Raw genomic sequence first — 72,089 nt, 5'->3', positions numbered from 1 at the left:
GGTATTCAACTTCAATACAAACACACAACCAAAAATAATTGTATACTGTTCCAACTGAGTATGAATCCTGGAGAAAAGAACAAGTTTTCCAACTCTCTTCACCAAGGTGACACACCACACCATCTACGGCCCCTTGGCACAGAGATCTTCCAGAACCAAACCCATATTTTCCAAATAGGATACCCATTATTTTTCCTTTACCTGGATTCCAGGACAAGAAAAGAATTTCAGAAACAGAAAGAGCGAGGAGGAAGATGGGATAATTTTGCCTCCTCTTTGTCATTGATACTCAGCAGGGGGAAGAGATCATGTGATGGTTTTATCTCTACAAGGGATTTAATTCTCAGTGCAATTACTTACCTCCACGGGGCAGAAGGGGGCCACTGGGAGTACTGCCTGTATAAGGACAAAAGACCCAACGAGCAGAGTGGAGGTTTGTCAAACAACCTCTTCAGCAAAGTGAGACAACAGTGAAAGACCCCTTCCAGTTTAGACCCTCTCTCTCTCTTATCACAGCTCGTTTTTCTCCAAGGTACCCTGGGACACATTTTTGTCCCTCTGCTTCAGCAGCATCATGAAGATCAGCCTTGTTTCATGCCAACACAGAGGAATGCTCTCATGGGCTGCATCTTACCTCAAAGAGAAGAAAAAAATTGTGCACATGTCGAACATTTAATAAGTTACCAGGATGATGATGACAATAGCTACTATTTCCAAAAGCCCCTTATGTGCCACATGATTTACAGACTATATCTTCAAACCTCAAACTATCTTTAAAAGGAGCCAAACTTTTTCCCACTGCCAGGCAAGGGGTTAAATAAGACCTTGTAAGGCCAGGACCACGGTCTAAACTGACTCTATCACCCCTGCCACTGCACAGACAATACAAACTCAAGAGGCATGGCCACAAAATTTTATTTGGCTGCGGCACCCACATAATTTTGAACAATTTTCACTCCGAACAGTGGTGATTATGAGTCAACTTCATTATTCCAGATACAAAACACACAAGAATTCCCTTAGCTATGATGGGGCAAAATTGGAGTTTGAAAGTTCCACACTTGCTGTTATCTGGTTTATAACAAAAGCAAAATGCAAAGGTCCTAAAGGTCAACTTTCTCCTTGTGAGGAGTCAATGAGCAATCATTCAAAGCTACAGATTCTCAGGATAATGCTCCCAAATCAGCACAGCACTCGGTCCCTCAGCCCTGGCATGCACCGAGGAGCTGGCAGCACAGTGGAAGATGCGAGAGGCAGAGTTAAGCTGGAGACCCCGCCCCTGCCACCACCTCGCTGCTCACTGGCCGTGTGAAATCAGGCAGGTGTCTTCCTGTTTCTGCCTCCATTTCCCTATGTGTAAAATTGAGGAGTCAGTAAGGGCACACTCCCTCCTCAGCAAGCGAGATGAGAACAGAGGATAATCTGACTAGAAAAATAGGTTTCTGGTTCCTGAACAAGAGAGGCCACAGCCCTGACTGAGATGTGGGGAATGACTCTTTGTGGTGCCGAAAGGCATCCACGTGCTCATCTACTCTGGCGCCACACCTGAGACAGCATCAAAAATTAAGCCTCAGAAGCGATGAAACTATATTCGATTTCCTTTCTCTTCAGACCATTTTCCTCCAACGGAAGGCACCAGAGTGAAGTAAAAGCAAAGGGGAGAAGGAAATGAATGTCCTTCCCCAAAACTAGACCCCCTGCCCATTAACGTTTTAAGTAATTGCATTTGGTGGGGAACCGCTCAGGATCCAAGGGGGCATCACATGGAAGCCACGAGTCGAACATTTACTTAAGTGAGCCAAGAGTCTGAGCGTCTGAATGACTTCCCACAGGCATACAGGTAAAATAAATACTGGCACCTTCTCCAAGTCCTGACTCAAATAGCACCTTCTGGTGCAGCTCCCCTGACCACACTATCTGTAGCCCACTGCCTCACTGTGAGGCCTATCTCCTTTCCCTCTTTTTGTTTTTATAACATTTATCACTTTCTATCATTCTATTTATTTTACTTATGTTGGCCCTGTGTTATGTCTCCCACACTGGAGCATAAGCTACATAAGGGTAGGGCTCCTTGCTCTGTTAATGGATATACTACAAGCACCAGCCCAGCACAGGCACAAAGCAGGTATTCCAAAAATATTTTTGAAGGTGTAAAAGTCAGAAAGATATCTCACATGAATATTCAAACAATAAATTATTCATGACAGGTAAGTAAATGGCCTTAATTTTATTGTGAGATTTTATAACTTGGTGGTGGTTTTCGATCAAAGCGTATTAATTATTAATTCAGAGGGTCCATTCACCACTGACATTCAACAGCTTCTCAATCCTCTGGCCTATCCCAAAAAACTCACCGTGAGTTTCTACCCACTTATAGTGACCATATAAATCACCCCAGTACAACTGCCTCAAATCAGAAGATTTAAGCCATGGCAAAGTTTCATCGTGATTAGTGAAAGTCAAATGCCAAGTGGCATCTAATTTTTTCTCCGTAACAAATTCAAGAATTCATTTTGAATACAGTTTTCTTCCTTTTCAGACCATGTGAAAGGTAATACAAATAACAAAAAAGGTCACTTATCACATGTAGATGCTTATTTAGCAAATTATGGCAGTGGGGCCCCTGGCACAGCCATGACAGCTGGTCACTCGGCTATCTCAACCCAGGGGCTGACCGCGTCTTCTGTGCCTCCTTTCCTTGAATATAATCTAAAGTCTTAAAATGAAGAGCAAATCCAACAGCTTCAACAATTAAAGGTTTTGCTATAAAGCTTCTATATCTGTGGGTATGAGTGAGCAAGTGTTATCCATTCTCACTGGGTTCTCTGAACTCACTGGTCTATCTCGGGAAGGTCTTCTGTTCCCTTGGGCAGATTCCTCTCAGCTACACACTAACTACCTTGGAGATCCTTTCTTGATAGCAAAATTTGCTTTTTTCTTAATCTTCTGCATACTCGTGTTTAATCAAAGGAGCAACCCATATTGAATTAGGAGGTCAAATTCCCCCTTCCACCCCTAACCTCTTAATAACCAAACACAAGTGTCATACACTTTCTATGCCTCAGGTTTCTCCTAAAAAGTGAGAATAGCATTATATTTCTTACTTTCTTTCTCATACAGGCTACAGAGATGAACACAACATGTGGAAAATTTTGTGAAATAAAATGCAATATAAATGTCAACACACTTTCATTGTGTTTACAATCATTTTAAGTCATATTTCAGTTGAACAACATGCATTATTACTGCCTGAATCTTATCATTAATTTCAACCAGTCTTTGCTTTCCTTTTTTTTTTTTTTTTATTGGCCATATCTCAGCATGTGGGATCTTAGTTCCCTGACCAGGGATTGAGCCAGCGTCCCCTGCAGTGGGAGCACAGAGTCTTAACCACTGGACCAGTAAGTCCCTGGACCAGTCATTTCTTACTTCTTTAGTTAAAAAGAATACTCATTCTAGTGTTTCACAGGGTATGAAACAGGACCAACCGAAGAATCTAGAGGCTAACCTGAGATCAGACAGCAATCAGTTCTCCGTTCAGCCACCCCTGCACTTAATGCCTGTGAAAAAAATTACAGACAATAGACTTACTTGAAAAATTGTATTAACCATGGGTTTTAGTTTTTTTCCCAAGAGAGTGTGATGACCCATGGCTTGAACTGTAGTTTTATAGTCATTAATGACTGTTGGTAGCACCCTAACTACTGTGGTCAAAATCATTTCCTACTTTAAGAAAGTAGTTACCATGAAACCAAAGGATATGAAAGCCTCTCAGATGAAAGACACCATCTTACTAGAGCAAAAGAAAGCACAGACAGTTACCCACATAAGCTTAAAATGCCAAAGGTATTTCAGTGGTACCTTGGGATGTGTAAATCACCCAAATCACTACCAGAAAGAATAAGATTGAAAACATGGCTGTTGTGGAATCTGGACCCGGCACAAGCTCACACCCAGGCGGTGTTTCATCTGTGCTTCCAGCACATGTGGAAGCCCCTGTTACACCTCCAACCACACTCCACGCTCAGCCCCACCGCCCCCTTGTCTGTGAGAGCTGCTGCTCCTTCTTGGGCTGCCTGAATTTTTGCTCACTGCCAATGGGATTCTGATTTTATCTATAAGAAAATGCAGAAGTTATTTCTTTTCCCCCAGAAGCTCACTTGAGTGGTGTCCTTGGCTCTGTGGGAACTTGCCCAGCTACTAAGGCAGAGATCAATACAGCCAGATGCCACTGGGAACCCCACTGCTCACACCCAGTTCTTTCTGATAGCCTGGATCAGTGGCTTGTAATCGAGTTCATTTCAACAAAGGAAAAAAAATAGCATTTCTCCAGGACAGCCTGTAACTCTCCAGTGTAACTTTTTTGCTTCTCTGTTTTGATTTCTCACCTCAATCATATCTACCCATTCTTGTACATTAAGAGAGATTTTCTCACACATAACATCATACAGCAGCAAAACACCATCTGTACTTCTGAAGTAAGACTTGGCAATACTTATGAATCTGGAAAACAGAAAAGCTCATTATGTAACAGTTCTAATCAATCCGTTTGGTGCTGCCTCATTCCTCATCTCTTTTATGCTCACTTTTTTCTCATCTTCTAAAATAAGCCCTGATTGAGAAGAATCTAATGGCAGCCTATTACTGTGAAACAGCCATCCCCAAGGCCTAGAGTGACCTGGTGAAAGGGAACAGGATAAGAATCTGGGATACTGGTTTAGAAGAGCCATCATTCTCCCCACCAAATAATTCCAACAATATCTACAAACCCCAAAGCATAACTAGAACAAGGCGGAAAGGCACAATTTTTTAAAAAGTTTCAGCCTCAGCAACAAGCGACCAAATCCCATATGTGGGACACAGAGAAAGATGGGATGAGATGCACATCGGACACAAATTATTTAGGGGGTGGTGGGTAAGGAGCATTGTGGGTGGGTGGGAGAACTAACTACGTGGAAAATCACAGGGCACATGCACAGAGTATGGGCGGGGGGCCTCACCAGAGGAAGGGCATGCCTCCGCCCACATTTCCTCACCCTAAACCCGGCGCAGCGCTTCACCAGGGCCATGTCAACCACATGTATCTCTTTTTTAATTGGAGGATAATTGCTTTACAATGTTCTGCTGGTTTCTGCCATACAACAACGTGAACCAGCCACAAGTGTGTGTGTGTGTGAGCGTGTGTGTGTGTGTGTGTGTGCATATGTCCCCTCCCTTTTGAACCTCCCTCCCACCCCACCATCCCACCCTTCTAGGCTGTTACAGAGCACGACATTAAGCTCCCTGCATCATATAGCAAATTTCCACTGGCTATCTGTTTTACATACGGTAATGTTTATATTTCAATGCCACTTTCTCGATTCGTCCTACCCTCTCCTTCCCCCACTGTGTCCACAAGTCTGTTCCCTATGTCTGCATCTCTATTACTGCCCTGCAAATTGATTCATCAGTGCCAATTTTCTAGATCCCATTATATATGTGTTCATACACAATATTTGTTTTTCTCTGACTTACTTTACTCTGCATAACAGGCACTAGGTTCATCCACCTCACTAAAACTGACTCCAATTCGTTTCTTTCTATGGCTGAGTAATAGTCCATTGTGTATACATGTACCATGATTTCTTTATCCATTCATCTGTTGATGAACATCTAGGTGGCTTCCATGTCCTAGCTATTACAAATAGTGCTACAATGAACATTGGGGTACCTGTATCTTTTAGGATTGAGGTTTTCTCAGGGTATATGCCCAGTAGTGGGACTGCTGGGTCACATGGTGGTTTTATTCCTAGCATTTTTTAAGGAATCTCCATATTGTTCTCCATCATGGCTGCATCAATTACCTATGCCCACCAATAGTACAAGAGGTCCTTTTTTTCCACACCGTCTCCAGCATCCACTCCAGCATTTATTGTTTGTAGATTTTTTGATGATATCCATTCTGACCAGTGGTGAGGTGATACCTCAAAACAATTCTGATTTGCATTTCTCTAATAATGAGCAATGTTGAGCATCTTTTCATGTGTTTATTGGCCATCTGTATTTTTTCTTTAAAGAATTGCCTGTTTAGGTCTTCTGCCCATTTTTTAATTGGGTTGTTAGTTTTTCTGATATTGAGCTGCATGAACTGCTTGTATATTTTGGAGATTAATCCTTTACCATTTGCTTCATTTGCAATTCTTTTCTTCCATTCTGAGAGTTCTTTTTTATCTTGTTTAGTTTCCTTTGCTGTGCAAAAGTTTTTAAGTTTAATTAGGTCCCATTTCTTTATTTTTATTTTCATTATTCTAGGAGGTAGGTCAAAAAGGATCTTGCTGAAATTCATGTCAGAGAGTGTTCTGCCTATGCTTTCCTCTAAGAGTTTTATAGTTTCTGGCCTTACATTGGGTCTTTAATCCATTTTGAGTTTTTTGTGTGTATGGTGTTGGGAAGTATCCTAATTTCAGTCTTTTACACACAGCTGTCCAGTTTTCCCAGCACCACTTATTGAAGAGACTGTTTTTTCTCCCTTGTATATTCTTGCCTCCTTTGTCAAAGATAAGGTGCCCATAGGCTCATGGTCAACCACATACGTTTTTTAAATGGTTTGTCTGTCTCAACAGAAATCAAAGTATCTTGCCTTTTCTGCCCAGTGGTATCCCAGAATAGCAATATGGTTCACTCTTCCTCTATAATGAGAGTTTTCATTTGAAAATCAGTTGCTAAAAAAGTATTCCATTGGTTTTTACTTTCAAGCTATCTTTGGATGAGACAAGGGCCAACAAGTTAAAGTTCAGCGAAGTAGAGAGGAATGGACCTGGCTTTCAAGAAGAGTGACCTTCACAAACTATATGTCAAATCACACAGGTGCACACAGACACACATCTGCAGGCTGGCTGACTTAGGGAAGGAGTTAATCTACAGATAAAAGGAAAATCCATGTTCTATTTGCCCATGGAATTAGATGGACTCGGTTATATCTGTGTGTGTACATGCACACAAACATGTCTATGTGTACACATATCAATGTATATATGCAAGAATATTCTATGTATATATGTATATGTATATGATACATATATATGCCATGCTCTCTAGCAACCGAACCAATATCTTTTCATGAATTAAATTGAAATGAACTTTCAACTTTGGTATCTTGAAGGATATAACAGGGAACCACAAATTTACAAAAATACCCATGGTGAAGAGGGTAACCAATCTGTTCTAACATTTCTGGTTATCAAAATAAGAACTCTTTAGATGAGAAAAAATAAATGATAATTTGCATATTTTCAACTCCTTTTTCAGGTTATGCAAATTTGGCAAGTCAGGACAGGACTTTTTCCTTGTTCTAAGAGGTATTACTCATATATCCCATTGTGAAGAAGGGGAAGGAACATACACGCAGCTACAGTTTTGACCATAATGGCAAACTAGGCATTAGTAAGATCATGTTACCAACAAAAATTGACACCTGATCACAAAGTCTTTCCTTAGGCACCCTGTGTAAAACTGTACTTCTCCCAAACTTAATTTTTTAAATTTGCTTTTCATCCAATTCCCTCCTTTGGGATGTAAGTTCCTCTCAGACTAGGATTTAGTCAGCTGTGTTTATTGCGCACCCACAGCCCTACAACAGCACATGACTCACAGGAAGACTCGGGAAGCGCTGCTGCATAAATGATCTGTCGTCTCTGGCTCTACATTTGGTTTGGTTGATCTCACTGGGTAAATATATATCTAAGTTCTTTGTCAGTCTTCCTTTCCCAAACTTAGGCCTTAGCCAGAACAGAGGAGGACCATTCTATACACAAGGACACACACGCCCCTACATATATACACATGTATCATACAAAGGGAGAAGGCAATAGCACCCCACTCCAGTACTCTTGCCTGGAAAATCCCACGGACGGAGAAGCCTGGTAGGCTGCAGTCCATGGGGTCGCTAAGAGTCAGACACGACTGAGCGACTTCACTTTCACTTTTCACTTTCATGCATTGGAGAAGGAAATGGCAACCCACTCCAGTGTTCTTGCCTGGAGAATCCCAGGGACGGGGGAGGCTGGTGGGCTGCTGTCTATGGGGTCGCACAGAGTTGGACACAACTGAAGTGACTTAGCAGCAGCAAAGAAAAAGCGAGACCTGTGTATGGCCCCAAAAGGAAACTTGTGAGTTTTCCCTAACTTGGTAGAGAAAAACACTCTCCTGTGCTTCATATGCATAACCTTTAAAACAATGGCCATGACAGATAAAGGTCAAACAGGATGATACATGTTTTTCTACTGAAGATGGAACCCAGGTGAGCAGTGATTTAAGGACTTATGTCTGTGTCTGAAAATCACCTTCAAAACTCTCCTGCAAACCCTGTGATCTCTGGAATCCCCTCTGGTGCTGGTACCCCACCTCTGAGTCTTACTCACAGTAGTCTCTCAGGGTAGACAGGCCGCTGTCAAAGCAGTTTTTGGGCAGGGTGTCAACATCACAATTCATCCTCTGCATGGGATCCCAAAGGGCCAGAGAGGCACAATCCTCACCCATGCAGGGAGACAGGATCACCTGGTGACAAAGGAGAGGACCGCAGTACCTGAAGGCTGGCCATGTTCAAGACAATACAGCAGTGAAATCAGACAGCAAGGGAATCAAGAAGACTGACATTCTCATTCTTGCCAAGAGCCACAACGTATTCCATGATTAAGCATCAGGGGAAATAAAATGCTCAGAGCAAAATCAGTTCATTCTATGCAAAAATCAATTGAGATAAAGACATTTAAGTCAAACAATTAATAAATGAATCTATTTTTTTTAATTACCTTCTTTATTTCCTGATACAAAAAGAATTAGAATGCCCAGGACATAAATGCAATCTCAAATTGTGTTAAGAAAAAGGCACACAGAACATATGAACCTTTCTACTCTAATGTGATCAGACCATATCTGAACAGCTATCCATTTCTGGATATTATTTCTACCAAAAAAGGATGCTGAGAACCTGGATAAGAAACTCAACTGATGACATGACACTTAAAACCCTCAAGTCAGTGCATTGAGTTTAAATTGTAACGGTTTCTCTCTCCAAATACCTGAAGAGCTGACACAGAAAGAATGTACTGCCTCAGGTTGCACAAGACAAAATAAGGGTCAACTGAACTTTTCTGGGAGTCACATCTCTAATCAACATGGTAAGAATAGCAGGCAATTAGAAATGTGGCTCTGGAATGGTTTGACATCTGAAATAGTTTTCTGCCATTGAGTGGTGACTTGTGTGGAAGACTCCCAAGTGAGAGACTTAACAGGGAGGTGCCTCACACAAAGGCTGAACTCCTAACTTCTAGAGTTGGGAAATCCCAACATTTTGTAAGTGAGAGAGAAATTAACATCAAACAGGAGAATAAAAGGATCAAAAAAACTGCATCTTTTTTTATTTACTTTTGCTTTTCTATTTGATTCCCCATAATTAAGTTTATATTGAAATAAAAACAATGCCTACAACGTAGTTAGTCCCCACCATACGCTGGGCACCATCCTAATCACCTGTCATACATGACGTCATTGAGGCAGGGTACACAGGTCTCCAGATACAATAGTAAGACATGGGTGTTCTCAGAAAAGAGAGGGGTAAATTAGTTCGTTGGTAATCCACACATAAGCGGTATCAAATGATATTTGTCTTTCTCTGTGTGACTTCCTTCACTTGACACAATTATCTCCAGACTCATTGACTTAGGGAATGAATTCATGGCTACCAGGCAGGGGTAAGGATGGAGCGGAGAGATAGACTGGGAGTTTTGGATTAACATGTACATCCTGCTGCATTTAAAACAGATATACAAAAAGGACCGACTGTACAGCACAGAGAACTCTGCTTAATATTCTGTAACAACCTAAGCGGGAAAAGAATTTGAAAAAGAACAGATACACATAGAAGTATAACTGAATCACTTTGCTGTACACCTAAAACTAACACAACATTGTCAATCAACTATACTCCAACATAAAATAATTTTTGTACAAAATAATAAAGTAAAAACAAGCCAAAAAATAAAAGACAGTAATCTTAAATATAAGTATAAGCCATATAAATCTAAGTCAAAAGTATTTTGGTGCCATTAGCTATTGTTTAAAATTAACTAAAAGGGTAATTTAACCACCAAACTCTCTCTAAATATACTGCTCAATTTTAAAGTCTTCACCCTGGAACAGGAATTTCATATCATATCTCAATCTACCTAGCTAGCTCCATGTGTGTAAGTTTCTGTACATTTTTTTCTGTTAGTCTCATCATTTATGAAACTCTCCTTCTGAAACTGATATTAGATCCATCTGTAAGAAACCTAAGGAAGCCATTCTACTACAATATAGTACAAATTCAGCTCCATGTCACTATTAGTCAGAATTTTATCTTATTTTTTAATTTATTCATATTTTTGATAGGGAATGAAGGAGAAAAAATCCCGAATTGAAAAATCAACTCTATTAATATACAGAGTCTAAATTAATAATATAGCTATAGATCAGATTTTCTCAAATTCAAATTATATAAATACCCTTTTAAAAGTAAACTATTCTTATCTGACCAAAGAGTACTTTCATTACAATTAAATACATAAAAACATAAAATAAGTTATATTTTTGTTAGTGTTCTTAGAAAAAACACAAAACTAAAACAAACATACAAGTTAAAACCCAGTAAGTCCACAAAAGAAATAAAATTAAATTTACAAGATGCTTTTAAGTTGTTTAAAAATTTATTGAAGTATAGCTGATATATATATTATATAAATGACAGGTATACAATATAATGACTTACAACTTTTAAAGGTTATACTTCATTCATAGTGGCTTCCTTCATAGCTCAGTTGGTAAAGAATCTGCCTGCAATGCAGGAAACCCCGGTTCGATTCCTGGGTCGGGAAGATCCACTGGAGAAGGGACAGGCTACCCACTCCAATATTCTTGGACTTCCCCTGTGGCTCAGCTGGTGAAGAATCCGCCTGCAATGCGGGAGACCTAGGTTCAATCCCTCGGTTGGGAAGATCCCCTGGAGAAGGGAAAGGCTACTCACTCCAGTATTCTGGCCTGGAGAATTCCATGGACTATATAGCTGCAAAGAGTTGGATATGATGGAGTGACTTTCACTTTCACTTTCCACTTACAGTTATTGTAAATATTGGCTATGTGCTCCATGTTGTAAAATATATCCTTGTAGCTTATTTTATATCCGCAGTTTGCACCTTTTAATCCTGCCCCTATATTGCCCCTCCTCCCTCCCCTCTCCCCACTAGTTTGTTCTCTATGTCAGTTAGTCTGCTGCTTTTTTGTTACATCCACTAGTTTGTTGTATTTTTTGGATTTCACATATAAGTGATATCATATAGCATTTGTCTTTCTCTGTCTGACTTATTTCACTTAGCATAATGTCCTCCAAGTCCATCCATGTTACAGCAAATGGCAAAATTTCATTCTTTTTATGGCTGAGTAATTTTCCGTTCTATATATATTTACATTCCCACCAACAGTATACCAGGGTTCCCTTTTCTCTAGATCCTAACACTTGCTATTTGTGGTATTTTGATGACAGCCATTCTGACAGGTGTGAGGAGACATCTCATTGTGGTTTTGACTTGCATTTCTCTAATGATTAGTAATGCTGAGTATCTTTTCATGTGCCTAATGGCCATCTACATTTCTTCTTTGTAAAAATGTCTATTCAGTTCTTTACCCATTTTTTACCAGGTTGTTTGTTTTTTTGATGTTGAGTTAAATGAGCTGTTTATACACATTGAATATCAACCCCTTACTCATGCTAAGTCACTCCAGTGGTGCCTAATTCTCTGCGACCCTATGGACTGTAGCCTACCAGGCTCCTCTGTCCATGGGATTCTCCAGGCAAGAATACTGGAGTGGGCTGCCATGCCCTTCTCCAGGGAATCTTTTCAACCCAGGGACTGAACTCGCATCTCCTACATCTCCTGAATTGGCAGGTGGGTTCTTTACCACTAGACCCACCCCTTATAAGTTATACCATTTCCAAATACTTTCTCTCATTCAGTAGGTCATCTTTTTGTTTTGCTTGTGGTTTCCTTTGCTATTCAAAAGCTTTTACGTTTGTTTCTTTAAAAAAAGAAAAAGAAGAAATCACTGGAGGCTTCCAGTTCAGCATGGTGGATAGAGCACATGAATTTGTCTTCTTTCCCTTTTGAGATCATTAATATGGAATTCCAAAGGAAATAAACCAATAAAAGTTAAAAGAAGGGAAGAGGAGTCCATCAGCAGCCAAGTGACTTGAACACATTGCTAGAAAAAGGAAACTGGATGGCAATGTGCTAACAAAGGGAGGAGGGTTGGGGGAAAGGAGACCCAGAAGATGTGTGTGGAAGGTTCTGCTGTAGGGCAAAGAAGAACAAATGGTCGTGTAGAACCCCAGAAAGTGAGAAGGAGGGTCGAAAATAAAGACTCAAACTGTACAGTAAGGCACCCTGCCTCTCCAGCCCGTACCTGCTCTTACTCTATAGAAGAGCAAATAAACCAGAGCTGATTCCAAAAGAATTGATGCTTTTAAAATGTGGTGTTGGGAGAAGATTCTTGAGAGCCCCTTGAACTGCAAGGAGATCAAGCCAGTCAATCCTAAAGGAAATCAGTCCTGAATATTCATTGGAAGGACTGAAGCTGAAGCTCCAATCCTTTGGCCACCTGATGTGGAGAACTGACTCATTGGAAAAGACCCGGATGCTGGTAAAGATTGAAGGCAGGAGAAGAAGGGGACGACAGAGGATGAGATGGTTGGATGGCATCACTGACTGAATGGACATGAGTTTGAGCAAGCTCTGGGGGTTGGTGACGGACAGGCGTGCTGCAGTCCATGAGGTCACAAAGAGTCGGACATGACTGAGCGACCAAACTGACTGATTTCAAAAGAAGCAAAACATTGTCTGTTTTTTAAAAAAAATAACTGAATGATTCCCCAAAGGAAAGCTAAGGCTTCTCTTTGAACATCTATGCCCCATGCACCTAGTAATCAAGGTCACAGCTTCATGCACAGAGCTCTGAGGAAGACGATCTTTCAAGGAGGCACCTTGAGCTAAACGGATCTATTTGCCTAGTCACACAGGAATCTGTATAGCACTTTTCAGACAATAAGAGGCTCTCACACAAAATATCTCTGACTCTCGCGCAACCTATCAGGCAGGCAGGAAGTCTGGAACAAGCAAGAAATCACTAATTGTGTAAAGAGAAAGACAACCCATTGCTCATTAGCTGAGGGACTTTGAACAAGTTATTAAACCTGTAACTCAGTGTCCTCAGCTATGAAAGTGGAAAATTTGTACCTTCCTCAGGAAAAGTTTGAGAATTTTATTTTTTTAACTATGAAAAACAGCATAATTAACTACAGAATCGAGTAGAGAGGGAGGTGGGAGGGGGGATCGGGATTGGGAATACATGTAAATCCATGGCTGATTCATATCAATGTATGACAAAACCCACTGGAAAAAAAAATAAATAAAATAAAAAAAAAATGTCAATTATGGTAAGATAGGACAGTTTTTTATTAATCTCTTTTTACAGATGAGACGGTAACAAACAGAATGATGAAACCAACTGTCTCACATGTTACAGGCAAAAATTAGCATAGTCTTTTTTTTTTCATTTATTTTTATTAGTTGGAGGCTAATTACTTTACAATATTGTAGTGGTTTTTGTCATACATTGACATGAATCAGCCATGGATTTACATGTATTCCCCATCCCGATCCCCCCTCCCACCTCCCTCTCTACTCGATCCCTCTGGGTCTTCCCAGTGCACCAGGCCCGAGCACTTGTCTCATGCATCCAACCTGGGCTGGTGATCTGTTTCACCCTGGATAGTATACATGTTTCGATGCTGTTCTCTCGAAACATCCCACCCTCTCCTTCTCCCACAGAGTCCAAAAGTCTGTTCTGTACATCTGTGTCTCTTTTTCTGTTTTGCATATAGGGTTATCATTACCATCTTTCTAAATTCCATATATATGTGTTAGTATAATGTAATGGTCTTTATCTTTCTGGCTTACTTCACTCTAGATCTGAAAGAGACACATGCCCCAGTGTTCATCACAGCACTGTTTAATAGCCAGGACATGGAAGCAACCTAGATGCCCATCAGCAGACGAATGGATAAGGAAGCTGTGGTACATATACACCATGGAATATTACTCAGCCATTAAAAAGAATTCATTTGAATCAGTTCTAATGAGATGGATGAAACTGGAGCCCATTAGCATAGTCTTAATACGGACTCTGGTCTTATCACCCCGACTCTTACTGTTCAGTGCCTATATGGTCTTCATCATATGCTGTATCAAGGCAAGAAATTCTGTGTTCTCTTGCAAATATTCTCTTAGTCTAAAGATTTGGGATGATGTGGAAATAAGCAAAAACAGTGTCTAGGAGCATCAGTGACTCTCAGTTCAGTTCAGTTCAGTCGCTCAGTTGTGTCCGACTCTTGCAACCCCATGAATCACAGCATGCCAGGCCTCCCTGTCCATCACCAACTCCCGGAGTCTACCCAAACTCATGTCCATTGAGTCAGTGATGCCATCCAGCAATCTCATCCTGTGTCATCCCCTTCTCCTCCTGCCCCCAATCCCTCCCAGCATCAGGGTCTTTTCCAATGAGTCAACTCTTCACATGAGGTGGTCAAAGTATTGGAGTTTCAGCTTCAGCATAAGTCCTTCCAATGAACACTCAGGACTGATCTCCTTTAGGATGGACTGGTTGGATCTCCTTGCAGTCCAAGGGACTCTCAAGAGTCTTCTCCAACACCACAGTTCAAAAGCATCAATTTTTCGGCGCTCAGCTTTCTTCACAGTCCAACGCTCACATCCACACATGACCACTGGAAAAACCATAGCCTTGACTAGACGGACCTTTGTTGGCAAAGTAATATCTCTGCTTTTTATTATGCTATCTAGTCATACGCTATCTGGTCATAACTTTCCTTCCAAGGAGTAAGCATCTTTTAATTTCATTACTGCAATCACCATCTGCAGTGATTTTGGAGCCCAAAAAAAATAAAGTCTGACACTGTTTCCACTGTTTCCCCATCTATTTCCCATGAAGTGATGGGAACAGATGCCATGACCTTGGTTAAGAATTGGTTCAAATTCTGCAATAAAAGCATAGTATGTATAGTCTAATGACCTCTGGAAATCAGATATAAGGTTGACGTTGATAATTTTCCAAGGAGGATACTGGGGAGAATTCTTAAAAATTTCAGAGGTTTAAATGGCAATAGCCCACAAAATGTACTTAATTGTCAAAACTCATTCAGTATGAGCACTGGAAAGAGCACTAAAGATTATCTTATAAACAACTGGAAAAGCAAAGTGAGGTACCCAAATTTTACAATGCCACTTTCAGGGATGATTATTTTTTAAGCACCCATTTTCATTTTAGCTGAGATATTTCCATTAGTTATAGAGAAAATCCACATGCAGGAAGTGAATCCAGTTCTGTGCCAGAGCCAATGTGCACCAGCAAGTGACAGCCTATTTATTTTAAGCATCTCTTCCCCAACTCTGCATTCAGTGATGTCAACTTGGTAGCTTGAAATCAGAAATGGTGGAGTAATCATTCCACAGAAATTGTCAAACACTACAAATTCCTCCTTCCCTTCTCCCTCTCTCCAGAGTCTGTTGTTAAACATCTACCAGCACAGCAGAGCGAAACCGACCTACTCATCAGAAACCAAACAGAGCAAAGGCCAAAACCAATCACACTTCTGCTTTCACTTCAACAAGTTCTCTCCCGCTTCTTGCTGATCAGGGATCCTCCAGATCTGGAACTCTCACAGGGAAAAGAAATATTCTTTTCATTTAATAAATATTCACTGAATACATGTACCTTGCAGTAAGCTGGGTGTAGGGCTACATGACTAGGAAAGACCGTGTCCCTGCTGTCATGAGCAGGGCCTCTGGACATCTAGGGCTTGAGGGTAGTTGGTTGGTAAAGACCAACAAAAGAAAACAGGTCTGATGGACAACTGTTCAAGGGATCAGAAATATCTATTACACCTATGCAAAAGGTGGGCTGCTACCCCAATGTTCATTGCAGCACTATTTACAATAGCTAGGACAAGGAAGCAACCTAGATGTCCATCGACAGATGCATTTATAAGCCATGGCATATGTGTGTGTGTGTTTGTGTGTGTGTGTGAATATATGTGTATATATATATATATATATATATATATATATATATATAATGGATTATTACTCAGCCATAAAAAGGAAGGCATTTGAGTCAGTGCTAATGAGGTGGATGAATCTAGAACCTATTATACAGAGAGAAGTAAGTCAGAAAGTGAAAAACACAAATATTGTATATTAACGCATATACATGAAATCTAGAAAGATGATACCAATGATCCTATTTGCAGGGCGGCAGTGGAGATGCAGGCGTGGAGGACAGACTTGTGGACAAGGTGCAGAAGGAGGGGCTGGGACAAGTGGAAGTATCATGGAAATATTTAATTACCATATATAAAATACATAGCCATTGGGAACTTGCTCTATGAGTCGGGGAACTCAAACTGGGGCTCTGTGACAACCTAGAAGGGTGGGATAGGGTGGGCGGTGGGAGGGAGGTTCAAGAGGGAGGGGACATATGTTTACTTATGGCTGATTCATGTTGATGTATGACAGAAACCTACACAATATTTTAAAGCAATCATCCTTCAATTAAAAATAAATAATTTTTTAAAACGGTAGGCTTCCCTTAGAAACAGAAAAAGAAATTAGAGGCCTTTAAAATTTTTTTCTTGCCAGGGAGTCCAATTTGATTCTGAAATCTGATCCATCCACTGCTTCAATATGATTACATATGTTTTAGGTTGCTAATAATTCATACACACTGAAATACCCTCGGAGTCCAGCTGTCCTATACCTACCTTTTTTAGTTTCTTTATCATCACTGTAGATCTGTCAATTCTGTTTTATACAGGTCACTGAGGGCTTCCTCAGCTTTGCATTTTTCCTGAAAGAAAAAGATTTTTTTGATTTAAATAAATACTTCAAAACCATGTAGGTGAGAAACATATTGTGTCAAACTAAGGCTGATGCCAAGTCTCCTACAGAGATGGTTTTCCAGTCTTTCTGTTTAATGCAAAGAGAAACCAAAAAAATATCAAACTAAAATTAAAAAAAAGAAATTTTCTTACAAATTTTCTTGAACACATTTCCCCTTTAAAACAAAATGCTGTTGATATCTTCAATTTTGACCCTTCAAGAGTGTCTTGGTCTCATTCAATGATGCCTGGGGTGTATTAATATTTTCCACAAGGTAGAAGTTTCCTGAGTTACACTTCACTGCTCATCAACTTTGCACTTCACTGCTTCCCCAGAAACCTGCAGGAAAGTTTAATTACTTTTTCATTTGATTTTCTGAAGAACCGAAGGGTGATTTTCTGAAATGTTATTTTAAAAAGAAGGTAGCCAAAAATCCTATTAAGACCTGACTTTTTCACATTATACCAGGATCAGTTGCCCTGAAAACTAGTCCACTTTTAAGCTCCCAGAGCTACAGCTCACTAAAAGAGCATACAATCTTCAGATTTGCAAACACTATGTCCTGAAGTAATCTGACCTCAAACCTCAGGAAAGCTAAGAAAAGAAAAGTCAGTCTTGGGCTTCCCAGGTGGCTCAGTGGTAAAAAGAAAAATCCGCCTGCCAATGCAGGAGACGTTGGTTTGATGGCTGGTCCAGGAAGATCCCACATGCTGCAGAGCAACGAAGGCCGTGCCCGCAGCTATGGAGCTTGTGCTCTACAGCCTGGGAGCCATAACCACCGAACCCACGCGCCACACGCTAGAGCCCAAGCTCCTCAACAGAAGAAGTCACCAAATGAGAAGCCTGTGCGTTGCAACAAAGAGTAGCCCACACTCTCCGCAACTAGAGAAGAGCCTGCACAGCAATGAAGACCCAGCCTATTGATTAATTAAATTATTTTTTTAAAAGTCAGTCTTAATTGATTCATCACTTAACTCACTGGTTCATCAGATAAAGAAAAGGCAATTTCAATCAACTGTGTATTTACATTTATCTCAGTTTACATTTTTCGTCCCAGTCCTTTATTCTTCCGTGGTTTCCAGTTCTGGTTCCCTGAGGTATGAGTTGCCCTCTCTCACCTGCGTGGATAACATCCTTCTGAGGCAGTACAACTGGCTTAAAAGCTACTAATCAAAACAGAAATAAATGCAGAACGGTTTCTTTAAAAGCAAGTGGTGCTGAAGGAGCTGTAATAAAGTTATTACGGTAACCTTCTTGAATGGACAAGGAGAACCCACAAAGTGGTAATATCTGTTTCCCTCCATGTACGGTTTCTGTAGCATTTTCCCAAAACTCAGGAAAAAAAAAGCATTAAAAATAATTTCAGTGACCAACCATTGTGCTGAGGGCCCAAGACACACATGCAAGCCCGTATCTTGCCAGACTCTTGCGGCTTCATATCAGCATAACACTATGCCCACTCTTGGCCAGATAGCTACTTCTCACATGTATTAGTGACGCTATAAATCCATGTTTCATGTTGACCTTTTGAAATGGCATGATTTCTATAAAGGTAATTTAGAACTACAGTGTCTACCTTGGCGAACTTTCAAAATGAACAAAAGAGGGAAAGGAGTTAAAATACACATCAAAATGGAAAAGGAATAAAATGGTTAAAAATAATAATAGTGATTTCAAAATGATGGCAGCACTCCAGTCATCTGAAATTCACATATCTGGTACCAGGAAGAATCCAAAAGCAGACTGAAAATCAAGAAAGAATGAACAGCAGCCTGTGAGACATCCCTCCTTAGCACAGAATAACCTGTGTTCAAAAGGGGGGGTTAAAATACAATTCTAGTATATCTGACCGTTTTGCTTTCTGAGTTTTCAGGTACCCAGGAAGAAGTAAGGATTGGCCATCATAAAGTGTAACACAGTAGCCTGACAGCAAGAACAGGAAATGCACACAAGATCTCAAAAAGCCACGCTGAACTACCATCCCCACAGATCCTGGGGATCTCATTACACCATAGCCCAGGACGAAACTCAGCTTCAAAATGATGACCCTGAGTTAACAAGGAAAGCTGAAGTTATTTTAACAGTTATTAAAAGCAAGGCATCAAGTGACTCCATGTGTTTACCAAAAGATGTATGATGGACTGCCCAATGGCAGCACTATATGCCACAACCACAAAGTATCAAGTACCCAAATGGCCATGAATAGTAAACTGGATAAATGAATTGTGGTATCTTCACCCAATGAATACTCTGTAGCAATGGAAATGAAAGATCTACAAAAGCTCACAAGCAACAGTGTTGAATGCTAGAAGCCAAACCCATGTAGTAAGAGAAAGAACAGGCAAGAGCTTGTGCAGGGGGACGGAGAAGGGCTGTAGTGATGGGAAGGGAGATGGGGGCTTCTAGTAACATGCTGTTTCCTGATCTGGTCGCTGAGTATGCAAACCGAGTATGCAAATCTTTCCATCTGGAAAGATTCGGCAAGCTGTACACCAACTCTGTGTCCTTTTCTCTATGTGCATTTGTCTCTGAAGAACACATTCACAAAATATTACACAATATACTTAGAAATATAAATTTCTTATCTTCATGGTAAATCCAATCATGAATACTTCATAATTCAGATTTCAAGTAACCAGAGGCAACCCTCTGCAAAATCTGAAGCACATGATTTATCTTTCCTACCTCAGTTCCACATTCTCTTTCTAGGGCTTTTCTACCTTTTGAAAAGCAACTCCCAACCAAGTGTGGTCACACACCACATCCTCATTTCTCATTTCCTCAGGAGTTTAACACACAAATCTCCCAAGATGCTTCAGTAGGTCTGTGGCAGTACCTAAAGCCTGCATGCCTGGAAAAGCTCCCTGCTGCTGCTGCTGCTAAGTCACTTCAGTCGTGTCCGACCCTGTGCGACCCCACAGATGGCAGCCAGCCGGGCTTCCCTATCCCTGGGATTCTCCAGGGGAGAACACTGTAGTGGGTTGCCATTTCCTTCTCCAATGCATGAAAGTGAAAAGTGAAAGCGAAGTTGCTCAGTAGTGTCTGACTTTTAGCGACCCCATGGACTGCAGCCTACCAGGCTTCTCCATCCATGCGATTTTCCAGGCAAGAGTACTGGAGTGGGTTGCCATTGCCTTCTCCCAGAAAAGCTCCCAGGGGTGGCTAATACTACTGGTCTGCAGAGACTGACAAAAGATGAAACTTAAAACCAGTGTCTGCCAAGCTCCTGGGACCTGAGGAATGCCCCATCCCAGGAAGCTGAGTATAGACGTTTTAGGACTCATATCTGTTACAACATTCTGGGCTTCCCTATGCCTCTATAACTGCATCCCTGTTCAGTCAGTTCAGTTCAGCTGCTCAGTCATGTCCAACTCTTTGCGACCCCATGGACTGCAGTACACCAGGCTTCCCTGTCCTTCAACCATCTCCTGGAGCCAGCTCAAACTCAGTCAATCGAGTCATCACCCACTCAATTGAGTGGGTGATGCCACCCAACCATCTCATCTTCTGTCATCCCCTACTCCTGCTTTCAATCCCTCCCAGCATCAGAGTCTTTTCCAATGAGTCACATCAGATGGCCAAAGTATTGGATGTTTCTTCACATCAGATGGCCAAAGTATTGGAGTTTCAGCTTTAACATCAGTCCTTCCAATGAATATTCAGGACTGATTTCCTTTAGGATGGACTGGTTTGATCTCCTTGCTGTCCAAGGGACTCTCAAGAATCTTCTCCAACACCACAGTTCAAAAGCATCAATTCCTTAGCACTCAGCTTTCTTTATAGTACAACTCTCACATCCATACATGACTGCTGGAAAAAACCACAGCTTTGACTAGAACCTTTGTTGGCAAAGTAATGTCTCTGCTTTTTAATATGCTGTCTAGGTTGGTCATAGCTTTTCTTCCAAGGAGCGAGCATCTTTTAATTCCATGACTGCAGTCACCACCTGCAGTGATTTTGGAGATCAAGAAAATAAAGTCTCTCACTGTTTCCACTGTTTCCCCATCTATTTGCCATGAAGTAATGGGACCAGCTGCCATGATCTTAGTTTTCTGAATGTTGATTTTAAGCCAGCTTTTTCACTCTCCTCTTTCACTTTCATCAAGAGACTAGTTCCTTTTCGCTTTCTACCATAAGGGTGGTGTTATCTGCATATCTGAGGTTATTAATATTTCTCCCGGTAATCTGAATTCCAGCTTGTGCTTCATCCAGCCTGCCATTTCACATGATGTACTCTGCATATAAGTTAAATAATCAGGGTGACAATATACAACTTTGTCATACTCCTTTCCCAATGTGGAACCAGTCCATTTTTCCATGTCTGGTTCTAACTGTTGCTTCTTGACCCCTGCATCCCTGTTAGCATCCACCAACTCAAGGAAAAAAACTAGCAGTTGGGGACGGTAAAGTAAGAACCAGTTCCTTCTGGAGGGAGTTTTGTACTATTTCTCATTAAAACTTCACCTTTGGACTTGTTAGATAGTGTCTTTTCCACAGCATTTGCAGAGGGAAGGAGGGAAAGGAAATGAGCAAGCAAGCAGTTAGTCTGCCTGGGAAAGTGCAGCAAAGAAAAGTGCTGGCATGACTTGCCAGATGGCTGAGGCTTCTTAAATCCAAGATGTCTCTCCTCAGTTTGAAGTTAAGGATTTTGTGATAAGTGAGGTTGTAGAGGGAGAATGGAGGGGGAGACACCAAGATGAGTATGCCCTGTTTTCCCAGGGCGGCATCTCAAAGTCATGAAGACAGGTAGGCCAAGCCTTTTCTTGGCAGATAGAAAAATATTAATAACTTTACAGCCACCCCAGAAACTTGGTATGTGGTTCTGAAGTGTTTAGACATTTGGAAGGGGTGCCAGGGGAATATAACATATGTACAGGGATTTTCCCCAGATTCAAATAAATATTTGAAAATTTTCTGGTGCATGTTTTATCAGATGGAAGCAATTTTTTAAAAAATGATCTCTGATCTCTCCAAAACTGATTCCTATAACATAGGAAATCTCAAAAACAGAATATCTGAAAAACATTTTTTTAGCAGCTACAAAGGTTAATTTTATGTGTCACTTTAGCTAGGCTGCAATGCTTAAAATATTTGGTCATACATGTCTGGATGGTGCATGAGACTAATAGATTGTACATGAAATTTATAGATTTTGAGTAAGGTAGATTACCCTCCATAATGTGGGTAGGCCTCTTCCAACGAGTGGAAGACCTTTAAATGAAGACTGACCACCCACAACAACAGGAATTCTCCCAGTCCACTGCCTTTGGACTCAAACTGCTATTATCAGCTCTTCCCTGGGTCTCCAGTCTGTCGACCCAACCTGAAGATTTCAAACTTGCCAGCTTCCACAATCATGTGAGTCAATTTCTTAAAATAAATCCATCCCCCGCCTCTATATACTCACACACACACATCTTGTTAGTTGTTTCTCTGGATAATCCTAACTAATATAATGAGTTATATACCATTGTACTTTCACTGGAGTTAATCACATAAACAAATGTACCAGCTTCACAGTGAATATATGTTAGCACTGCTTAAAAGAGTTGAGTAAGATTATTACTTACTGTTGAATAAGTTGAATTCAATAAGAACTGAATTCTTATTTGGCTGCTGAATGAGAATTTTAATTTTAAATATCATTCAACAGAATAGGTCACTTTTTAAGGGCCCAAATGCTCACCTATAACGTAACATTTTAATTCTGGCCAGGGTTCATTAGGATTGTAAGAGCCTGTCTAATAGCTATAAAGACTTTTGTGGACAGGTTTTATTAGCCTGAAGACAGCTTATTCTCTGTAATCTTTTAGCAGAGAGGCAATGCATTATCTGTTCAGACCAAGATAAAGCCTCCGATCTGTACACACAGAATCAATCTAACTCTCATTTCTGGCGTGGTGCCATGCTTTAGCCTCCCATGAATTTGGACTGAAGACGAGGACTGCTCAGACACACTGCATGTTCCTACAGCATCAATTAGCTTGTCCCCTAGGTCAACAAGTGAATAATGCAGGAGTGGAAGTTGCATTTCCCAGCATGTCAATGCTCTGGGCCCAAGTAACAGCCACCCAATGCAAGCCCATTACTACAGCTGAATGCAACCAGCTGCAAGTGAATACACAGTGCTGGGCACAACGCCCACTCCCTGGGCACCTCCTCCTGGCACAGACTGTCCACATGCTTTGTCTTTGTGCATGCTGTCCTTTTCCCAGTGACTCAGTGGTCACAGTCCATATACCTCCATCCATCAAGTTATCTTCACTTTAAAAAAGAACCCACAAAATCCTGTATTTTCAATGTTTAAAACATCAACAGTTGAGGCTCAAACAAGATGGCAGAGGAGTAGGTAGACGAGTACATCTCTCTCCACGGATACATCAGGAATACACCTTCAGAAATAGAAATGCATGCAGAAAACCAGCTGAGAGCAGACAGGAGTACCTGACCAGTGGAAAAGAATATACAGAACCACACAAAACTCTGTAGGACAAAGGAACTAGGGAGAAGAACAGGAGTGTTAGTAGGACTGGACCTGCCCTGGGAGTGTGGGGGAAACTGAAGCAGGGGTCTGATCCCCACATTGGGGCAATTGTCTGAGTCAGAGGAGAAACACTGAAGGCTGAGAGTGAAACAGCTGATCTGTGGAAGCCTAAATGGAATGAGAATCAGACAGTCCTTGCCGCAGCCACACATTTGTTGGACAGGAACGCTAGTCTCCTGGAAGGTGCAACAGCTGGGAGCCGGAGTTTAGGGATTGTGGAGCAATCCCAGGGCGAAGGCTGCTGTTGACTGCGGAGAGAGGGATTGAGGGGATGTGAGGGAGGAGAGCCTAGTGGGAAATGCCAGTGGAGGAAATCAGGCAGCCATGGGAGCAAGGCGACACTGCTGAGTCATGCATGGGGGATACAGCCACCACCATAGCCTCTCACTCCCCACACTCGCCAGCATCAGCAGCTGAACAATAGAGAGGCTGGCCCGCCAAACAGCTGACGCACTGAACTACAGAGTAGGACCCCACCCAGGGTGCTCCTTTAAGAGACTGATGCACCGTTCTACACAGTAGGACCCCAGCCCAGGGGCTCCCATCTATGTACCTGATGTGCCAAACAGCAGAAGGACCCCAAGCAAGGGAGCCCTCTAAATGCCTAAATGGGCGGAGCAACGGAAAAAGACTGGCCAAAGAGGCCTTCTGATCGCCAGCTACGAGAGGCTTGAAAAAAGACTCTGATGGGGCCATAACTCCTGCAGTGGCAGTCCGTGTCCCTGCACAATTGGTGCTGCCAGAGTCCCCACAAACCAAGCAGATGCCCACCTTCACTCTCAACTCTCACTGGGGCAGAGCTGCACAGGCCACAAAAAGGTCTTCATCTATGCACACAGGGCTGCTTTGGTCGTCTCCAACTCTTTGCAACCCAGATTTCTCTGTCAGGGACGGGGGCTCTCCAGGCAAGAACACTAGAGCATATTGGCCAATACTGGTTGCCATTCCCTCCTAGAGCACTATATTTCCTGCTGCCCTAGCCACCAGCTCCCCTGACTACCTTTGCTGCCAGAACCCCTGTGACCCAAGCAGCTGCATGGCCTCCACCCCTGGCCCTCACCGGGCAAACTCAAGCCCTCCAGGGCAGCCTCAGGAGCAAACCCCAGTGGCCGACCCACATGTAGAAGTGGGAATAAAACCACAACTGAAACCCAGGGGCAGTGTGGCTAAGGAAGAAGACCCCAAACCTTCCCATCAGCTGCACAAGCTGCAGATTAAATCCACACGATCAACTGGGCAGACTCTGTGTCTATGGAATCTACAAAAGGCCCCTGAGAGCTCCCACAAGAGGAAACGCACTAGCTCTGATAGCTGTGGACACTGGAGGCAAGAACACACAGGAGCAGGACCAGACTAGAGTCTGAGCTGCCCCCACAGCAGGTCCAGAGATCAGCAGTGTTGGAGGGCATCCTAGGGAGGGGAGGTGGACTGTGATTCCCAGGGAGGGAAAGGACTCTGACAGCAGTGACTCAAGAAAAACATTTATTATTATTTTTTGACTGGTTCTATAGATTCTTCTGGATTTCCCTTTTTTCCCCACTCTGTTGTCGTTCTCCATTTTATAGGCACTATGAAATCCAATTAAGCTTTTGAAATTTTTTTTTCACACTCACATTTTCTTTATTGTTATAAACCTTTGCCCCTTCACTGGGCTTTTGCAGTTCTGTGGAGTTTTCCTTTTTTATTTTCTTTTCCCTTTTTTTAATTTTAATTTTTAATTTTTTAACCTATTATTATTTTATCAATATTTATTCCTTTGTTTAGTTTTCCTACTGTTCTTATCCCCTTGCAATTAATCTTTAACATATATATATCTTCTTTATCTACCTCTACCTAACTTTGCATATCTATTCTTTCTTTTCTTTCTCTCCTTCCTCTCAAAATATTTGTTAGTTTTATTTTCATTGCTTTATTCCCCAATTGGCACCTTGCTTTAGTTTTGTTTTCCTGTTTCTGCTTTAATTAGTTTTGTTCTGGTAGATATAATTTTTGGTTTCCTTTGTTTGCCAGGTCAATCTATTGTACTTTATTTTTGTTGCACTATTTTGATTTTGATTATTGGAGTATATGTATATGTGTATATTCAGTCACACTTTTTATTGTTTTTATAAACCTCTGTCTCTAAGTTGGGCTATTGCAATTCTGTGGAGTTTTCCTTTTCTTTTCCTTTTTTCTTTCTTATTCTGCTTTTTTTTTTCTTTCTCTTTTTTATAATTTTAACTTTTAATTTTTTTAAACCTATTATATTTTTTCTACATTTATTCCTTTGTTTGCCTTTCCTACTGTTCTTTTCCCCTTGCAGTTAATCTTTGATGTATATAAATCTTTTCCTCTACCTTTATTTAACTTTGCATATCTATTCTTTCTTTTCTTTCTTTCCTTTCCTCTCAACATATTTGTTAGTTTTTACTTCATTTCTTTATTCCCCACTTGGCATCTTGCTTTAGTTTGGTTTTCCAGTTTGTGCTTAAGTTAGTTTTGTTTTTAACTCGTAAATATAAATTTTTATTTCATTTGTTTGCTGGGTCAATCTGCCATACTTTATTTTTGTTGGACTATTTTGACTTTGCTCATGGATGTGTAGTATATGTGTATATTCCATTATTTTAATAATTATTTGTCTGATATTGTAATTGCCATTTGTCTTGGGTTCATCTTTGGTATCTTGATTTTGGATATTTGTTTTAATCTCACTTAATGCCATAACAAACCACTTGTGGAATCTTCATTCCTGACCAGAGATCAAGCCCTGAGCCTTTGGAGTAGGAGCACTGACTCCAAGATCCTAGACTACCAGAGAACTAACCCTAGTGAGTATCAAATAGTGAGAACTCACACAAAGGAAACCACTGGGGTATAAGACCTGGTATCACCCAACCACCAGCAGCACCCTGTGCAGGACGCCTCATCTAAACAACAAACAAAACAAAAGTACAAACCCAGTCATCAACAGACAGGAGTACCACCTCACTCAGGCTTGCCCATCAGAGGAAAAACAAACAAAAACCTATATGAAGCTTACAAAACCACTGGACTAAACTTAGGAGGGCAAAAACCAAAAAGAAGAAAGAATTCAACCTTCTTTAAGGAAAAGAATTCACCTTTCCCTGAAGCCTGGGAAAAGGAGACCTCAAACACAATAACTTTTAAAAAAAATAATAATAATAATGAAAGGGAGAGAAATACTACACAAATGAAGGAACGAACTAGAAACACAGAAGCCCAAAGAAATGAAGAGGAGAGAGGCAAAGTCCCTGAAAAAGAATTAAGAATAATGATAGAAAAGATTATCAAAAACCTTGAAAACAAATTGGAGAAAATGCCAGAATCAGTTAACAAAGACTTAGAAGGATTAAAGACTAAACATACAGAGACAAACAACACAATTACTGAAATTAAAAATGCTCTAGAAGGAATCAATAGCAGAATATCTGAAACAGAAGGACAAATTAGTGAGTTGGAAGATAAAATGGTGGAAATAACTTCTGCAGAGCAGAATAAAGTAAGAGGGATGAAAAGAACTGAGGATAGTCTCAGAGACCTCTGGCACAATATCAAATGCACCAACATTCGAATTATAGGGGTCCCAGAAGAAGAAGAGAAAAAGAAAGGATATGAGAAAATTTTTGAAGAGATTAGAGTTGAAAATTTCCCCAACATGGAAAAGGAAATAGTCAGTCAAGTCCAAGAGGCACAAAGAGTCCCATATAGGATACACCCAAGGAGAAACATGCCAAGACACACACTAATCAAACTAACAAAGACTAAACACAAAGAAAGAATATTAAAAGCAGTAAGGGAGAAGCAACAAGTAACATACAAGGGAAACCACATACGCTTAACAGCTGATCTTTCAGCAGAAACTCTGCAGGCCAGAAGGGAATGGCAGGATATATTTAAAGTACTGAAGGGGAAAAATCTACAACCAAGATTACTGTACCCGGCAAGGATCTCATTCAAAATTGATGGAAGAATGAAAAGCTTTTCAAACAAGCAAAACTCAAGAGAATTCAGTACCACCAAACCAGCTTTACAACAAATGTTAAAGGGACTCATAGAGTCAAGAAATAAAACAGAAGAAAAAAGCTCTACAAAGTCAACCCAAAACAATTAAGAAAATGGCAATAGGAAAATATATATATCAATAATTACTTTAAATGTAAATGGATTAAATGCTCCAACCAAAAGACACAGACTGGCTGAATGGATACAAAAACAAGACCCATATATATGCTGTCTACAAGAAACCCACTTCAGACCTAAAAGCACATATAGACTGAAAGTGAGAGGATGGAAAAACATATTCCATGCAAATGGGAAGGAACAAAAAGCTGGAGTAGCAAACCTCATTTCAGACAAAATAGACTTTAAAATAAAGATTACAAGAGATAAGGAAGGACACTACATAATGATCAAGGGATCAATCCAAGAGGAAGACACAATTGTAAATATCTATGCACCCAACACAGGAGCACCTCAATACATAACACAAACACTAATAGACTAAAAGGAGAAATTGACAGTAACGCAATAATAGTAGGAGACTTGAACACCCCACTCACATCAATGGACAGATCATCAAGACAGAAAATTTATTAGGAAACACAAGTGATAAATGATACATTAGATGAGATGGATCTCATTGATATCTTCGGGACATTCCATCCAAATGCACAAGAATACACCTTCTCATGTGCACATGGAACATGTGGATAGACCACATCTTGGGTCACAAATCAAGCCTCAGTAAATTTAAGAAAACTGAAATCATATCAAGCATCTTCTCTGACCACAATGCAATAAGACTAGATATCAGTCACAAGAAAAAAAAACTGTAAGAAACAAAAACACATGGAGACTAAACAACCCATTTCTAAATAACCAACAGGTTACTGAAGAAATCAGAAGGGAAATCAAAAAATTTCTAGAAACAAATGACAATGTAAACATGACAATTCAAAACCTATGGGATACAGCAAAAGCAGTTCTAAGAGGGAAGTTTATAGCAATACAATCCTACCTCAAGAAATAAGAAAAACATCGAAAAGACAACCTAACTTTACACCTAAAACAACTGGAAAAAGAACAACAAAAAACCAAAATTAATAGAAGGAAAAAAAATCATAAAGATCCAGCAGAAATAAATGAAAAAGAAATGAAAGAAACAACAGTAAACATTCATAAAACTAAAAGGTGGTTCTTTGAGAAGACAAACAAAATTGACAAAACTTTATTACACTCATCAAGAAAACAAGAGAGAAGAATCAAATAAACAAAATTAGAAATGAAAAAGGAGAGGTTACAACAGACAATGCAGAAATACAAAGGATTGTAAGAGACTATTATGAACAACTATATGGCAATAAAATAGATAACCTGGAAGAAATGGACAGATTCTTAGAAAAGTTCAATCTTCCAAGACTGAACCAGGAAGAAACAGAAATTAGGAACAACCCAATTATAAGCACTGAAATTGAAGCTGTGCTCAAAAATCTCCCAAAAAACAAAAGCCCAGGACCAGATGGCTTCACAGGAGAATTCTATCAAACATTTACTGGAGGTCTTGCTCAGTCATGCCCGACTCTTTGCGACCCTGTGGAAGGTAGCCTACCAGGCTCCACCATCCATGGGATTTTCCAGGCAAGAATACTGGAGTGGGCTGCCATTTCCCTCTCCAGGGGATCTTCCCAACCCAGGGATCGAACCCAGGTCTCCTGCATTGCAGACAGATGCTTTACCATCTGAGCCACCATGGAAGCCCTCTATCAAACATTTAGAGATCTAATGCCTATCCTTCTAAAACTCTTTCAAAAAATTGCAGAGGAAGGAACACTTCCAAACTCATTCTACGAGGTCACCATTACCCTGATTCCAAAACCAGACAAAGGCAACACACAAAAAGAAAACTACATGCCAATATCACTGATGAACACAGATGTAAAAATCCTCAACAAAATTTTAGCTAACAGAATTCAGCAACACATCAAAAAGTTCATACACCATGATCAAGTTGGATTTATTACAGGGTTGCAAAGATTCTTCAATATACACAAATCAATCAATGTGATACACCATATTAACAAATTGAAAGATAAAAACCATATGATAATCTCAATCGATGCAGAAAAAGCCTTTGACAAAACTCAGCACTCATTTATGGTTAAAACTCTTCCAAAAATTGGCATAGAAGAAACCTACTTCAACATACAAAGGCCATATATGATAAGTCTACAGCAAACGTTATTCTCAATGGTGAAAAACTGAAAGCTTTCCTCCTAAGATCAGGAACAAGACAAGGGGGTCCACTTTCACCACTTTTATTCAACATAGTTCTGGTTCTAGCTACAGCAATCAGAAAAGAAAAAGAAATAAAAGAATTGGAAAAGAAGAAGTAAAACTCTCACTGTTTTCAGATGACATGATACTGTACATAGAAAACCCTGAAGATGATATCAGAAAATTACTAGAGCTAATCAGTGAATTTAGCAAAGTTGCAGGACACAAAATCAATACACAGAAATCAATTGTGTTTCTATATACTAACAATTAAAAATCAGAAAGAGAAATTAAGGAAGCAATCCCATTTACCACTGCAACAAAAAGAATTAAATATCTAGGAATAAACTTACCTAAGGAGGCAAAAGAACTGTACACAGAAAATTATAAGACACTAATGAAAGAAATCAAAGATGACATAAACAGATGAGATACTCCATGTTCCTGGGTAGGAAGAATCAATACTGTGAAAATGACTATACTACCAAACACAATCTACAGATTCAATGCGATCCCTATCAAATTACCAATGGCATTTTTCACAGAACTAGAACAAAAAATTTCATATTTCATATGGAAACACAAAAGACCCCGAATAGCCAAAACAGTGTTGAGAAAGAAGAATGGAGCTGGAGGAATTAACCTTCCTGACTTCAGATTATACTACAAAGCTACAGTCATCAAGACAGTATGGTACTGACACAAAAACAGAAATATAGACCAATGGAACAAGATAGAAAGCCCAGAAATAAACCCATGCACCTACGGGGCCCTTATTTTTGACAAAGGAGGCAAGAATATACAATGGGGCAAAGACAGCCTCTTCAATAAATGATGCTGGGAAAACTGGACAGCTACATGTAAAAGAATGAAATTAGAACACTTCCTAACACCATACACAAAGATAAACTCAAAATGGATTAAAGACCTAAATGTAAGACCAGAAACTATAAAACTCTTAGAGGAAAACATAGGCAGAACACTCGATGATATAAATCAAAGTAAGATCCTCTATGACCCACCTCCTAGAATAATGGAAATAAAACAAAAGTAAACAAGTGGGACCTGATTAAACCTAAAAGCTTTTGCACAGCAAAGGAAACTATAAGCAAGGTGAAATGAAAACCCTCAGAATGGGAGAAAATAATAGCAAATGAAACAACTGACAAAGGGTTAATTTCCAAAATACACAAGCAGCTTGAACCACTCAAAACCAAAAAAAAAAAAAAAAAAACGCCAATCAAAAAGTGGAGAAAAGACCTAAACAGATTTTCCTCAAAGAAGACATACAAATAGTTAACAAACACATGAAAAGATGCTCAACATCACTCATGATTAGAAAATGCAAATCAAAATTACGAGATATCACCTCACACCAGTCAGAATGGCCCTCATCAAAAAGTCTACAAACAATAAATACTGGTAGGGTGTGCAGAAAAGGGAACACTCTTGCACTGTCAGTGGGAATGTAAATGGATACAGCCACTATGGAAGATGGTATGGAGGTTCCTTAAAAAACTAGGAATAAAACCATCATATGACCCAGCAATCCCACTCCTAGGCATATACCCTGGAGAAATCAAAATTGAAAAATACACATGTATCCCATTGTTCATTGAAGCACTATTTACAACAGCTAGAACATGGAAGCAACCTAGATGTCCATCAACAGATGAATGGTTAAAGAAGTTATGGTACATATACACAAAGGAATATTACTCAGCCATAAAAAGAAATGCATTTGAGTCAGTTCTAATGAGGTGGATGAACATAGAACCTATTATACACAGTGAAGTAAGTCAGAAAGAGAAAGATAAATATCATATTCTAATGCATATATACAGATCTAGAAAAATGGTACTGAAGAATTTATTTGCAGGGCAACAATGGAGAAACAGACATGGAGAATAGACTTATGCACATGGGGAGAGGGGAAGAGAGGGTGATATGTATGGAAAGAGTAACATGGAAATTTACATAACTGTATGTAAAATAGATGGCCAACAAGAATTCGCTGTATGGCTCAGGAAACTCAAACAGGGGCTCTGTATCAACCTAGAAGAGTGGGATGGGGAGGGAGATGGGAGGGAGATTCAAAAGGGAGGGGATATATGTATACCTAGCTATGGTTTTTCCAGTGGTCATGTATGGATGTGAGAGTTGGACTATAAAGAAAGCTGAGTGATGAAGAATTGATGCTTTTGAACTGTGGTGTTGGAGAAGACTCCTGAGAGTCCCTTGGACTGCAGGGAGATCCAACCAGTCCATCCTAAAGGAGATCAGTCCCGGGTGTTCATTGGAAAGACTGATGTTGAAGCTGAAACTCCAATACTTTGACCACCTGATGCAAAGAGCTGACTCATTGGAAAAGACCCTGATGCTGGGAGGGATTGGAGGCAGGAGGAGAAGGGGACGACAGAGAATGAGATGGCTGGATGGCATCACCGACTCGATGGGCATGGGTTTGAGTAAACTCCGGGAGTTGGTGATGGACAGGGAGGCCTGGTGTGCTGCGATTCATGGGGTCACAAAGAGTCGGACACAACTGAGCAACTGAACTGAACTGAACTGAACTGATGGCTGATTCATGTTGAGGTTTGACAAAAAACAATGAAATTCTGTAAAGCAATTATCCTTTCACTAAAAATAAATAAATTTTTTTAAATCAACAGTTTATTCTCCACTGGTATTCTGGACTGTTTTATGTCTCTGTTAAGAATCTAACATGGTAAAAAAAAAAAAAGAATCTAACATGGGACTTTTTATTGTACTAACATCTTATTAGGGTGGTTACTATTTTTTGAGTATTCTGGTTGCAAAACTATACAGATACGAAAAGACTGGCCCCATTCCTACTTTTTTTCCCATATGTCCTGTGTGTGTTTGCAGAATATTAGGTTTTTCTGGAATGCATATACTATGTTAGAGCAGAAATTCATGTACTGTAATTCATTCATTAACATCCCCAAGCTAACCATATCTGCCAGACTGAAGTACATGCTATGCCAACAGATCCCAAAAAGGAAAAGAAAAACTATTTGCATCACAAATGCTGACACTAGTTTATGGCATGTTTGTCTAAAAACATGACCTACAAACATCTTAAAACATGGATTTTCTAAGCAAATGTCAGTTGACTCCTCACAAATTCTTATACCTCAGCCAGAGTAGACTGTAACTCTGTTTTACAGGAACGAGAATTATGAGGTGACTGTGTCACTTGAAGGGATGAACTGTATAGCCGCCACACCTAAGGGACTGGCAACAAGCCAGCCCATGTTGCCACAACCTCTCTGACCCTCCACCTGGGGACCAAGGAGCCATAGGCAGCTCCTGGCAGGGGAGACTTCTACCACTGCATTCAGGTTTCAGGATGAATAACTCACTTGCACTTTTTTGTTTTCTAGCCAGACATAATACTCTAGGTCAGAGATACCATTATGACAAAAAGGCCACTTAGGTAGGCTCCATAACTGTGTAGTTGTAAATGATCACAAGCAGGTATCATGGCTCATATGTATGTATGTGCTAAGCCACTCAGTCGTGTCCAACTTTTTGCAGCCCCATGGACTGTAGGCCACCAGGCTCCTCTGCCCACGAAATTTTCCAGGCAAGAATACTGAGTGGAGTGCCATCTCCTTCTCCAGGTGACGTCCCCAACCCACAGATCAAACCTGTGTCTCTTGCATCTCCTGCCTTGTAGGCCACCAGGCTCCTCTGCCCACGAAATTTTCCAGGCAAGAATACTGAGTGGAGTGCCATCTCCTTCTCCAGGTGACGTCCCCAACCCACATATCAAACCTGTGTCTCTTGCATCTCCTGCCTTGGCATGTAGATTCTTTACCACTGCACCACCTGGGATACCCCCTCATCAAAGGAAAAAAAAAAAAAACAGGTGTGAGTACCTTTGAAGGGCAACCCTTGGGACTTCCCTGGTGGTCCAGTAGTTAAGACTGTGCTTTCCATCCGTGGGGCCCAGGCTCAATCCCTGTTCAGGGAACTAAGATCCCACACGCTACACAGTGAAACCAAAGAAAACAAAGGGGCAACCCTTGGTGGAGCCTGTATTTGGTACTGACCCAAAAAGATACATGACACAGATCTTTTGTGGCTATCCAAATTTCTTATCTCTATAGAAAATAAATTTCATATTTCCATAATGTTTGCTTTTCTTGTGTTTAAGAAATACATAATGTGATACCTACCTTCTTAAAAAACTCACAAGTATACAGAAACATATAATGTGATACCTACCTTCTTAACAAACTTGCAAGCATACAGTATTGTCAGATGCACCATATCACATGGCAAACCTCTAGATCTTGTTCATGTTAAACAACTGAACAGCAATTCTTCATTTCCCAATCCCCTAGCCTCTGGCAACCATCATTATACTTTCTAAGAGCTGGCTACTTTAGACACCTCATATAAGTAGAATTACACATGATTGGTCCTTCTGTGACGGGTTTATTTCACTTAGTATAATGTCCTCACGGTGCACCCACGTTGTCACATACTGAGGGATATTCCATTGTATGTGTACATCCCATTTTCTTTCTTCATTCGTCTGTCAATGAACACTTGAAATGTTTCCACCTCTTGGCTACTGTGACTAGTGCTGCAAACACCATAGGGGTACAGAGGTCTCCTCAAGATGCTGATCTCAATCCTTTAGCCCTATGCATGCAGAAGTGGGATTGCTGAATCATATGGTAGTTCTATTTCTAATTTTTCTGAGGAATCTCCATACTGTTTTCCATAGTGGCCGCCCTTTTCATTCCCAGCAACAGTGTACAAAGGTCCCAATTTCTCGACATTCTCACTAGCACTTACTACTTTCTGTGTTTTGGTAACAGCCATCATAGCAGGTATGAGATTATATTTCAGTGCAATTTTGATCTGTACTTCTCTGATGACTAGTGATGTTGAGCATCTTTTCATTCCCCTAAAAGTTTTTTTTTTTTTTCATGTGAAGGACAAAATATCCCAACAATGAAAGGAAATACCACTGTGGTTCCAGAAAACATAACTCTTGTCACTAAATCTCCTTATTTTTAATCAGAAATAATGCCATTCCAATTGATTTTTTAATATGCTTAAAAATGTGACAGATAAGTACTTTTAGCTTTAAATGAAGATAAGCAAAGACGGTGGGGTAAGAGGTGTTCTGGTCATCTCAAAGCTTTCAGAGCTCAGCCTTCCTCCCCCAAGAACACACCTAATAGAGCATCAGAATCTAGAGGCAGAAAATACTGTACAGAAACATCTGTTGAGCCTGAACAAGGTAAATCTAAAAAGTACAAGAACATTCAAGAGTGAAAAAGAGAGGAAAGACAGACTACCTTTGGGTCAAAATACTATCCCACAAACTTGGAAGGGGAACAAGTAACATGATTAAAGTTCTACATTAGGGCACCATTGAACCACAGGTCTTCAAAGCAAGTTCAAACCAGCAAGTCTTCAAAGCAAGTTCACAACTGACACTTGAATTTACCAGGGGATGTTCACATGTAGGAAACAGGGACTTCAAACTGGAAACAGTATCTTTTCCCCCTCACAGAAAATGCAAAATTGGAAATTGATACAGAAAAGTTGGATGTTTCACCATGCTTCATAAACTGGCATTGCTGGCAACATGGGGCATACATCCTGCATGGCAGCCTCTGTCCCTCCTCCAAGCAGATAAAGCAGAGACTGGTACTGTATCCCAACTCCACTCTAAGAAGTCAGTGTTTCCCACATGATCCAGAGGTTTTGAGTCTCCTGCTTCGTGACATCACACAACCCACAAGATGGTGAAGATGGGGTGAGGGGTGTGGGGTGGACCAGGAGATAATCCGACCGGGGCCTAGAGTCTCTCTCTCTTGTAACACCACCACACAAGACAAATTAAGATAATTTCCCTACTGAAGAGAGGAAGAAACCCCCTGCATTTAGTTGGTCTGCTTGATTTCTGACCTCCAGTGAGAGCTCAACCCAGACTATCTACCTTATGATTCCCATTCATTACACTCAATGGTGCCATCACCTCTAGAAAGAGAGTAACTGACCAAGAAACTTTGATTTTTGACTGGATATGACTTAAAGCACACGATTCCTAGTGCAGCCCTAGGTACAAGTAGATTAAAAAAAAAACAAAAATGTTTTTTAAATGAATGACAGAGGGAAAAGGCAAGAGGAGTTTCTTCTGTGGGCAAAAGCCAAAGATGATCCTTAAGACTGGGACCAATTTAAGATGAAGATATTCTTTAACAATATCATGCCCTCAGTTTAAATGACAGACAAGATCAATAAGCAAGAAAAACAGAGAAAACAATGTTTTCAACCTTTTACAGTTCTTGAGGAGTTCAAGTTCCTTTAGAACAGTATTTTTCACACTAGAGTAACATGCAGACCTTATTAAAGAAAATATTTCCCAAGAACCCTAGAAATGATGTAAACATTGTTTGTATCATGCTACTTAATTATGAACAAACATAAACCAGATGTAAGGTCCTTATGGGCTTCCCTTGTGGCTCAGCGGGTAAAGAATCCGCCTGCAATGCAGGAGACCTGGGTTCGATCCCTGATTTGGGAAGATCCCCTGGAGCAGGGAAAGGCTACCCCACTCCAGTATTCTGGCCTGGAGAATTCCATGGACTGTATAGTTACATATGTATATAATATGTAATAGTTTTTTTTTTTTAAGGGCTTCCCTGGTGGCTCAGCTGGTAAAGAATCTGCTACTTATACTGATAATGCCAAAACATTTAAGTGCCCAACACACATTTGCAAAACCAATGGCTTGATAATTAGCAACATTCATTTAATCCGATAAGGGATGCACCTCTGCTGAAACTACACCCCGACAGCTAATGTCAGCAAGTACTGGCAGCTTGAGAGCTATGCTTTTGAGCCACATTTACAGGACTGAAACCCGCTCCCCCATCACTTTTCTATTGGGAACACAGACAACCCAACCCACTGTGTTGTCAGTCACTTTTGATTTACATGGACACATCATTTACACTAAGCCCATTGGTGTGCCTTCCTCATCAGCCACGACAAAGAATGTAGTGCTGTCAATCTGAAAAACAGAGGCAGGTTTTGAAATGGTGTAGTCAAGTCTTTCATGTAAGAGTCATTTGGATGATTGCAAATGTTCTCAGATTAATTTATTTTATTTTATCATATAATGATAACATAAAATTAAAACAAAAATATTTAGTCTTCTAAGACTCCCATGCATACAAATAAAGACCCAAAGGACCCCTGACTTGAGAAGCATTGCTGACATAGTCCGAGGATGTGCCCAGAGGTATTTTTCCACTTATTATATAGCATCCTAGGTCCTTCAAGTGTCAGAAACTCCTAGGTATTTAAAAAGGTGAGACAATAAGTTTCTGGAAGGTCAGCGTCATTCTAGTGCCTGGGACACTGGCAGGCACGTGAACACTGAGAGAGTTAGAGAAAGAATTATAGAAATATGCTTGAGCTACTGCATCTATACATCTTTATATTAAGGAATACAGACTAAGGTCTTAAGGTTTAAAATTCACTTTTCTCTTTTTGTAATTACTCTGACAAAAGAAATTACAAATTTGGAAGACCCCAAATATTCACCAGCTAAAGCAAAGAAACTGTCCTTTTGAGGAACTGATTTCAAAGAAATCATATGTGTTATTCCACCATTACAACTTTCCTCAGTTGAAACAGTGCTTACTTCCCATTTCACAACGTGGCATTAGACTAAGACAGCCAGATGGAAGCAGCCTGAATCCCATGATAAATAATCTCTTCCCATTTCTTCCTTCCAATGACATACCACAGTCAGATGTTACCTAAGCTTTAACAAGCTACACATGAAGCAAGAAAGTATATTGTATATACTCTCTCAGGAGGAAAAAGTAGACATTTGAGTCATTACAGCAACTTAACCTCTCCTATCATCTAAGAGGTCTCTCCACCGTCAGCCACCATGCTTCCATTCAAAGCAGATTAGCCTGATTTAGCTACTTCCATTCTACAAATGAAATAAGATCATGTAACCTGGGAAGAAACGGAGAAACAGGAAAAGATGTTTACATGCTCAAAGTGACAGGAGAAGTATGACTATAAATTTGAACAGTGATTCAAGACAGGAGTAAATGAAAAGTTCAGGCTAAAAAACAAGTCAGAAAAGAGTCTGTGGTTCTTGGGACACAGTCTTCCAGTGACACCCCCATTTTAAGCATTTCTCTTTTTGTCCACACTGTAAGGCAGAGTAAACAGTCTCTCATCAAAACCTGACAGCAAAGCTCACAAAAATCAGTGAGGTCTGAGCATCAGAGCCAGCCGTTGTCCCAACGGCCAGCACTGGCAGTCCTCCAAGGACGGGAAAGCCAGAATACCTTTCTGGGGCCAGGAGGCCAAAAAGAAATTACTATCTTGAGATGTAACTCAAATATTAGAACCAGAAAAGGTCACCATCAGCAAGCAGAGCTCATAAAAACTAAGCCACACACATACTCCTGCTGGGTCCAGGAGCAAGGTTTGAAAGCTTCAAGATAAAGCTGCTGTCTTAACAGACAGGTTTCTCCCACTCAGCAGTAGGGTAATATAGTAATTGTGATAGAGGATATGCTGAAGAGAGAAAACAAAAAGCAACATACCAGCAACAGTTAGAAAATAAAGATACATAGATATACAGATAAAGATACATAAAGATATTCATTTATCTATATATCTATCTCTATGTATCTCCAGTTCTGAATGCATAAAAGGCAGAGAATAACTGGAAAACTCATGGCTAGAACACTGATGGGGTCCAAAGCCAGTACCAAAGGAAAGCATTGCACACAGCCAAAAACACCCCTGAACTTCTTCCAGTACTGAGGGTCAACCCACCATTATGTCTCAAGGCCGGAACAAATCTTCTATCTCCTTAGATGAGCATCAGACACTACTGGCCATATGACTGAAAGAAATGGATTTATCTTCAAACACTATAAACACACTCCAAAGCACTCAAATGCTCACATTTGGAAGATACTCAAGAGCTGAGATCAACCAAAGAAGAGCCAATTTAACTCTCACATCAAAAGCTGCCTCGGAGCCATAACCTCATTGAGTGCAAAGAGAGGGGAAACTGAGGCCTCACTCCATGTCTTCAACCCTCTCCCTGTATTTATTTCTCTTTGCATCCACCTCTCTTCTCTCCCTTTCCCATCTTGCAAAGCACCATATCATGTAGGCGAAGTGGGAAAAGCCCTAAAGTAGAACCCAAGAAAGGGAAATGTAAAGGAAGCCCTGACCAGTGCTGAAACTATGCCTCTGCCCACTCGTAGCTGTGAGTGTTTTTAAAATCGCCTAGTGAAGTGGGTCTGGCCCTGTGGAACCTGTTGCTCTTTTCCTCTCTATTTTAGTCATCATCTTTATAGTTATTCGTCAGGCTGAAATAAACCATTTGACAACCCACATCCAGGTCACACATGGGTAGTTTCGGTTCTTCCCAACTAAATTTCTTGATTCTAAATTATTCAGCAGAAGACTCTTCAACACTGAACATGCAGAAAGGATACCAGTCATGTGAAACAGCTGACCACACAGGTTCAGTTTTAGTGCCTGAACAAATCCACCCCAGCCCTGTCGGGCAGGTCACCAAATCACACGAACTGCTATTACGCTGGAAGCACCGACTCTGAGTGTGGTCTGGTTATGGGAGGGAAGTCAGTGCCCATTCACAAATGCACTGTGGTTCCGGCGCTGCTGGAACGCTGTGTCTCTGCTTCTGAGGACGTGGGGCTCTAACTTCATTTATTGATGTGAATCAGTCCACAAATGACATTATCACTACAAGTGGAAATGAGAAAAGCCTGAAAAATTTTGGCTCTGACTCTGAGAGATGAATTCCTGCCATGCACCTGCCTCAGTCAAATGCTCAATATGCACACGTGTGTGTGTGTAAGTGCACACATATGCACCCATATGCACACATGCACACCCTATAGCCTTCTCTCCTTGCCAATCCCAGAACATACCAGCTCTCACTAGGAACTGGGAAGTACAGGGATGCGTGCTCAGTCGCTCAGGTGTGTCTGACTCTTTGCAACCCTCTGGACTGTAGCCCGCCAGGCTCCTCTGACCATGGGATTTCCCAGGCAAGAATTCTTGAGTGGGTTGCCATTTCCTTTCCCCAAAGTATACAGAGGGAACCAACAAAAGAAATGAAGAGAAAGCAGGCAGCATGAGCTGCATTCTCAGTATATGAAGCAAGGAATCAAAGAACACAGGTTTATTTGATTCATTCAGCAAATACTGAGTACATTTACTAAGTACCTACTAAATACAAACCCCACTTTCACCAAGATAACGCCTCTGGCACCAGAAAGTGGCTAGGCTAGGTTATTACAGGTCTGCTCTCTGTTTCTCCTCAGACATTCTCCAACCAGTTCATACACTTTTTTGGCAATCCTCCTTCCAGAGTTCTCTTACATAACTACATTGCCTTGCCCATTCTGGTTTCACCTGTTGGTTCACCTTGTTCCAGCTTATTAAAAAGTGGTGACAGCCCAGCCTGACCCTCTTAACCATATACACTAGCCCACCTCAGGTCAACAGATTACACGGCTGCTCAAGACACTCCCCTCCTTGGCCTTTAAGAAAAAGAGTCCCTCGGTTTTCTAAGAGGAAATGAACTTAAGAATGTGTTAACAACATCCCAGAGACCATTTTTATTCTTTCCCAATACAATATTATTTTCTAAGTATCACCATTATTGATGACTGAGAAATTTAACCAAATTTGCTTAATATTTTGATCTAAGAGCTTGAATTTATGTTTGAAATGGAAATCACCACTACATTTTGCCTCTACAGGAACCAAACATTCTCATATTCTCCTCAAACTGTACATGAACACCTCCTGGGATAGGCATGGGACAGGGTGACCTGGGGGGAGATGGAATGCCAGGTGGGAAACTAAGCCACCAGATGAAGTGGCACACCTTTCTAGAGAGACAATTTTCCCCTTGGAAGAAAATATAACATTTTAAGTTAAAACAAGCTCCAGTATATAGTAAAATGAACAAATACAGTGCATGATTTTTTTAAGATAAGAACTCAAGAAGACTTCAAAGAAAGTTCCTGTTTGCACTCTGTCGGTCAGGCTATGCCCACAATATATGGAGCTTCCTGCAAATAACTCTCCTGCCTTTACAAGCTCTTCAAGGAAATTTGTGAGAAATGTTTCACTCACACTATGAAATTCTTGAGAGCACAGATCAAAATGGAGCAGGACACTATGGTCCTTGCCCCTGAATGCCTCTTTTATCTTTGGAAAAGCTTTAGTCAAGGAATAAGTTTAATCAGAGAAATGAGAACTTGCAGAAATTAAAACAGTCAAAGGAGACCAAATAATAATGTACTCATTAAGCAAAGTCAAGGGCCTTTAGTTCCTTCTCAAGGACTATAGATAATATTCTGAGCCATATCCTGTGAGCTGTCTTGTAGAGACCAAAACCCCCAGCAGGTGGAAGAAATTAACTACATGATAACCAGACTGTAGTCATGAAATAAGCTGCCACAATTCTGAGATTTGGCCTCAAAGAAATGGAAAGAAATTGCCCCTAATATTGAAGATTAACTGTACCTAAAACAACCAAGATGGCACTGGTCAGACCACTGGTGATCAGTTTGAAGACAACTGTGAGCGATGACTTTTTTTGCATGATGCCCCTCCCTCTGTCTATAAAAGCTCTTACCCCTGCTTCTGGGGGCGGCGGGGGCGGGGGCAGGACTCAGCCTTTGGACAGATGTCCAACCCCCCACACCCCTTGTCAGCATCTGAAATAAAGCAAACTTTCCACCAACCTGGCGTCTTTATTGGCTTTTAAATGGCAAACAGCCAGACCCCTTTTTTGGTAACAAAACTACGTATCCTCTGTCTCTCTGTCTCACAGGGACCTAGGACAGTGTGTAAGACAGTGCCCGGCACAAAACAGGCACTCTAATGTGAGAAGAATAATTTGGCTGAAATAATGGCAATAGCAGTATCAGTGACAAAAGTTTTTCTTTTTTTTTTTAATCACATTTGAACGGGAGGAAGGGAAGGTGAACAGCCGTATGAGAACATGGAATAGAAGCAACCCAATTTGCCCAAACAGCTAATGGCTGCCAGGTAAACAATCAGATGAAGACACTCAGTTCAGTTCTTCTCTGCTTGAACAAGTACAGTAAGGCAAATATTGTACTTGTTAATCTCACAGAAAACAGTGGTAGGGCTTAGGACACAAGTCTACCAAACGACACTGGTGACATTAAATTTAATAACTTATGCAGGGTTGGAAGAGCATCGTGATAATAATAATGTCACCAATGATATTAAGTCCTGGGTTAACAATGACCTTAAGAAGGTTATTTTGATCATTTGAGAGTTGTGTCAAATATTTCCTACTGAGACTTCACAGCTCTGAAAAGTAGTTCAGTGTGCGTGTGTATAAAATATGGTGTGGGCTCCCCTCTCCTTATTCCAAATATCGTCACCTTTTTCAACCAGCTGGACCCAAACCAAGTCACAGATGAAAGATGATTCAAAGTATACGGCTTATAGCAAAGTTTACATGTTTCTACTTCCCTGGTGGAAGCACTGCATTTTTACTCATTTGTAAATAATGGAAAAGATGGGTATCTCACACACACACATTCTCTACACAAGCCATCTTATACTGCAGCGAGTCACCTTGCATGCCCAGTATACTCCAACCTTCCCAACTGGAGGGAGAAGCTGAGCAGAGGAGGAACTGAGGACCCCCAGCCCTCAGGTCTAAGCTGCGAACGGTGAGCCAGGCCCCTGCTGCCTTCTGCAGCTATTTTCTTGGCTAAGTCTTATGCCTCAAATACAGGAACTGTCAACCAAAATCATTTCAGATCTTCCTAACAATGGCAGCCAGAGATCCATAAAATATCAACAGAAATCCAGAGAGCAGAAAAACATTTTCTAGTATTAACATGTTTGTAGCTCCTGAGGAAGAAGTGAAAATAGCTCAAGACCTACCATGACTCCAGGCAGAGACAGACACAAATTAATCTCAGTAAAACCTGACTATCTTTCCTTCAAGTAACTTGATGTTATGTTATTTCTGTAGGAGCCATAGGAGCAGAGAGTCTATTTTTCACGATTTTATCATTTCATTCTTGGTTTAAAAGTGAGAGCTTTTTGGTTTACATCTGGGAATCAAATGCTTTTTTATTAACTGGACAAGTCCCTTAACATTTTTAGGTCTAAAATTCTTCATCAATCAGAAATTTTAAAAAGTGTATGACCCCATCTAATTCTGAAAATTAAATGAATGAACTTATAAAATAGGTACCCATGAATATCTGTGTCTAGCAATATAAATGCACAATAATGTCTTGTTTTCTACACAGCAGCAGGAAAACAACAAATACAAAAACTACTATAGAATGCCAAACTGGCTAGCAGCCGGGCCACAGGGCTGACGCTCAGGTGCAGCCTAGAGGCCCGGAGAAGAAGGTGACGTAACCAAGTCGCTGAGAAGCCGGGTCTCCTAAAACAAGTTGGGGAAGAATCTCCAATCGCTGTGTAACTACACTCTAACTACAAAGTGCCCTTTTCAGGGCCCAGATACAAGCAAGTAAAACTTTCTCCCCAAACTCGGACTCTGAACTTGGCCTCGCCCCCAAGGCGTGCCTGGAAGTCCTGTCAAGCTCAGCCGGGGCTCGCCAGGTCCCAAGGGCAGCCAGAGCCGCCGCCTCATCCTCGTCGCCTTCATCCTCCTTGCTTTCCCAGGGGTCAGACCCGCCTGGTTCTTGGCAGAGAGCAATATTTAAACAAGGACCAAGGTAGCTTTTGTTTTTCCTTTTAATAAACCTTACGGGAATTATATATGCAGATGCGTGTTACCTTTTGATCTTAAACCCTTATTTCAACAGTGTTAATGTCTCTTTAATACTGGCTACCTAATTGGGTACAAGATCTTCAAAAGTGAAAGAGGAGAGTGAAAAAGTTGGCTTAAAGCTCAACATTCAGAAAACAAAGATCATGGCATCTGGTCCCATCACTTCATGGCAGATAGATGGGGAAACAGTGGAAACAGTGGCTGACTTTATTTTGGGGGATTCCAAAATCATTGCAGATGATGACTGCAGCCATGAAATTAAAAGACGCTTACTCCTTGGAAGGAAAGTTATGACCAAACCAGACAGCATATTAAAAAGCAGAGACGTTACTTTGCCAACAAAGATCTGTCTAGTCAAAGCTATGGTTTCTCCAGTAGTCATTTATGGATGTGAGAGTTGGACTATAAAGAAAGCCGAGCGCCGAAGAATTGATACCTTTGAACTGTGGTGTTGGAGAAGACTCTTGAGAGTCCCTTGGACTGCAAGGAGATCCAACCAGTCCATCGTAAAGGAGATCAGTCCTGGGTGTTCATTGGAAGGACTGATGCTGAAGCTGAAAGTCCAATACTTTGGCCACCTGATGCAAAGAGCTGACTCATTTGAAAAGACCCTGATGCTGGGAAAGATTGAGGGCAGGAGGAGAAGGGGATGAGAGAGGATGAGATGGTTGGATGGCATCATTGACTCAATGGACATGAGTTTGGGTAGACTCCAGGAGTTGGTGATGACAGGAAAGCCTGGCATGCTGCAGTCCATGCGGTTGCAAAGGGTTGGACACAACTGAGCAACTGAACTGAATTGAACTGATCCTTTTTAAAAAAATTTTGTCTTATTTTCAAGAGACCATCACTCTGTCATACGGCTTATGTAATGTTCCTTTGGTGATTCTCATACCTCGTGAATGTGAATTTGGGTTGTTTTACTTTATTCACATCAATTCCCTCCACTTTTAAACTTTTTATTTACATTTCTTTTATTACTGTATTACATTTATTCTCATTCTGGATTCTCTTTATTGCTTATTACTTTGCTTTTAATATAATAAAAATAGATGATTTGATTGACACATTTCTTCAAGTTGGTGTTCTTAAACAGAAAGCTAAATACTAAACATCTGAAGAACTGTTTCTTCTTGCACAGTACAAATAAGGTCAACACTCACAGCATCTGTCAAGCTGTAAATGCCACTGATACTTGCCATCTGTAAATTTAAATGGTAAATTATGAGAGGTGTTCTATTAAGAAGCTCTGGTCTTAGCAATTAGATTGCTAAGAGAATATAATTCTGTACAAGTAGAGAGCTAATACAATGAAATGAATTTTATTATTAGTGCAGTATAAATTGTTATTGATTTTGAGTTTATGTGCTTTCTTGTTTATTCTAAAGATTGATTTTTCGACATAAAGTAAAAAGTAGCTACCTCAGTAATGCCTTTAAAGCTTTACAAACATACTTATTAAACTGAATCTTTGAAACATTATCATTACTCTGTTAGCAACTAATAAGTATCTGTATTTTTCAAAATAGATGAGGTAATATTTTTAACTGTTTAGGCAGAAATGGTTTTTTTTCTTTTTTTTCAGAAATGTTTTCTTGAATACTGCTCATGCAATTTCCTTCCTTAACACACACTGACCTTTATGCCCAGTTTTAAATTCTTATATTCTTTTGACCTTCTTTGTCCTTTCAATAAGCCCCTTCACTGAAGAGTCATCAATAAACACAGATTATTCCAAACGTCTTATGTACACCCCTTCTCATTTCCACTGATTTTAATCTACTTCAGACGTGTTACAACAGTTATCTATCACTTCATAACAACACAACAAAGTGATTTAAAACAGCAACCATTTTATTTACATGATTTCACTGCCATCAACTTGGGTAGGGCTCAGGCAGGTGGTTTTCTGCTGGCTTGCCTGGGATCATGTAGTCATGGTAGCTTTATTGTGGCTTCAGGGTCTTAAAGTGCCTCACTCATACGTTTAGAAGCTGGTGCTGGCTGTTAGCTGGACCTGTGTCTTCAGGAGGCTCACACTGACTTTGTCACATAGTGGCAATGTTTCAAGAGGTTTAGTAGTAGTGCACAAATGCTTTTCAAGCCTCAGCATCTATCATATTTGTTAATATTCCATTGATCAAAGCAAGTCACATGGCCAAGCCCTAAGTCAATGGGGGAGGGGATTATACAAGGTCATGAACACAGGGAGATGTACTTTATTGGAGGCCCTTACTATAACAATATACCATGGTTGTTATTTAGTCACTAAGTTGTGTCCAACTCTTTATGACCCCATGGACTGTAGCCCACCAGGATCCTCTGTCCATGGGATTACCCAGGCAAAAATACTGGAGTGGGTTGCCATTTCCTTTTCCTGGGGATTGAACCCACATCTCCTGCATTGGCAGGCAGATTCTTTACCACTGAACCACCTAGGAAGCCCAATAATATACCATACCTAGCCTCTGAATACATTCTCTCAGGCTCCTGTCCTAAGAAACTCCAGTTTATTCTATATAACCACAGCTGGACAGTCCTTCTTAAACGCTAATTGTTCTATCATTTTGGAGCTTAGTGTTTCTCAACCAGTGGTAATTTTTTTCCCTAGAAGACATTTGGCAATAACAATTTTTAGTTTCACAATTTGAAAAGTGGGAGATGCCACTACCATCCATTAGAGGCCAGGGATGCTGGTAAATATCCTATGATACACAGGCCCAGCCACCCACAATGAAACAAATAATCTGGTCAAAAATGTCAGTCCTGAGGTTGACAAAACCTTCACCCTAGTTCATCAACCCCTAGAGATGCCCCAATAAAAAAGAGAATGAAAGGTAAACTCTGTTCGGACGTCCAAAATCTACAATCTGATCTCACCTTATATATACAAACATTTCTCCCTTTAGTCTCAATCAGGGTTCCTACTGTTCTCCAGATATGCCACACTTGATTGCATGACTAACTTAATAGCTCATCATTGTGACAAAATGTAAATATCAAACATCCTTTAGCTTTTTTCCCTTCTGCCTAACCAAATCATTTCCCAGCCTCAGGGGAAGAGTTGGATCCTGCTTTTCCTACCAAAGTTTCCACAATTTCACTGTGACCTTACAAGGACATTGTGTAGCATGTACTGTCAGCTCAGGCCACAGAATGCTTTTTTATTTCTAGTCTTTTTCACGGTTTTATTTGTCATTTTAAAGTTCTGATTCATCTGGAATTTATTTTGGGTCAGGTGTGAGCTGACAGATTCAGCTTTATTTTGTCCTGAATTTCTACTTAGTTATCTCAACACCATTTATGTAACAACCTCTTCCCCTCGGATTTAGATACCACCTTTACCATGTACTAAATTCTCGTATGTATTTCAGTTTATTTCTGGACTTTCTAGTCTGTTCTATTGAGGAATAGAGGAATTTTTAAAGGATTCTTCAGCTTATAAAAAAGATTCCTAAAGGAATCCTATTGGATTGTTTTTTGTATTTTTAACTGTTTAAAGTACTTCACAAGGTCCTAAGGAATGCTTTTGAATATTCCCAGCAATATCCTCAGGGGAAGGCCAAGCTTACATAATCTGTCTCTTATATTTTGAAGAATTAGAGAAAAGAGAGGAGGAAAAAAGAAACAAGAGGCACTTCTTTTCTATTTTAGCATCCAGAAACAGCTAAAAGCAGCGCACAACCATCTCCTTGGCATGAAATATACTCTACAGTGACGTAAGTCTAAGGCTGTAGCATTGTCTGCAATTTGTGAAAAGACCCTATGAAAAACATGGGCTACCCAGAAGCCACTACAATGCCCTGACAGGTCCTGCTGAAATCAACACATCTGACATTGTTGTAGTACACAGAAACCCAGAGTAGATACAATTAAATATCTGAATTAAAAGAGAGAAAATATTCCTTCCAGAGTCATCCAACTTATTCTTCTCTCATAATAAGTGACTGAAGAAAAGTAGATTGCAATGTACCATAGTAATGTCAAGTAAAAATTTAAATGCATTACAAACAAATGATAAAAACAAGGAAATATAAATACTTAAAACATACTTTTTTTTTTTCATACTTTTTTACTTTATCATTATTTAGAGGGGTAGATGGGGCAGAGATGGATGCAAAATGCATTGTTTTTGTATGAAATGCCAAAATTTCATATGCAATTACCCCTTGATTATCTCCATCTAAATTTGAAAAGAATTTATGTCTTACTTTAATTGGGAAATTTTTAAATAGGCTTATTTAAGTATATTTTCAAAGTCTTTGTTGCTAGAAATTCTATTTTCCTGAAAACATGAGCAGATAGGGCAGACATGTGAAATACTATGACTCTTTTGTAAGCTTCTTTTATTTTGCACAGGTCAGAAGTGATAGTACAGCCACAAAAATGGACAATCTTCAATATAAAAAAGGAAAGACAAGGCCATAGATTTGTGGCAGAGATACAGTTGAACCTGGATTCTAAGCATGATAAATGCATGAAAAGTCTTTAAGGTAACTTTGACTTGTACTTTAGGTTTTTCAAAGGAGAGAGATGCCATCAAACTTGAGAATAACAGATATATTTTTAAAACCTGTCACATAAGTGAAGGAATAGTGAGAATGTCTGAAGTTAAAGACCAGCTATGTTCCAAAGGAAAGGGCATTAGGCCCTGCTGTGTGAGAGAATCACTGTCCATAAAGTTTTTTTGGAACACAGTCACACCCATTCACTTTCACGCTATAGAAACACGATTGAGTGGCTGCAACAGACACGTATGACCTGCATAGCCTAAAATATTTATTCTCTGTCCCTTTACAGAGAAAGTTTGCTAACACTGTTATATATGAAGAAATGCAGTGGCACAGAACTTTCTTAATTTCAAACCATTCTACCCTGAAGGTAGTATCAGTGCTTCTAAAAATTCTTCAAACCCAATAAAAACAGAATAATTCAACTTACAGGAGAATTAAAGTCATCACAAGGGAATGGTAATAGGATAAAAGCAGAATGCAGAAATTCTATTAATGATATTTTACTTAACATTTTTTAAAATAAGAAAATACCAACTAATCAGAATCTTGTGCAATTTTGTCTGGTTGGTAAGTTTTTCTGTTCCTCAGCAATACAGAAGAATGATAAATTGTGCTTAGAATGTATTAATTTTCCCTTTAATGAAGAATTGCCAAGCCTCCTATTAGAAGGCAAAAAGGACCATGGTTTCATGGTATAATATTTCCCATCTTGTTTCCCTGCCAGTGGTTTCAATTTACATTTAGAGCTAAAATGCAGGACTTAAAGAGTTTGACCTCAATTCCATTGCTGCTCTTTCTCTAGCTGGTTTCTGATCAAAAACATTCTTAGTTTAATTTTGAATTGTTCAGCTGTATATACATGTGTGTGTGTATGTGTGTGTGTGTATGTGTAACTATAAAACGTCTCAAAGCCTTTTTGAAAGCAGGCAGTATTTATAAATTATAAATAATTGTAAACAACTATTAGGTGGTTGTGTTCATTTTAATATTGGTAAATTTGGAATGATAATTATATCAATATTTCCTTGTTAGCAACTCCTATTTATTTTAGAACTGCTCAGGACACACACAACTTTTTCCCAAACTTGTATTCTAACAATAGGCAGATTATGTTCTAAGACCACAATGAATTTTTTCCTAGGGAAGCCTATATTTTATTTCAAAACTCAAAAATGACTTTTAGCTCTAGAGAATGCAATGTGTACATTGTTAGATCAGAGATACATTTATATTCACACAAAAATAATGGAGAAATGTACATTTCTGTGTGACATGAAAGTTGTTCCCAATTCTATAACATGAAAAGATGTTAAAATATTAATCCCATATTTTAGACCAAAAAAGATTAAAGCTCCTATTCCCAGAAGTACAAAATGAGACAAACTATATCAGTCAGAAAGAGATCTATAAAATTCTAAAATCATCCCTATTCCTTTGGAAAGGATTATATAATTCAGAATACAAAGGCTGAGGTATTCAAATAAGGTTCTTTTCACCAAAATCCAAGAGCCTCAGCTTAGCAATGAACTAAGACGCTCATTTTTTTTTAAACTAATATAGTAACTGGATATACAGAATCAGGATTTCTATGTTGTTCTATGTATTCCCTAATTTGCAACTCATTAATGTTAAAGAAGATGAGAAAATAATATGAAAGTTAGTTTTAAAAAGAAAGTAACAGGTCACATTTGCACCATACAATAAGATAGAATTCTTGTCCACCAATGCATTTGTTGAGAATGCAATACCTTTGAAGATGATTTTTTAAAACAATGTAGATTTCATTATGTCTTTTATGCTCCCAATTCATGTCTCCCAGTAATAAACAAATTATTAATCTTTATATTTACAATTGGCAAAAGGAATTTCCTCAAACTATTTCAAATTTTGTTTTGAAACCTAAACATTTCCAGGGCCCCATATACAAATATTTGTTCTATGTATGCCGCAGTTTTTCTATGGATCCCCCCATTTCATGAAAGATTACTATAAAAACCTTAGATTTCATTCAAAGAACTCAGATTTCACAAAGTGCACTAGACCTAATAAAATAATTTTTGAAATACAGAGACTCTTGAAATGGGTAACTTCATCTCTGGTAACTCCTAAATGTTTTTCTTTCCTTAGCTTGTATAATTCTAGTAAATGGTGTTCTAAGGACAGAGGCCAAAACAACTGAAAGGCATTTCATTCAAGTTTTCCAAATTTTTTTTTCTGAACTTTTTAATGAATTCCTAAGTACATTTGAGAAGTCATGAAGACTTCCTTTAGTCTTTTTTTCTCTCTCTTTTTCCTTTTTGTCCTTTTTTTTTTTTTCAGGGCCTACATACATTTATTTGTTGACAAAACTAACTGACCCCCAACCCCATCCCAGCACTGGGTTTCTCCTAAGCATCTGTAGGCCTGTGCATATGACATGAGGAGCCCAGGAAGGAAGCCAACAGGAGCTGGGACCAAGGGAGGGGAGGCCATAGCAGTCTGCTACAAGTCACCTTGGTTTAGCTTTAGAAGAAGTTACCAGAAGCTATTTTCTGGGAAATATTTAATGATTGCCAGAACTCCCTGAATAAAATGGAAATGATGGCAAGGATTTACAAGGAAGCACAAATCAATGCACATCTAATAGCAAGCTTCCTCTTCACTTCATGACGGCATTTAGGGCTGAAAGAGATACGGGTGGACAACATCAACATTCTCTTACTGTCTACAATTTTTCCAAAGTTTTTTAACTACATCCAAGGTGACCACATTCTTGCAGGAACTGAGTTTTACACATTCCAAACTAACATGACAATAATTATTCAAAGACCAAGCCCTGGAAAAGAGAAAGAGGACGAAAGAGGACTATCTAATAATAGTTTATTAGAGTAGATTGTGAAATGTACGTTTTATGAAGTTTACAAAAAATCAACCCTCAAATTTACCTTACCCCTGAAAGTCAAAGTCACTTAGTTGTGTCCAACTCTTCATAACCCCCTGCACTATACAGTCCATGGAATTCTCCAGGCCAGAATACTAGAGTAGGTAGCCTTTCCCTTTTCCAGGGGATCTTCCCAACACAGGCATCGAACCCAGGTGTCCCACATTGCAGGAGGATTCTTTCCCAGCTGAGCCACAAAGTCCAAGAATACTGGAGTGGGTAGCCTATCCCTTCTCCGGGGGATCTTTCCGACGAAGGAATTGAATCAGGGTCTCCTGCATTGCAGGCAGATTCTTCACCAATTGAGCTATGAGGGAAGCCCCTACATATCCACCAACCCCACCACCCCATCCTTCTTCACCTTCTGATCCTGCCCTTCCAACCAGACAGAGGCTACAAATGGAACATTCAGAAACACACACAATGACTACACCTAATACAATTTCTAGACCATAAAAATCAAGTAAAAAAGTAAAAATTACAGGGGCAAAGATCTAAAGATGTCAAAGTTTCATTTTAAGATGCTTAGAAAATCAGTAATAGTAGATAAATCAAGATAATTGTTAGTGTTTTCATTTTCATGTGTGTTTAATAATAATGAGGTTTTTACTGAGTGTTTTCATGAGCACACGAATGGTGTCTCATATTTTCATGAAAACAAATTCACTTATGTGAGAAATGCAATGTAAGGACAGGTTTTATATTTCTCTAACATGTTTTTCTCAAATCATTCAACCACCATCGGAAGTTCCCATCATTATAACTTTGAGAATAGAACTTTTTTTTTTTCTCATAATTGAGTAAATCCTGCTAAAATTATCCAGGCTCTCCTCAAGAGATACCATTGTTCAAAGACTTGTAGTAGGAGAAGAGGATGGCAGAGGACTAGGTGGACGTGGATACATCAGGAATACGTCACTTCAGACACAGAAACGCACACAGAACACCAGCTGAGAGCGGACAGGAGGACCTGACCAGCGGAAAAGAACATAAAGAACCATGCAAAACTCAGTAGGATGAAGGAACTAGGGGGGGAAACAGGAGTGTTAGCAGGACTGGACCTGCCCTCAGCAGTGGGGGAACTGAAGCAGGGGTCCGATCCCCACAGCGGGGCAACTGTCTGAGTCAGAGGAGAAACACTGAAGGCTGAGAGTGAAACAGCTGATCTGTGGCAGCCTAAATGGAATGGGAATCAGACAGTCCTTGCCGCAGCCACACATATCCTGGATAGGAATGCCGGTCTCCTGGAAGGCGCAGCTGCTGAGAGCTGGAGTTTCGGGATTGTGGAGCAATCCCAGAGCAAGCACTGCTGTTGACTGTGGAGAGACGGGTTGAGGGGATGTGAGGGAGGAGGTCCTGGTGGGAAATGCTGGTGGAGGAAATCAGGCAGCCATGGAAGCAAGGAGATACTGCTGAGTCATGCATAGGGGATGGAGCCATGACCATAGCCTCTCGCTCCCCACACACACCAGCATCCAGAGCTGAACAATAGAGAGGCTGGCACATCAAACACCGGATGCACTGAACTACAGAGTAGGACCACACCCAGAGTGCTCCTTTAAGAGACTGATGCGCCAAACAACAAAGAAGGACTCCAGGCAAGGGAGCCCTCTAAACGCCTGAACGGGCGGAGCTACAGAGGGATAAAGACTGGCCAAAGGGGCCTTCTGATCACCAGCTACAAGAAACTCGAAAAAAGACTCTGATGGGGTCATAACTCTTGTGCAAAGGCAGTCCATGTCCCTGCACACTTGGCGCCACCAGGGTCCCCGCAAGCCAAGCAGATGCACCACCTTCATGTTCAACTCTCACTGGAACAGAGCTGACACAGGCAAAAAGTCTAGCATCTATGCACTCAGGGTCACTTTGGTCGTGTCTGACTCTTTGCGACCCTGTGTCGCAAAGACTGTGTGACTTTCCAGGCTTCTCTGCAAGAAAGGGGGCTCTCCAGGCAAGAACACTGGAGTGTATTGGCCAATACAGGTTGCCATACCCTTCTAGAGCACTATATTTCCTGCTGCCCTAGCCACCAGCTCCCCTGAGTACCTTTGCTGCCAGAACCCCTGTGACCCAAGCAGCTGCACCACCTCCACCCCTGGCCCTCACAGGGGCAAACCAAAGCGCTCCAGGGCAGCCTCAGGAGCTGAACGACCCACATGGAGAGGTGGAAATAAAACCACAACTGAAACCCAGGGGCAGTGTGGCTAAGGAAGAAGACCCCAAACCTTCCCATCAGCTGCACAAGCTGCAGATTAAATCCACACGATCAACTGGGCAGACTCCGTGTCTATGGAATATACAAAAGGCCACTGAGAGCTCCCACAAAAGAGAATGCACTAGCTCTGATAGCTGTGGACACTGGAGGCAAGAATGCACAGGAGCAGGACCAGACTAGAATCTGCGCTGCCCCCACAGCAGGTCCAGAGACCAGCACAGTGTTGGAGGGACTCCTAGGGAGGCGAGGTGGACTGTGATTCCCAGGGAGGGAAAGGACTCGGACAGCAGTGACTCAAGAAAAACATTTATTATTATTTTTTTACTTATTCTGTAGATTCTTCTCGATTTTGTTTTGTTTTGTTTTCCTTTTTACCCTCCTCTGTTGTAGTTGTCCTCCAGTACTCTTGCCTGGAAAATCCCATGAACGGAGGAGCCTGGAAGGCTGCAGTCCATGGGGTCGCTAAGAGTCAGACATGACTGAGCAACTTCACTTTCACTTTTCACTTTCATGCAGTAGAGAAGGAAATGGCAACCCACTCCAATGTTCTTGCCTGGAGAATCCCAGGGACGGAGGAGCCTTGTGGGCTGCCATCTATGGGGTCGCACAGAGTCGGACACGACTGAAATGACTTAGCAGCAGCAGCAGCAGTTGTAGTTGTCAATTTTATTGGCACTAAGAAATCCAATTAAGCTTTTGAGTTTTGTTTTATTTTTTTCAGTCACATTTTTAATTGTCATAAACCTCTGCCTGTATATTGGGCTTTTGCAATTCTGTGGAGTTTTCCTCTTTTTTTCTCTTTTTTTAATTTTAATTTTTTAAACCTATTGTTATTTTTCCTACATTTATTCCTTTGTTTGCTTTTCCTACTGTTCTTTTCCCCTTTCAGTTAATCTTTAACGTATATAAATCTTCGTTATCTACCTCTATTTAACTTTGCATATCTATTCTTTCTTTCTCTCCTTTCCTCTCAACATATTTGTTAGTTTTATTTTCATTGCTTTATTCCCCAATTGGCATCTTGCTTCAGCTTTGTTTTCCAGTTTGTGCTTTAATTAGCTTTGTTCTGATAGATATAATTTTTGGTTTCCTTTGTTCACGAGTCAATCTAGTACACTTTATTATTGTTGGACTGTTTTGATTTTGATTATGGGTGTAAATGTATATGTGTATATTCAGTTACACTTTTTATTGTTTTTATAAACCTTTGCCTCTATGTTGTGCTTTTGCAGTTCTGTGGAGTTTTCCTTTTCTTTTCCTTTTTCCTTCTTCCGTTTTTTTTTTTTCTCTTTTTTTAATTTTAATTTTTAATTTTTTAAACCTAATTATATGTTTTCTACATTTATTCCTTTGTTTGCCTTTCCTACTGTTCTTTCCCCCTTGCAGCTACTCTTTAATGTATGTAAATCTTCTTCATCTACCTTTATTTAGCTTTGCATATCTATTCTTTCTTTTCTTTCTTTCCTGTCCTCTCAACATATTTGTAGTTCTGATTTCATTGCTTTATTCCCCATGTGGCACCTTGCTTTAGTTTGGTTTTCTAGTTTGTGCTTAAGTTAGTTTTGTTCTTAACTGGTAAATATAATTTTTTATTTACTTTGTTCACCAGGTCAATCTACTGTACTTTACTTTTGTTGGACTGTTTTATTTTTCTCACGGGTGTATATATATACGTGTATATTCCATTATTTTAATTACAATTTGCCTGATTTTGTAACTGCCATTTCTCTAGGGTTCATCTTTGGTTTCTCATTTTTGGAAATTTATTTTAATCTCACTTAATAGCACGAAAAACCATTTGTGGAATCTTCGTTCCTGACCAGAGATCAAGCTCTGAGCCTTTGGAGTGGGAGCACTGACTCCAGAGAACTAACCCTAGTGAGTATCAAATAGTGAGAACTCACACAAAGGAGACCATTTGAATAAAAGACGCTGCATCACCCAACCACCAGTAGCTCTCTGTGCAGGACGCCTCATCTAAACAACAAACAAAACAAAAATACAAACCCAATCATCAACAGACAGGAGTACCACCTCACTCAGCCTTGCCCATCAGAGGAAAAATAAACAAAACTCAGCACAAATCTCACCCTATATGAAGCTCACAGAAACCACTGGACCAATCTTAGGAGGACAGAAACCAAAAGGAAGAAAGAATTCAACCTTCTTTAAGGAAAGAATTCAACTTACCTTGAAGCCTGGGAAAAGGAGACCTCAAACACAATAACTTTAAAAAAAAATAATGAAAGGGAGAGAAATACTACACAAATGAAGGAACAAACTAGAAACACAGAAGCCCAAAGAAATGAAGAGGAAAGAGGCAAAGTCCCTGAAAAAGAATTAAGAATAATGATAGAAAAGATGATCAAAAACCTTGAAAACAAATTGGAGAAAATGCCAGAATCAGTTAACAAGGACCTAGAAGGATTAAAGAATAAACATACAGAGACAGACAACACAATTACTGAAATTAAAAATGCTCTAGAAGGAATCAATAGCAGAATATCTGAAACAGAAGGACAAATTAGTGAGCTGGAAGATAAAATGGTGGAAATAACTTCTGCAGAGCAGAATAAAGTAAGAAGGATGAAAAGAACTGAGGATAGTCTCAGAGACCTCTGGCACAATATCAAATGCACCAACATTTGAATTATAGGGGTCCCAGAAGAAGAAGAGAAAAAGAAAGGATATGAGAAAATTTTTGAAGAGATTAGAGTTGAAAATTTCCCCAACATGGAAAAGGACATAGTCAGTCAAGTCCAAGATGCACAAAGAGTCCCATACAGGATACACCCAAGGAGAAACATGCCAAGACACACACTAATCAAACTAACAAAGACTAAACACAAAGAAAGAATATTAAAAGCAGCAAGGGAGAAGCAACAAGTAACATACAAGGGAACCCCATATGCTTAATAGCTGATCTTTCAGCAGAAACTCTGCAGGCCAGAAGGGAATGGCAGGATATATTTAAAGTACTGAAAGGGAAAAATCTACAACCAAGATTACTGTACCTGGCAAGGATCTCATTCAAAATTGGTGGAGAAATAAAAAGTTTTTCAGACAAGCAAAACTTAAGAGAATTCAGTACCACCAAACCAGCTTTACAACAGATGTTAAAGGGACTCATATAGTCAAGAAATAAAACAGAAGAAAAAAGATCTACAAAATCAACCCCAAACAATTAAGAAAATGGCAATAGGAAAACACATATCAATAATTACTTTAAATGTAAATGGATTAAATGCTCCAACCAAAAGACACAGACTGACTGAATGGATACAAAGCAAGACCCATACATATGCTATCTACAAGAAACCCACTTCATACCTAAAGACACATATAGACCAAAAGTGAGTGGACAGAAAAATATATTCCATGCAAATGGAAAGCAAAAGAAAGCTGGAGCAGCAATCCTCATATCAGACAAAATAGACCTTAAAATAAAGAAGAATCCAAGAGATAAGGAAGGATGCTACATAATTATCAGGGGATCAATCCAAGAGGAAGACATAACAATTGTAAATATCTATGCACCCAACATAGAGCACCTCAATACATAAAACTGATGCTGAAGCTGAAACGCCAATACTTCGGCCACCTCATGCAAAGAGTTGACTCATTGGAAAAGACCCTGATGCTGGGAGGGGTTGGGGGCAGGAGGAGAAGGGGACGACAGAGGATGAGATGGCTGGATGGCATCACTGACTTGATGGGCATGAGTTTGAGTAGACTCCGGGGGTTTGTGATGGACAGGGAGGCCTGGCATGCTGCGATTCATGGGGTCGCAAAGAGTCGGACACGATTGAGCGACTGAACTAACTAACTATGCACCCAACATAGGAGCACCTCAATACATAAAACAAACACTAACAGACATAAAAGTAGAAATTTACAGTAAGATGATAATAGTAGGAGACTTGAACACCCCACTCACATCAATGGACAGATCATCAAGACAGAAAATTAATAAGGAAACACAAGTCTTAAATGATACATTAGATGAGATGGATCTCATTAATATCAACATGACATTCCATCCAAATGCAGAATACACCTTCACCTCAGGTGCACATGGAATATTCTCCAGGATAGACCACATCTTGGGTCACAAATCAAACCTCAGTAAATGTAAGAAAACTGAAATCATATCAAGCATCTTCTCTGATCACAATGCAATAAGACTAGATATCAGTTACAAGAAAAAAACTGTAAGAAACAAAAACATATGGAGACTAAACAACCCATTTCTAAATAACCAACAGGTTACTGAAGAAATCAGAAGGGAAATCAAAAAATTTCTAAAAACAAATGACAATGAAACCATGACAACTCAAAACCTATGGGATGCAGCAAAAGCAGTTCTAAGAGGGAAGTTTATAGCAATACAATCCTACCTCAAGAAATAAGAAAAACATCGAAAAGACAACCTAACTTTACACCTAAAACAACTGGAAAAAGAACAACAAAAAAACCAAAATTAATAGAAGGAAAAAAATCTTAAAGATCCAAGCAGAAATAAATGAAAAAGAAAGAAACAACAGTAAACATTAATAAAAATAAAAGCTGGTTCTTTGAGAAGATAGACAAAATTGACAAAACTTTACTAAACTCATCAAGAAAGAAAGAGGAAAAATCAAATCAACAAAATTAGAAATGAAAAAAGAGAGGTTAAAACAGACAATGCAGAAATACAAAGGATTATAAGAGATTATTATGAACAACTATATGGCAATAAAATAGCTAACCTGGAAGTAATGGACAGATTGTTAGAAAAGTTCAATCTTCCAGACTGAACCAGAAAAAAATAGAAATTAGGAACAACCCAATTACAAGCACTGAAATTGAAGCTGTGCTCAAAAATCTCCCAAAAAAAACACAAAAGCCCAGGGCCAGATGGCTTTACAGGAGAATTCTAGCAAACATTTAGAGAAGATCTAATGCCTATCCTTCTAAAACTCTTTCAAAAATTGCAAAGGAACGCTTCCAAATTCATTCTACAAGGCCACCATCACCCTGATACCAAAACCAGACAAAGGCAACACACAAAAAAAGAAAACTACATGCCAATATCACTGATGAACATAGATGCAAAAATCCTCAACAAAATTTTAGCTAATAGAATTCAGCAACACATCAAAAAGCTCATACACCATGATCAAGTTGGGTTTATTCCAGGGATGCAAGGATTCTTCAATATACACAAATAAATCAATGTGATATACCATATTAACATTGAAAGATAAACCATATGATAATCTCAATAGATGCAGAAAAAGCCTTTGACAAAATTCAGCACTTATTTATGGTTAAAACTCTTCAAAAAATTGGCATAGAAAAAACCTACTTCAACATTCTAAAGGCCATATATGATAAGCCTACAGCAAACATTATTCTCAGTGGTGAAAAACTGAAAGCATTCCCCCTAAGAAAATTATAGGACACTAATGAAAGAAATCAAAGATGACATAAACAGATGGAGAGATATTCCATGTTCGTGGGTAGGAAGAATCAATACTGTGAAAATGACATACCCATAGGTGCATGGGTTTATTTCTGGGCTTTCTATCTTGTTCCATTGGTCTATATTTCTGTTTTTGTGTCAATACCATACTGTCTTGATGACTGTAGCTTTGTAGTATAATCTGAGGTCAGGAAGGTTGATTCCTCCAGCTCCATTCTTCTTTCTCAAGACTGCTTTGGCTGTTCAGGGTCTTTTGTGTTTCCATATGAAATGTGAAATTTTTTGTTCTAGTTCTGTGAAAAAATGCCATTGGTAATTTGATAGGAATCGCATTGAATCTGTAGATTGTTTGGTAGTATAATCATTTTCACAGTACTAATTCTTCCTACCCAGGAACACGGAATATCTCTCCATCTGTTTATGTCATCTTTGATTTCTTTCATTAGTAGTCTTACAATTTTCTGTGTACAGTTCTTTTGCCTCCTTAGGTGAGTTTATTCCTAGATATTTAATTCTTTTTGTTGCAGTGGTGAATGGACTGCTTCCTTAATTTCTCTTTCTGATTTTTCATTGTTAGTATATAGAAATGCAATTGATTTCTGTGTATTGATTTTGTGTCCTACAACTTTGCTAAATTCACTGATTAGCTCTAGTAATTCTCTGATATCATCTTTAGGGTTTTCTACGTACAGTATCATGTCATCTGCAAACAGTGAGAGCTTTACTTCTTCTTTTCCAATCATTTTATTTCATTTTCTTCTCTGATTGCTGTAACTAGGACTTCCAGAACTATGTTGAATAATAGTGGTGAAAGTGGACCCCCTTGTCTTGTTCCTGATCTTAGGGGGAATATTACTCGGTCACAAAAAGGGACACATTTGAGTCAGTTCTAATGAGGTGGATAACCTAGAACCTATTATACAGAGTGAAGTGCATCAGAAACAGAAAGATAAATACCATATTCTAATGCATTGAACTGTGGTGTTAGAGAAGACTCTTGAGAGTCCCTTGGACTGCAAGGAGATCCAACCAGTCCATCCTAAAGCAGATCAGTCTTGGGTGTTCATTGGAAGGACTTATGTTGAAGCTGAAACTCCAATACTTTGGCCACCTGATGTGAAGAGTTGACTCATTTGAAAAGACCCTGATGCTGGGAAAGATTAAGGGCAGGAGGAGAAGGGGATGACAGAGGATGAGATGGTTGGATGGCATCACTGACTCAATGGATATGGGTTTGGGTAGACTCCGGCAGTCGGTGATGGACAGGGAGGCCTGGCATGCTGCGGTTCATGGGGTCACAAAGAGTCGGACACGACTGAGCAACTGAACTGAACTGAATGCACATATATGGAATCTAGAAAAATGGTACTGAAGAATTTATTTACAGGGCAACAATGAAGAAATATACATAGAAAATAGACATATGGACATGGGGAGAGGGGAGGAGAGGGTGAGATGTATGGAAAGAGTAACATAGAAACATACATCACCATATGTAAAATAGACAGCCAATGGGAATTTGCTGTGTGGCTCAGGAAACTCAGACATATCAACATATCAACCCCTGTATCAACCTAGAGGGGTGGGGTGGGGAGGGAGATGGGAGGGAGGTTCAAAAGGGAGGGGATATATGTATACCTATGGCTGATTCATGTTGAGGTTTGACAGAAAACAACAAAATTCTGTAAAGCAATTATCCTTCAATAAAAATAAATTAATTTGAAAAAAAATAATTGTAGCAAAATAGTGACACACCAGGGTGTCTACATGCCTGTCAGATATTTACCTGTTTGATCACCTCTCTATATATTAAACTACTGAAGTACTGACCAGGGTACAATAAACAGTGCAATGTAACTGGTTTTGAATTCACATTTGAATTGATTGAATAGTTTATTTAAGACATGGAAGTAAAATATAAATGGAAGATATCAAGAAGGACTGAAGCAGATAATCCTCTAAGAGAGTGCCAGGAGAGCCAAGGAAAATGGAGATGTTGCCATAGTTACCAGGAAACACAGTACTAGAACCTCAGTGTCAGAAAGAAATTGAAAATGCAGCAAAATAAGCTCAATTCAATGATCATTTTTGCCTCTGTACTTTAATTAACATGATCTTGGCCTTTGGAAACAACCCAGAATGGGGGGTGGGGGCGGGGCGGGGGGCAGGGGCAAGATGGGGAGTGTCTTAAATTCTTCCTATTGGCAACAATCTATTCTTATGAAGCTCTCTCTCTGGAGCCTCTATTACAAATCAGTGTAATCAGAGACACAGCCTCCTTCTAAAATGATCTCCTGATTAAGGAATTGATCTGACCTGTCTATCATTCATGGAAACCCACCACCATCAGTAACCTAGGAAAACTGTGGTTCTAGTAGAATCACCCTTTTGTCAGTTCTATATCACCCATGGGAGTTATTTTTGTATCATAGACAAAGTCGGTAGTAAGAACCTAATAGTTGCTTATCATTAGCCCCAGCATACACTATATTCACTTTTTTCTTCACTTTATTTTAGTAACACTTATAAATGAAATTCAAATATTTATAGCAAGCTGATCAAAGGGACCATAATCACAATATTCACAGATGAAAGACACAAAGAAAGGCAGAGAGAGGGAGAGAATTTCTATCTATAACAGGGCTTACACACAGCAATAAACTAGGCCTAAAGTAAAATTGGGCTAGGGACTTTCCTGGCAGTCCAGTGATTAAGAATCCACCTTCCAATGCAGGGGTTATGGGTTTGATCCCTGGTGTGGGAACTAAGATCCCACATCCTAAGCCCACACGGTGCTCCCACTGAGTCTGCACTCTGCAAGAGGAGAAGCCCACAAGGAAAGTCCATGCCCCACAATGAAGAGCCTATGCACCTCAACAAAGACCCAGGAGAGCTAAATCAAAAAAAAAAGTTGGGTATTATGAAGTAAATTTATTATGTCTTCCTATTAACTGATTTTTCTCATATAAAAGTTTGTAGGACTCTGAGAAGTCTACCCCGTCTACCAACTACTACATAAATGATGGAGATTATAGATAGAAGTATAATTAGAAAGAGGGACATCTGTGAAGTAACAAACAGAAAGGGAAGCATGCTAATGTTGGAAATCTAACAGAAGTCGGTGAGCCCAGTGATCTGGAAGTGTAGCACTGTGCATCTGTGGTAAATGAGTGAAAAATACTTGAGTAGCTTGAATTTATGTCTATTCGATATGACCTGACTTTTTTCCATTCAGATCCATTTCTGGACCTTGTATCTCATATACACAAAGTTCCACAGGAAGAAATTGAGTACAATCACTTTCTTCTCAAACATCAACAGGTCATGACTTAAATGCCACCTGAGAGCAGATGAGTTCCAAAATGAGCTTTCTGTGTGACTCTCCAGAATTGGTAAATGATTGTCTCACATGTTATCTTTAATCAGAGATTTTCAAGTTTAAGAACTTTGTATGCTTATCATTTTAAGTCATGTATATTTTTACATAATATGTACTCAGTATATCAAGAAAACTCAAGAGATTTAACTGAAAAACTTCATAAAATTATATACTTGGATTAATTTGTACAAAATATTGTTTAAGACTAAGCATTAGTATTATAATATCTCTAAAGAATATGTACAAATCTATGAAATAAGATGTATGTTTAAACAGTAAAAGGAGGGAAAAAATCCACACATAAACACACACACACACACACATAATAAACCAAAAAATGCAAAATGCCATTAAGAATATTTTAAAAAATCAATGTCAAAAATCATCAAAGGACTTCCCTGTTCACCCAATGAATGGGAATCTGCCTTGCAATGTCAGAGACACAGGCTCAATCCCAGGTCCAGGAGGATGCCACATGCACAGAGAAGCTAAGCCCGGGTACCACAACTACTGAGCCTGACTGAAGCCCGCCAGCCCTAGAGCCCACACGCTGCAACTACTGAGCCCGCGTGCCTAAGAGCACGTGCTCCCCAACAAAAGAAGCCGCTGCAGTGAGAAGCCTGTGCATCGCAACAAAGAGCAGCCCCCACTGGCCACAACTGGAGAGAGCCCACATAAAGCAATGAAGAACCAGTGCAGCCAAAAAACACAAACAAATATAAGTAATCATCAGGAAACAAAATAAGATACCCTCTACATAATATTGGCTATACGGTTAACAGAGCACTGAAGTCTCCAATGGTGTCGCAAAATAGGCATTTCCATACATCACTATTAGAAGAATAAATTATACAGTCTTCTTGAGGACAGTTTAGCAATTTTTATTTGAAATCTTTAAAAATGTTCATTTTGTAACTTTTGAGCCAGTAATTCCATTTCTATGGCTTCATTCCAATTAAACAATAAAAAATGCAAACATTTGAGTGCAAGAACTCAAATTTCTCATTTGAGTTCTCATGAGTGAAATTTCTCATTTCTCATGAGTGAAATTAGAAGCAATCTGTGTGTTCTGTAGGTTCAATATAGGGTGATATTTAAATAATTATATAAAATTTCTATAATGGAATAACAAGCAAGCATCTAAAAATGTTTTTTTAAAAAATGTATAAGAAGAACATAGTACAAATTTAGATGGAAAAAAGACAGATACAAAACTATATTTACAGAATGATCCATACTGAAGTATGTTATAATAATGCCACATCTTAATTTCATTTTAATAAACTAAAAATATTTCATTTGATCATAAAGATCCTAAATCAGTGATCAACACACTTTTTCTTAAAGGTAAGATCACAAATACTGATAGTTTAGGCATTGCAGGTTTAATTTGTATTTTATTTTGTATCTGATCACAGGCTAAGAGGCAAAATCAAAGACATAATACAGGTTATCATATAACCATTTAAAATACAACAAATTAAAGTTGTAAAATCATTTTCAGGTTGTAGGCATTTAAAAAAAAAACAGGCAGCTGACTGCAATTTTCCAACCCCCATCCTATGTTGACAAACTTAGTAAGTTTTCATTACTTTCTGGTTTAAAATGTCCTATTCAACAGGTGTGAATATTAATACCTGCCCTGGGCACCTCACAGATTGCAGTAAGAAGCTGACGTGTAAGAAAGCTTTTGGCAAATATAAAATTTTTTAAAAATCACAATATGGAAGAATTTGCTCTCACCTGGAGTTCCTTTTTCTTTTTTCTACCCATCTAAATCCTATCAGTCCTTCAAGGACTATCTGAGATTAAACCCTTTACCAAGAGGCCACTCCCACTCCTAAAGCTCCAGCAATCTCTTTCTTCTTCAAAGGATGAGAATACCATTTAGATTTCTGCATGTGGTGGCACTAGTGGTGAAGAACCTGCCTGCCAATGCAGGAGACGAGATATGTAGGTACAATCCCTGGGTCGGGAAGATCCCCTGGAGGAGGGCACAGCAACCCACTTCAGTATTCTTGCCTGGAGAATCCCACGGTTAGAGGAGCCTGGCAGGCTACAGCCCATGGGGTCACAAAGAGTCGAAAACGACTGAGGGACTAACACTTTCACTTTCATGTGTACGTGATATTATTTTTTTCTCAAATTAGATGATACGTATCTTGAGGAAAAACTTGTCTTGGACATTATTTTCTATCTCTCACTACAAACAGCTAACCATAGTCATTTTAATTTATTATACATTTAAAATGGGCTTCCCTGATGCCTCATCACATTAAAAAATATTCACTTGCAATGAAGAATATGCAAGAGATACGGGTTTGATCCCAGGGTCAGGAATATCCCCTGGAGGAGGAAATGATAACCCGCTCTAGTATTCTTGCCTAAAAAAATCCCATGGACAGAGGAGCCTGGTGGGCTACAATCCAAAGGGTCACAAAGAGTCAGACACGACTGAGCAACAGAACACACACACATGTACATTTAAAATATACCAATTAAATTAAATGACAGGAATTGTACTATTGCATCTGTTCCAGAAATACTCAACTTTGTGATCCCAGGGTATAAAGACTTAACTACAAAGCAGTCTTTTATTTTAAATTTTTAAAAGACATGTACCAATAAAAACAAACAGGTACAAAAACATCATTTAACTTTCCAGGGAAGCAAAACCGCTTCCAGTAAACCACAGCTACCACCAAGACCTCCCACTTCACTGCAAACTGAAAACAGTGATAGTTCATGATCAAATACCTAGGACTGGGGAGGCCGTTTACTACCAATAATCATAGGGAACTGATTGTCTATATATTCAGTTATTCTAAGCTATTCTCATTTACAAATATAAAATCTCAATTTTTATGACATGAAATCATTATGTGTCATTAAAAAGCTGCAAAACTTCAAATAGTGACTAATAATGTGCATGCGGTGACCCTTCACACTGCACATATTCCAAACCAATATCCCCTCTATGTTTCTTATTTCATTACTTTTATCTTAAAAAAAATTTTTTCAGGTATCTTTGGCAAGCTATGACAAACCTAGACAGCATATTAAAAAGCAAAGACATCACTTTGCTGACAAAGGTCCATATAGTCAAAGCTATGATTTTTCCAGTAATCATGTACAGATGTGAGAATTGGACCATAAAAAAGACTGAGCACTGACAAATTGATGCTTTCAAATTGTGGTGCTGGGGAAGACTCTTGAAAGTCCCTTGGACTGCAAGGAGATTAAACAAGTCCTAAAGGAAATTAACCTTGAATATTCATTAGAAGGACTGATACTAAAGCTGAAACTACAATACTTTGGCCACCTGATGTGAAGAGCTGACTCGTTGGGAAAGACCCTGATGCTGGGAAAGACTGAAGGCAAAAGGAGAGGAGGGCAGCAGAGGAAATGGTTAGACAGCATCACCAACTCAGTGGACATGAATGTGAGCAAACTCTGGGAGACAGGAGAGGACAGGGAAGCCTATGTGTTGCAATCCATTGGGTTGCAAAGGGATGGACACGACTTAGCAACTGAACAACAAATCTTCGGCAAAGGTACTTTAAGCAACCAAGTATAATTTGGAGCTTATCCCTGAATGACCTAATTGTATACTAAATGTGCTAGGTGTTATGAAGAATGTGAAGAAGTGGAATTAACCTCATAAAATCACAGTAGACTATGCTGTAAGGCCAGGGAACAGTTGCTCTGGGTATACCATTTCTCAGCTTTCTGGAAGTGAGATAGACTTGAAACAAAACAAAAGAAACTCTAGGAGATAGAAAAATCAAAAGAGATGCCCTCAAGGCCATCATTAAAAGGTCTACAAATAAAGAATGCTGGAAAGGGTATGGAGAAAAAGGAACCCTCCTACATACTGCTGGTAGTAATGTAAACTGGCATAGCCACTGTGGAGAACAGTTTGGAGGTTCCCTAAAAAACTAAAATCAGAACTACCATATGACCCTGCAATCCCACTCTTGGGCATATACCCGGAGAAAACTATACTTCAAAAAGATACATGTACCCCAATGTTCATAAGAGCACTATTTACAATAGCCAAGACAGGGAAACAACCTAAAATTCCATCGACAGAGGAATGGATAAAGACATGGGGTGTGTGTGTGTGTGTGTGCGCGCGCGCGCGCGAATGGGGGGGAGGGTCAGCAAAGCCCCAGATGTCAAAATATCTGAATAAAAAGACATGTGTAATACACATCCCCAAAGGCCACTCTCCTCTGGCTATGCTCACACTCCGCAGTGGGTCCGCCCACAGGTGCCACAAGACCAAAAGAAGGGAGCTTCTGCCCAGAGCAGTTGAAGTCAAATACCCAAGGAATAGCTTTTTACATGGTATAGTCACATCTACTACAAAGTGTAAAATGACTTAAATATTTATGAGACCCAGGTTTGAAACCCACTGCCCCTGAGGATGTCATTTAACCACTCAAAACCTCTGTTTAAAAAAAAATCTGCTCAATACTGGTGATAATATATATCAAATTTTTGTGATAATCTAATGAATGCAGCCTAGAACTATAAAGCACTATGTAAGTTTTAGCATTTGTAGTTACTTTAACAGCATAAAAATAGATTGACAGGAGTGAATACTAAAGTGTTTATGGTTGAAATAATATATGCAGAATTTTCTTTAAGTGACCCCAGAAAACAAACAAAAAAGTGGAGAAGATTGATGACAGAAGATTGAAAAAAATAGTAATTATGAAGCTGAGTGATGTACATGGGAATTCATTACACAGTTCTTCTTTTGTGTATTCATGAATATTTTCATAGTAAAAAAAATTTAACGTAATTTGAGAGAGAGAGAAAAGCAGCATTAGCAATCATTGGAGTACTGCTATTTTATTCAAACCCAGACTCTACTATACAATATTTATTTTTGCTATCATGAATCAAAAGCCAATCCTCTTTCTATAGACTCCTGGATTACTAAGATTACTTGATCTTTTTTCAGTGGTTCCAAATATCTCCAGGCTAAAATTGACTTAGGTTAATCAAATTCTTATTATAATCCAGTTGTGTTGAGCAATGGAATTCCTAATGGTAAAACTATAATCAACATGTTATGACTGTTTCATGATGAAAGGTCCTATCCAATTAGGGAATTTCCCTAATCAAAGGCCCTTCACCCTCAAGAGAGCTTCGCTGAATAGCAATGGAGGTTGCTTAATTAGTGAGGTTAAAACATCCTTCAGAAACAAGGTCAAGATGACATTTCTATCTGTGCCAAGCAGATGAAAGAATCCTCCAAATACAGCACTCATAAACCTTGGTGTGAAAATTTCTTTAAGACTTAACCAACAAAAGGAAAAGGAAAATACATCAATCTTAATGGTATCAATAAATTTTTCTAGCACATTCTAGGTATTAGAATTACATAAGTGTTTCCATAAAGTGACCAACTTTTGCTTAAGAAAACTTTTCCCCAAATTCATTGTTTTGTTTTAAGAAATAAGAATCTTTTAAAAACAAACAACCATGAAACATAATTCCATAACTATAAAACAATCAACAGAGGAAATTTAAAAAGAAGCAATTCTCTGAGAATCTTCTTTTCATGATATCTATAAGGCCTCTTAAAGAGACTGCAGGAAATATTGAGTTAGTCTGTGATTATCTCTCAGGAGATGAACAATATAAAAGACCCTTTAATCAAAACACTGTATTCAACAATACAGCACTTGATAATCAGTGTCTGTTAAAGGAAATGAGAGAGGATGCATCTACACAAATATACTTGGTGGTGTCAGATCATTCAAACTGCAAAGAATCATTAACCCCCTTCAATGTGTTTTTCTGTTTCTACTTGACAAACCAATTAGCCTAATGGAAATTATTAACCCAAAATAAAATTCTCTTTTCTCAGCCTTAATTGTGAAAGAGCCATAAAGAAAAGCTTTGTTTTTATGAAGACAAAGTAAAATGCATAGTATTCTATGGGTTCATGTGTTTGACTGAAAGTACCTTGAAAATTGTTCTAAAAGCTGCTAACACTATGGAAGTGTATGACTGCCTTACTATAGATGCCAGCCAAATTATGACAAGCAACTATGATAGTAGGATACAAAAGCTGACCCGAATCACAGCCAGGAATTTGGGTTATAAAGTTGAATGCCCCAGCTGCAGGATTGCAGCGTAGAACAGCACCGAAGGCCAAGTGACTGCAGAAATTGAAGCTGCTCAGACCAACATCTTTTAAGAGAAGTCTTAGAAATCCATTACCCATTGCTCCCTCTTTTAAAAGAGATTAACTGAAAGCCTACTTTGCATTTTCTCCAGGAATACCCAAAGAATGCATCTCAGGCCACCCATTCTCTCCTCCACTCTCATCCCTTCTGCTTGGGACTTTCGGATCCTTGACCCTTCCCATCTATGTCCTACGCATTCTAAACACTGAACTGAGTGCTGCTCATAGAAGCATTATTTGCAATATGCCAAAATTGGACAGTCTCAGTGTCCAAAAGTAATAGACCTGATAAATACAAAAAGTGTGATGTATCAATGATATGGGATACTATACATGAATTAAATTAATGCACCATAACCATATGCCTTAACACCAGTGTAATATTAAACATAAGAAGCAAATCACAAAGTAAGGTAAACAGAATGATTCCAGTCATAAAGATTTTTTAAAGAGGCAAAATTAAGCAATTTTTTAGGATGCATACATATGTGATAAAACTATAAATAAAAACAGAATGATGGTTATCACAAGGGTCAGGCCATTTATGGTCTCTATTTTAGAAACAGGGTAATGTACTGAAAGGATTTTTATGCATTGGATAATATTTTATTTCTTAAGATAACTGATAGCAATACGAGTGATTTCCAGTTAGTCTCTATACTTTCCAATTATCTTTCCAATTATCTTTCCAATTGTCTATATGCTAGAAATATCATTTACATATAAGAAATTTTTTAAATATACACAATTTTTTTAAATATAAAACTAAAAAAGACTCTTGTACTGGAAATGTTATTTGTGAAACATCTGAAAACAGGGCTTTGGAAATATAGAGAAGGGTAGGAAGGCTATAATGGGCAAAAGTGCTATATAAACTGTTACTACTAATTTAGGCTATGCTTGTTATAAAATATGGGATGAGTCATTGCAATCATTGTTTAAATGAAGTCCCCAAATAAGTAGTATGTGTGTGTGAGTTGGGGCTCAGCAAAGAAGTAACACACACCTGAATGTGAACTGTTATGAACAATAGTTCCTAGAGAGATGGTGGGCAAGCTGAAGTAAGAGATGAAAATCAACAAAATCAGATGTTTTCATAAAAATATCTGTCTGTTGGAGGAAGGTCAAGTTGCCATGAAGTAATAACCTGCTTAACAAAACAGCACTGGAAGATGCGATGGACCTAAGTCCACATGAAGATCATAGGCCCTAAAATGTGTTAACAATCTAAGAGCAAATGTTATGCCAACATTTACTGCATAAAAGTAGAGGTGGTTAGGTAGAATCATGAGAACTGAGCAGGTAACTATTACGACACAGAGAGTGCAGGCCTTTCTTAAGAAAAATCTACTGTAAACCTAACAGAGGAAAACCTTGACAGTCTAGACATAGGCATGGTGGAAAATAAATGTTGCTCCAGCAGGAACCCACATTCTTAAGTTCCCATGGCTACAAAGATGTCAGGGGCAGAAGCAATCCAGAGCTGGATAATACTCTGGATAGGTATCCAGAGCTACCATCACTCATATAATTTCATAAGGAGAACTCCTAGGAATCATCCTTGGTATCTTCTGTTCTTCATGTACTATTCCAGTTTCTCGGGAATTTCTAATCCATTTTAACTCACCAATATCTTATTTCTGAGTTTGTACTATCAGTGCCCTTGGATACCATCATCTCTGGTCTAAACCATATCAATACTGATTACTAGATGAAGATTCCTGCGACTCAAAGCTTGTTTCACATGCAAGCAGCATCAGTGCTCTGTAAGGACTGGCCAGACAGATTCTCAGGCTACACGAGGACCAACTGACTCATAATCTGCATTTTAACAAAACCCCCAGGTGGTTTGTGTGCACATTAAAATCTGAGAAGCACCGGATTAAAGGGCATTAGACACTTCCTTAGGATTCTATGGACAAATGGTAGTATTAAACCAAATTAGTTACCACCGGTATGAAGGTAAAGAGAAACAAAAGCCTTCACTCGTTAATAATATGTCTAGACCCTTACTCTCTCCAATGACAAAGAATACTCAGAGTGCATGCTTCAATGTGTTGATGTAAACAGCTCTTGAATTGCAATTTCTGTTTTTGTGGTTTAACTCCAGGTGGTAGGAGGATGGAGATAGGAATTCTCCTGCATCTTCTTGTGGGCCTTAGTCCAGTGACACAAACACCAAAAGGACCAAGAAAATCTTGCTATTTAAGCCAGAAGGGTCTTCAGGAATGCACATATTGTAAATTAACCAGATATCTAAAAGTTTGTGTGTTCAAAAACACAGATGAATCTCAAAACATTATGTTGAGTAAAAGAAGCAAAACACACACACACAAATACACATTGCTCTACAATCTCATGTAAATGAAGCTCAAGGAGAGATAAAACTAGGGACTTCCCTGGTGTCTAGTGGTTAAGACTCCACACATCCACTGTAGGGGGCACAGATTTGATCCTTGCTCGGGGAATTAATAATCCCACATGCAAGCAGCGAAGTCGAAATTTTTTTTAAAAGAAAAGGTAAAACTACGTTATGATGATAGAAGAAAGAAGAATGTTTATTTCTGGGGGAGGGAGAAGATTATGGATAAAGAGTAATATAAGAGACATTTCTGAAGGGATGGAAATATTCTATATCTTGATGTGGGTGGTGGCTACATGGATATTTACATATGCAAAAATGCACTAGCTGTACTTTTAAGAATGGTTCATTTTATTGCATGTAAATTATACTTCAATAAGAAAAAAACAAAGTAAATAAAATTCATATGTTAAATATGATTTTTTAAAACAATTGTAATTAATTCACAATGCTGTGTTGTTAGTTTCATGTGTGCAACAAAGTAAATATAATTCATATAAAAGGGAAAACTTGAATGTACTTCGGCACAGTATTTTGAAAGTTCCATCTTACCAAATCATAGCCTAACTCAAAAGTAGGAAACCTAAGGCCCCTAGGCCACAGCCACACCCATCTGTTTACAGAGACTGAATGCTATTCAAAGCCTAAAATGTTTACTAGCTTGTGCTTTTCAGAAAAAATTCACCAACCCTGCCTTAGGTCAATAGTCCACAACTTTTTTAGGAATTCATGACTATCTTAGAATCCAGTGAAAGCTATAGATTATCTACTCAGGAAAACACACAGCTTCTTAAATATAAAATGTTATTCATAATTTCAGGAAATTCACAGATCCTCTGAAGCAGTCATCAACCCCAACTTAAGACTTCTTGTTTGAGGTTTTCATCACACATTACTAAACCACTCTACTGAGAACAGTCCACAGGTTGGCTGTCTTTTCTTTGAACCACAGATGATTGAACTCCCATTTCACATTCTTTTTTGCTCCATGGAACTACTCACAGTTATAAGCAATAACCAAGTTGCCCAGGTCACAACATCCAGTCCTGTGTCAATCAAATTTTTTCTCCCTCTAGGTGACAGTCTATATACTACTTAGCCGTAAGAAGTCTTTCTGAAAATGTAATATAGTTTGGTGCCGGGGGAGACCAAAAATATCAGAAGTGAGGAACTAGCAGTCCCAAGCCTTTGTTTGAGAAAAAAAAGCACAAAACAATAGTTTACAGACAGAGAAGTGAGCAGTGTCACATTCACGTGTGAATAACATTGCATGTTTCCACTCCTGGGCATACACCCAGAGAAAACTGCAATTC

General features: G+C 39.4%; 1 long non-coding RNA gene across 1 annotated transcript; it reads left to right on the top strand.

Annotated features, from left to right (window-relative positions):
• Positions 1-48,071: 48,071 nt before the first annotated feature.
• On the top strand, positions 48,072-66,169 carry LOC122453069. The gene is made up of 3 exons (XR_006272934.1): positions 48,072-48,083; positions 48,956-48,957; positions 66,014-66,169. It is a non-coding gene; the product is annotated as an uncharacterized LOC122453069 (long non-coding RNA).
• The last annotated feature ends 5,920 nt before the right edge of the window (positions 66,170-72,089 follow it).

This window comes from Cervus canadensis, chromosome 14, assembly GCF_019320065.1.
Source record: "Cervus canadensis isolate Bull #8, Minnesota chromosome 14, ASM1932006v1, whole genome shotgun sequence".
Classification (NCBI taxonomy): Eukaryota; Metazoa; Chordata; class Mammalia; order Artiodactyla; family Cervidae; genus Cervus; species Cervus canadensis.
The sequence above is the reverse complement of the archived record's forward strand: the minus strand, read 5'-3'. Positions and strand labels throughout refer to the sequence as shown.